Consider the following 72089-nt stretch of genomic DNA (forward strand, 5'->3'; position numbering starts at 1 on the left):
TCGAAATATTTAGGAACGTAGTTTATCGAAATTTTGGGATCGTAACAAACTCGTAAGCCTCACAAAATCTCCATAATGTGCCGGAGCTGTGCCATCAGTTGTAGCTCAGAATAATCTCTAAAATACTAATACAATAATGTGACAATAGGGGATGGAACTGATGCACAACACGATAATTAACAACGAAATTATGATTGAATTTAAATGAAATTCAAATGTTTCAATTTTGAAGATGACTAGTAGGGAAAAGGTGAAAGAGAGAAATAGGTTATGATTAAAAGATAAAGGATGAGCACTAGCCTGATAGATCCATCGAGAGTGGCGTCGTCTTGGTCATCTGTAACGATAAAGGGATGGCCGTGAAGGAACCTGGATGTTCTGGTAACAGCCAACAACTGGAATTCAATCCTGCTGGACTGCTAGGGGCGTCGAACTCTCTCCGTGATGCGTCTCGACAATAATGCTTCTTTAGGATGTCCTCTTACATCTTCATTCCACTAATCTCAACTGACCAAAGTATCTGCGGCGATGAACCGGCAGAATGGTATTCTTTGAACTTGGAGTCGGTGGTCCTTCAATTGTGGGATCTGCTTGTCTCCGCTGATCCTGCACCTTCCTCAACTTCGTGGCGAATACCCTTGTTATTGTGTTCCTCGTAGTTTTGTCCAGCTCAAAAATGATGACCTAAGAGTCCAATGAATCGGAAAGTATCAGGCTGTGCTTGAAGGTATGCGGAAAGGAAAGAAGGAAGCTAGTCGAGTTTATTAACAAAAATGTGTTTACAACAGATGTCCAAAAATGTACAGTTAGAATCGAAGTTTTCTTTCAATGAGTTTCGTGTTTCTTTCGTTAATAATGTAATTTAATAAAATAATCGAATTTAGTGAATTAAATTAGAGTTTATACAATTATCTTATCGTCACTTCATATCCAATACACAGTTACTTCACACAGGTAAATTTGCTGTCACATTTCGTGACACATTTTCATAAATAATAATAAAAGTTAAAAAATGCACCGACTCAATCGACTGTTTGAACTAGTTATAGCGATAAACCTTCACCTACAGTAGAAACATGGAAAAATAGCCTAAGTTATGAATAATCACAGTGCTAAATCAATTTTTTGAACATAATAAAAGAATTAATAAATATTATTTTAACGGCAAAAAAAAAAAAGGATCTTGCTCGGACAAAAGGAAAATATAATTCAAAAGAAAATAAACTATGGAACAGATAGTAAAGGAAAAATGAATTTTTCCAGTTTAACGTTCTAGGTTGATGCTCTTTAGGCTAAAGGAGACGGTGATTAATGCAATTGAATAATGATGGAATAATTGGTGGAATTAGGAAGTGGGAGGAAACTTGGTATCCCGAGAAAACCCACGGAAACGATGTTATTTACCACAAACTTACTTGGTTGAAGATCAAACCAGAAACCCACGTGTTAGAGGTAAACGCTGTACCGTTGACCCACCGTGTCCACCCGATAGTAAAGAGGGATGCGCCAATTTTGCCGTAAATTTGGGGAGCCATTCAAATGCAGGAAGTATATATACGAGGATTTTAAGAGAAATTGCATTGAAATTATGCCAAATATTGTATATTCATAAATACAATAGGGGGCCACATGAGCTTTGTGGGGCTCAGGTCTCCCCCCCAAGGATCAGTGCCCCTGCGAGAAGCTCATATGTTTATTATCAATATATGGAATTTGGGATCTAGCCGGGATGATATATCCCAAGATGAAATATCATGCACAATGGAGTAAGAGTTCATTCCTAAAAAAGTAATTTTTATGTATGTTGTTATTATGGAAGTACTTTATGACTTGGAGTTTAATAAAACACTATCACGTACATAGTATTTTTTCTTTAGTAACTGAATTGTAAAATAATTTCGAGACAAAGCAAAATACAGAAATCTTGCTAGTACAGGAATAAACTGTTACTTGATTTCGCATATTATTTGATTTTATGAGACCATAATGCAGTTATTGTAATTGTAACATTTGTATATATTTGTGTGTATATGTATGTGTGTGCTCGTAACAAAACAAATGAATATTTTTTCAGGGACTCAAATCTTTACAGGAAAATGCTGATAACTCAACACAGAAGTAGGATTTTGATTATTATATGTTTCTTGAAGTAAGTACTTTTATTTGTAAAATTAATTCCTCATCATTATTAAGTAAGTTTGCACATCATTGAAATAACAGCTTATTATTATTGCAATACAACTCATTTTTATTTAAGACTTAACAATCATACTTTGAATTGAAATCAGTGAGGATCTGGTGTGACTCAACCTACGTCCAAGTCGGAATTCATAGAACGTATCCTTACCTTATGGAGGAAGTATTTTGATTAAACTTTTAAAATTATCAATTATATATGAAATTATTCAGGAGGCAAGTTGATCTCACTTGATAAGTTGATCTCACTTTAACTTATAAAACAAATATGTAACTACGTATACATAATATGTCTCAGAAATAAACCACATTTTCAATAACCTTGTGCTACGTTAGAGAATTTACAATAAAATTGTGGTAATATTGACAGTCAGACGTAAAGAGGACACTTCACGACTTCATGTCCGTCTTTAAGAATAATTTAACATACTAACAATATTGCTTTAAAAAACTTTACTTTTCTTAGAGATTTAAGAATGTATCTTATTGGTTGAGTGAACTTTTATTTTTTACATCTTTTACATTTCTCACTCTCTTCTACAACGCATAGCAATATTAGGGAGAATATACAGGGTGAACCTAAAAATGTGCACGAACTCCAGGAGGTGATTTCTGACATCAAAAGAAGACAAAGCGTTATCTTGTATATTGTCAAATTCCACGTCGTGTAAGAGTGGCAGGGGTGCCAACTTGGAATCGAAACTCTAATAGTGACAATTGTATATAAACAGAAAGTGTGCACATACTTCGGATGGTGATTCGTCCTTTTGCAAGTTGCGTTGGTGTGCAGATCTTCCTACACCATTCCAATTGTCAGAAATTGAGTTTCGATTCTAAGTTGGCATCACTGTATCTCATACACGAAGCGGAATTCGACAACATGCAAGTGGACTTTTTGTTTTCTTTTGATGTCACGAATCTCCTAGTGAAGTAAATAGACATCTTCCAGGTTCACCCTATATATACGGTACTAGTATATATACTGGGCAGCAGCAAGACATTCCCTACATATTGCTTAAATACCTATCAAATGTTATGTTAGAGCTTGACCTAGGAAGATTTGAGAATTACTTGCGGTTTCTTTCCTCGTTTCCATATGGTTCATTCTTTTATGTAAACTCTTCAAAATATGTTCCTAAGATAGTTTGCGATAAGAATGATAATAATGACAGAAGGGTACTAGTCACCATATCACCTCATGTATGGGTGCTAAAGACCAAAAAAATGTACAGACTTATTTCTATCCAACAATTCTGGCTTACGAAAGAAGTACTTTGCTTGCATTTTAAATTTTATTTTCGACAGAATAGTCTATAGTAAGGATAATACATTAAAGTTTAGAACTGAGACGCAACTAATCAACATAAATAAAATTAAACACTAAAAATGATAAATGTTCTCTATTACCTAATTTTCATTCTACTTTTAATTCTAGAGTTATGGATGTTTCAGCATTTTATCGACAAATCTTCTAGTTGTCATAGCACCAAAAGAAAGAATGTTTAACACTCAGGCTCTCGTACAAACTTTATGTACAAATACTTAAACCAAAATAACAACGCGTAGGGAAGTGGTCCTAATGAAGTTCTCTCAGCCACTCTATCCTGAAGCATTCTCTATTTTCCCACAAAGCAGCTCAGGCCGTTTCCGAACATCAATATTTGCATTTCCCTTGAAAACAGTAGAACGAAAATAGTGTCTCTAATCTGCATCAGGACAGATCCAATGTAAAATTTTGGAACAAGAGAAAAATTACATAACACGTAGACCATTTGCTTGACATTTATAAAGTACTACCTATAGATATGGAAACTTGTCATTTTTGGCTGGATGTGGGATTTGTGAGGCAGATAACAGAAAAAGGCCGGGAAATGGAAATTACTTCCTCAAAGGAGAAAAATTATGACACAAACACAGAATTACATAATAGTAACATCGTTTGTTTGAAGGCCTATACCATACTTCATCTAGATATGGAAATTTAAAATTTTGCACAAACGTAACATTTGCGATAGGATAGTTATGACGGAAAGCATAATTAAAATATAATAGCATATCATATTTGAAATAAAGCACAAATATAGGAGTTACACGTAAGTTAAATAACCGGAAACTGAAAATTTCCCGGTACAAGGGGGATATTAATAAGCAAGAGCTAGAGATCATGTGGTTGCGTTACTTGATTCACAACCTATAGAATACATTCTATAAATTGGAAACTTGGAATTCGACATACATATAAAGTTTGTGATTCAAATAGTGCAAAAAATCATAAAACTGGAAACTTTCCTCTATAACGAAGAATACAAGGATATGAGGTTATTATAACATTTGTTTACATCACTTCGTTATAAACCTATAGAAGACGGTAGGGTTCATTGATAGAGCGTTCACCTCAGGTGCATGGGGTCGTTAGTTCGAACCCAGCTTGTAACAAGTGAGATTTGAGATGAACAAATACCATGTGGGTTGGTTTTCTCGCGGTTCAATCGTTTCCCGCCACTTTCTTGATTCCACCATTTCATTCATTTTCATCATCACCGCCTCCTTTAGCCTAGCCGGCATAATTGTGCGACGTAAAACTTGAAGCTTTCGTTTCGTTTTCAGGAAATCTATAGGATACTTCTCGTAGACAACGAAAATCTGAAATTTGTCATAAATTAGGATTTATAACATAATGAATGGAAAAATCCGGCAACTGGAAACCCAACACAACCAAAGAGGAAAAATTACGGGGCCAAGGGAAAGTTCGCATATAGTTAAGTCTCATAAAAAATAAGTCTAGTCTCGCTTCTTTTTAAACAAATATACTTGAAATTTGACACGAATGTAGGATTTGTGATATCTGCAAAATAGAAAATCGGAAACTTGAAATTCGTTCCTTCAAGGATAGAAATTATGAAGCGGGGTCAAATTACACATTGTTACGAGTTTTATGCCAATTCAAAACCTATAGGGCACTTTATGTAAACACGGAAATTTGAAAATTAGCACAAATGTAGTAGATGTAAATGTACGGGTTTCGTCGAGCGAAACTTTCATTTTCCCTAACATAAAACACCCCTCGCCGCGCAACTCAGATCTTTCCAAACATTCTTAATATATTTTTCCACTAAGACGGTTCAATTTCCGCCAGATATATACCACCTTTACTAACGAGGAAGGTCCATAAACCGTGAGAATTGAATTTTGAGAGAAATAACTTACAAGATTCAGTTCAAGTTGCTAAGTAACGTAGTAATAGTCACTCGATGCGCAAATGCTTCGTTGAGCTGCTACACTGACACCATCTTGAAATCCAGTAGGCAATGTCCAAGAATACCCTTCTGTCACAAAAATGAAAAAGCTTTAGGTAGATCTGTCTTCACCATTGTAAACCGGGACAGAGTATCTACATATGAAAGTACTTCCAGTGCATGATCTCCATCTTGAAAGACGCCATATTGAATGGCGATCAAATATGATAAGTAGCAAGGGGGTCATGTGGGGTAAGAAATAGCACTGGAATTTACTTCTAAATCTAAATCTTTCCGTAATCAAAGTTTACATATCTGTTTTCACTTTAGAGTTCAGAGGTCTCTCACCCACAGAAACATAGAAACTGTGCAATTTAAATTTGTGATACGAAGTGTGGACGTGCAAGCAGTTGCAAGGTTTTAACTAATGGAGTAGTAGTCACTTGATGTACAATAACCACTATACCATTCAGATCTTGAGCCTAGAGAGAGAAATCGTTAATTAAATTGAAATGCCTCTAGTGAAAGATGGAATACCAGCAATATAACAAATTATACCTATTTCGGAGCATGCTATATATATGAGTTTGTGTTGCGATTATGCATAGTATTTAAATGCTGTAATATAAGTTAGGTGCAACGGTACATATGAGTTTACGAGGATATGTCTTGAAGTTATTAGAAAATTAATAGAAACTTTATTCGAAAAATAATATAAACTGTTGCATATACACTATAGAATAGATCCTAGGAAATCTCTTACGATTTGTATGGCGTCAGATCGCATGTCATTTCCTGTGTTCTGAACGATCCTATGAGATTTCGCTTGTTTAGAGCACGCTCTATTTCGAAAAGAAAATTCGTAAGTTTTCAATTTAAGCGACATCAGTTGAGAGAAAGGGAAAACAAAACTAGTGAAAACAGACAGCGGTACGTTTTGCAAATTTATCTTCTGATCGTGCAGCTTTACTTTTGGTGCACCACTGGAAATAATTGTTGAAAAATTATAATTTGTCACTCATTTCCTTATTATTATTTCCTAAATGATTTGCGCTCAGCGTATTGAAAATATCTCACATGGTATAAATCAAATTCAAGGAGACTATCAATAGCAATTATTGAAAACTACAATCTTTTAGGATTTGCCTATAAATACGGCGTCCGGATGTATTGTATAAAAGCTATAGTGCAAAAATCACAAACCAACATGTGCTAGGTGGCCACTGAAAAGCAGGAATGCTATCTAACCGAGTCAGTGTAAAGCGAAACGGGTGAGTACGTCCGATGGAAGCAGGCGTGTCAACGAAAGTAGTAAAAACGAGTGGGTTTTTGCAATGATACGAGTTTAAAAAGCACTTGTCATGGTATCATACTAGTAGCGCTCCACTCGTAACGCAAATTACAGCTTCTGTAAATTGTGCAGAAATACACCGGTAGTGGAAAATAGTATCAACGGTTATATTTTATATGCACTCACTTAGGTAAATGTTTCGCAGAAGGAGTCCAGGAGAACGTAAAAAATACAAAACTTACAGGAGAAATGGAAGATGAAAATCCTTAGACCAAACACAACCTAACCAATTCTAACCTAATGAAACTAAACTAACCTAATAATAACAGAAAAAAGCGAAATTCTATTATCTTTTGAAAATTATGCTGTACTACTATGCTAATATAATCTAACCTAACCTAACCTAACCTAACCGCAACTAACATGAACTAAACTAAACTAATATGAACAGAAAGTACCGAAATGGTAACATTTCTTAGAAAAAATAGCTGGACCTCTTCTGATAAACATTTTTCCTCACTTATTTTTACCGTCGTAAAACATTTATAATGATTATACACTTATAACATAAAATATAGATGTATTACTTTGTATTTAATTCTATTGTTTGCAGAAATTTGTTCTTTATAAATATGTCTTTTCATGCAAAGTATTGAATTTTATCTATTAAATATTCTAAAATGTAATGCAAAAGTACACCAGCACCTTTCTGATTTTCATACTTTTTAAGGGGTATCCAATTTAACAATATAGCGCCTACTATTAATACTAGTAGGATGTGCAGTATAGTTAGCATAGGAATTAATCAATTTTGTAGTTTTATTAAATAGAACTATTTCATAATATTTATTGGAAAACGTCATTCGGTCAGACACAAAAACGCCTTACGTGTATGGCGAAAAAAGGTTGGATTTCCTACGAAATACGCCATAACATTTTTCCGAAGATAAATCCTAAAATATTTCCTAGGAGTTATCTCGTAGTGTAAAGCAGGGCCTAAGCAAATATTAACCAACTAACCTTTTGCTATTCAGTTGTGATGATGGAGATCTATAGCCATGTGATTAGCACACAACATCGTGGAGCAGTACAAACACTTAACAAATGCACTTTCGTCACAATCTTCATGACCACAGACACTAGTTTCTACTTGCAGAACATTTGTAAACGAACCAACTATTGCTCTTGTGACAGACCCACATTTCTGCCATGTATATGCAAGAATGTCCTTTAGAAGTGGCACACAAAATTGATGATACGCAACTGAATGCATTTTCATTATGAAAATGCTGTCATATAACTTGTTCGGTATACCACAAACAATGAATTTATCTCGAAAATAATCCTCAAGTCTCCGAATTACCAGCTTATATTGCCGAAAAAATTATACATCAAGAGGCTGATTAAATTTGGTGGTCTTTGGGGATATAACTTCAGCACGAATGTTTTTCCCCATGTAATAATTCTCCCACGTTTTCACCTGTCTGTCCACTCCACAAGTTAAGCAACAACAGGGAATCCTCTTTCACATCAGGAATTAACACGTCTTTTAGCCACCGTTTGAAGCGTTCGCGAGTGAGTTTACCTGATACGCTCTTATCAAGAGCAATGTTGAAGGGTGTCTGTCTAGCTAACTGTTGTTTTACTTTGGATTCGAGCACGCCTTCAGGTTCTTGGAAACATATATACATGTGTATGCCTAGCCGCACTGGGGAAATGTGAATTTGTATGATGTATGCGTGGGGCACTTATGCCAGAGACTGAACGACTCCTGTAGTATGTTTCTCACCTATTTTTGACAGAGTTCTTCCAGAGGTCATTTCGTACTCAAACCTAGATTGATCAGTATTAAAGATGCGCTCACTGTTGTACGGTTTCTCATGTATTATTTTATTAATTTTAATCACAAAATTTTGGGCATTATGAAGTATTTCACCTTCGTTTTCAACATCTCTCTTCGTTACAAATTTAGTAATCATTCTTGAGCGAATCCTATGTTCTTTTTTTAGATTTGTTAATGAAACCACGAGAAGCACGAAATGGCGAGTTCAATTTTCTCGCTGTCAGTGACATCCACGCTTTCAAATGATAATCATGGACCGTAAGTCCTTTAGTGCGATAAATGTTGAATGTCTTTAGTACTTCGTATTTTAGTAGTGACATGACATGAGAACGAGGAGGTTTGTTATGGAACTTCCAAGCCTTATACACAAACGCCGTATTGCATTTGAATTTCTTCGCTGCAGCTACAACAGTGTTATGTTTCCCATTCCTTTTCAATAATGCAACGTGCTCTGAATTTGTTTATTATTTGTTGACAACAGCTTCTGTTACACGTACAGATTTCGTCCGGGTTGGATATCACATCTCATACTCGCTCGTAGAAGGCTCACTGTCAGTAATAGATGGACTAGTTATCTACCCCAAATCCATTTCGTTCGTCGAATCTTCATGTTCACTCTCTGTGTCATTGTTCACATCTAATATGTCACTGACTCTTAGAGAAACGCCACCATCATATTTCCTTGCTATCATTGCAAGCAACGTATCTGCAAATGTTATATCTTCTAGCTCATTCTCACTCACGACACTATATTTTTTCACCACTGCTTGATTTAAAATGTTGACTCCATTTATCGGAATAATTGTTCGCATTTTATGCACTGAACGAATGTTTCACTGGTCCAACAAATGAGTTTGTACCGAACGTCACACGCCTGCCCGCACCAAAATTCCTGTACTACTACAGTTTGTTATTCCAAGACAGACAACATAGACCTCACTGCACACCCATGTTGAGATTGCCTGTAGGAAAGCATTTTAAATTTTGCATGATATGTCTTAAAATCTTAATCAATAGTCTAAAGTCAAGAGAACTAATAAATCTACTTTTCCAGTTTTTAATAATACGGAGTACAATATTGAGGAAATTGTGTGTGTGTTAAAGCAAATGAATAACCAAGTCCCAAAATGAATTTCTTGAGTTGTCAAGTACGTGATTTAAGTAATAAATAAATCCTCTGACTTTAAGGAACACCTGCTACAATTAGTTATTTATCACAGTTTTGATATGAAAACTAGTCTTGCCCTTATTAAAAGCGAGGTTTTATCGATAAAGTTGGAAAGATGCAGATATTTAATTATTTAATATTGAAAGAAAAAGCAATAAAGAAGCTTATTTTATGGACTGCAACTTGGTATTTAATCTTGTAACAATTTTTATTGCCATCTATTCTTGGCAGATGTGTATGCATTCTCTTATCACTAATAGCAGAACAGAGACAAGAAAAGTGAATTCTAAGTTTCCAGGTGTATCTTCTACCAAGAATAGGCTATGAACTGATAATTTAAATCCCGTTCATTGTTCAATGCGTCAACGATAAATTGAATTTATTTACACAAACTGACAATAAATACATTAAGGTATTTTAGCTTCGTAATAAACACGGTAAATTATAGGTTTTCAAGTATGAGTATTGAAAAAGAACGCAATATTCTGCCAACAATGAGGGTCTTTGCGTAAGGTTTCAAGATCGGAGAAGAACACTTAACACTCTATAAAATAGACCATGTAAAATTACCTAAAATAGATTTTTGGATTGATTCATTTTAATGTCCCACAATTATGCATGCTACGCTAAAAGAGACGTGGATTTGCTGATTATAGTGGAATGCGAACCATTTTTGTCGTTCAACTAATATGCACCAGTTTATATCATTTTTCTAATATATATCCTAACAATCCCTTTGGTATTCTCTGCTCGCCAACGCTATTAAATATGTGTTTCATCGACAATCAATCTATTCCATCGCGCTTCGATATAGGTATAATTTGAAGCCTGCTGCTATTCCATTTTCACTACGAACATTTCGACATAACGATTTCTCTCTCTAGGCTTAAGCTCTGATTGTCATAGTGGTTATTGTACATCAAGTGACTACTACTGCATTAGTTAAAACCCTGCAACTGCTCGCACGACCGCGTTTCATAACACAAACCTAACTTGCACAGTTTTTATATGTTCCTATGGGTGAGAGAGCTCTTAGTTCTGAAGCGAAAACAGATATGTGAACTTTGATTACGGAAATGGATTCAGGAGTACATTCCAGTGTTATTCGATACCCCCTTGCTATTTATCATATTGGACCGCAATTTAATATGGCGCCTTTCATGATGGCGATCATGCACTGAAAGTACTCTCACCTGTAGATGCTCTATCTCGATTTACATTAATGAAGTCAGATAAAGCAGAAGCTTTTCCATTTTGTGCCTAATTGTATTCTTGAACGTTGCCTACTGGATTTCAAGATGACGTCGGTGTAGCAGCTCAACGAAGCATTTGTGCATCGAGTGACTATTACTACGTTACTTAGCAACTTGAACTGAATCTTGTCACTAATTTATATCAAAATTCAACTCTCACGGTTTATGGACCTTCCTCGTAAGACACTTATATTTCCGATGAGAAGGATTACATCCTACGCTGCAATTTAAACCTATATTGGAGGTAATTCACTACCAGAAGACCCTTCCCTACCGAATTGGTCTAAATGAAGTAATCAGGTGGAGAGTTCTTAGGAAGAAGACAGGAGTTCTTTAATAGCTAAGCTGAAGGAAATCATAGTGATTGGTACGGCAACTTGGACTTTAGTCGCAGTAGAGGCCTGAGTTACGTTAACGGCTGGGATACTGCGGGACGGAAGGCAATGGGAAACAACCACACTATTTTTCCATAGTTTGCTGACAGAGAAAAGCTAACATGTGTGTTACCTCGCACGGTTTTGTATTCACACATCCAATTTTTCACATTCTACAACGTTAGACAACAAACAATGAAGTGAGGAATATTTGGTTGAGAAGTATGTAAGGCGATCTTCAATAGCTTCAATTTGATTAAAACATGTTAGCGTAGCAAGCTGCAAAAAAGTAGAATAAAATCCGTACCTCTGTACGAATAAAAACTCGGAAAGAATACACCGTTTAGTATTTAAAGACCAGTTACAAAATGGTCGTAATTAACCCGAAAGATATAAGAAAAAATTAGTGTTATTTAAACATTCACTTTGTGTTACAGAATAGAATATTCTGTAAAAGTTTTTGATCTTTTGCATTAATCGTTTCAACTTTATCTTCACAATGTTAGTTTCGGTTTTAATATCTTTACTGAAACATTAGGAAAAATATAGCAGAACAGGTGACTTGATTTCACTCTCATCTTTGTTTTGTGAAAATTTATTTTGTTCGCAAAATCTTCATATTTTTTCCATTTTAAACGAAAGTATTACTATTATTATTATGTGTAATTTGCATTAAATAATAATTTTTGTGTTATTGGTTTCAGCCGTATTGAGAAATACAATCGAAACAGCAAAAGAACAATAAAAGAAGTTAAATCAAGATTTGCAATATCTGACAGTATAATTTGTGATAGCATTGCATTAATAGAAAACATGTCATGTGTTTCAAAAAGAACAAATAGTAAAAATGTATATGTTTGACCTTTTTGTGAGGGTATAACATGAGTTTGTGTAATTTAATCTCCGTTTTTTTTAAAACAAGAAGTAAATATTAAAATCATTTACGATATCAAATGGAACACGACCTCTCTCTTGTACAACGCCGTAATATATCATTCACTACCAGTTATTATATTCGAAGTAATCGAGAACCGCAATTTCGTAAAGAAAAATAAACTACAATATAAAAGTATGTGAATATGGATGGAAGTTTTTGATAGTATCTCAACACGATCTATCAACGCTCTCTTGGCTAACATGTACATGAGTATCGCATCTCATAACCTAGATGGAGAACGTTGACCAAAGGTATATTATTATTGACGTTTTAAGAATAAATTTAATTTAAAAGTATTATTTTGAAGTAGGGTGAACTTGAACTGAAGATGTTAGATTTACTAGACCTGCGCCTATAACACCTCTGCTATTCTTACTCTGCTAACGAAGTGTCATAGCTTGGTAGTTACCTTAATAAAATGGAAGCCGGAGAGAGAAAGAACGAAGAGACGTTTGAACGAAAAAAACAGCAGATATAAGCATAGAAAATTTCACTTGCCAAATGAAGGTTAAAGTATCCAAAGCTCGTTAAGACAACCAGTTTGAAGAACTCTTGTAAAGTACTAGTAACCGAGCAGTAGTCAATTAAATTATACTTGGTTCTAATTTAACCTAGCAAAGCATTATTTACTGCTGCAATTTTGTCAGTAAAGATAAATGCTAAAACTTTTAGCATAGATTGTGTTATATTGATGAATATAAGTATTATGATATTCTAATATATTTTGAAAAATTCTCTGTTACTCCTTGTATTTTACAAGGAGTTTTATTAACCTATTTAACTGTAGCACAAAGTTCTACAATAGAAGTTAATAAGTAAGTCAGTCTCACTTTTGGTTCAATAGCATAAGTTTAATAAAAGTCTATATATGTGTAAATCAGTTATGTAATACATATTTGTGTAATTTCAATTTATATTTCCCAGTAACATTGTTTTTGTTGCAGTTTATTTCTTCCTTCGAGCTACACACAAAATGCGTCAGAAATGATACTCAGAATACCAAAATGGTACAATAAAAACTTGGCTCCATATCGCGTACACAATGGCATAAGTAAGTAATTATTTTTTAACTAAACAAGATAATCCAACAGTAAGAATTATATGATGTTAATCTCCCCTAATCTTCTATTGCTCATTCAGTAAATTTATGAATATAATTTCTTCTCAATTTCTTGTAAATTTAATATTTTCCTATAATTGGATATATAATGTATTTCTATCCTCTTCCATACGTTTGCTAACATATGTTCGTTCGTCTTTTATTCCACACAGCTGTTTAATTCAATGCCGTCCACAGTCTGATTGTAGACAGTATAATGTTATTTCATCGTATTGCTATATAATATTGATATTTATGCTTATACAGGGAATTTTTTAATTTATTATTTTTGTTAATATACTGGTCAATCTCCTTATTGCTCTGTTCTACTTTTTCTAGTAAGAGCATTAACATCAAGCAATTTCTTGTATTGTTAATTCTGAGTTTTGTTATGATAACTCAAAAAATTATATTCGTTGTCAGTACAATGATAGAAAAAACAGTTTGCAAACAATATGAAATTGACCTAAAGCAAATAGGTAGGGTACTCGTAGGAAGAACAAAGTAATATCAGTCATCGAACTCCTGATATACTGACCTTTCAATCGCAAATTGCGGCTGAAGCCACTTAGTACATCCAGAATGGTCCTTTACTTCCAAATATAATTGTCTGTATACCTTACCAACTTTACATAAAGCACACGTTATTCAGGTTTATATCGGACTCCTATCCTTCAATTTAGTTTTATGCGTACTTATATATTACCACTATTGAGACATTTCCGGTGTCCAAAATGATTAATCGATTTATCTGATTATCCTCAAACATGTATATTTGTCAATGCCCACTTCATCGAATCATTACTTCCTTAGTATTTGAAACCTTTACTTTATTCACTTGTCTTAATTGAGTTAACATACAGACTTTTCAGTTATGATTCGTAACCATACCTCTCGCTGTCAACTTGTCCCCGGTTGTAAACGATTCTATGTAATTAAGGTAATTGAATTTATGTAATTAATTAACCTGCAAAGAAAATCAACATTCTAGAACAAAATCACTAAAGTTAATTGAGTTGATTTTGGGTTTAACGTCCCGTTCAGCAGCTAGGCTATATGAGACGTGGACCTACTGATTAACGTGGAATCCGAACCACATGAGCTCCCGCCGGGAAAATCACTAAAATATATTTATTTAACTCTCAATTAATTCTAGACATGTTATCGAATAGTTATTTTGGGAGGTTAAAGTATGAAGTGATTTAAATGTTGCTTTGAGAATTTCCAAAGAACGTTAAGTGATTTCTCTGGACCAAATGGACATCTATCAGAACAGTTATCAATTAGAGAACAAGCAATGTAGATTTAAAATATTTCTAAAATGTATTTTTAACTCATTATTTGAGCTCATCTCATTTTACGAAGTACCTTCCTTACTCTAGTACACCTAACGTCATTATATATGGATCTGCACAGCGTTTATCTTGGAAATGCTGGTGTGGTACATTTTAGTATACTTTATTCTCGTACATTCATTTAATGTGTATTAAGTATTGATTTTCTTTGTGTATTTTAGTAAAACCATCGGTGCTAATAATTAAATTGAGCATCTTGAGAGATCCGTTTATTGATGAAATTAACCAGGTACGTATTCATACAATATTATACTGTGCGATGACACAATAAATATGAATAACACAGAACCACTAATTAGAATAAAGCACTTGACAAAGGGAGTCGTTAGCATAATATATTATTATGTCTGATACCTCAAGTTTTCTTGCCATTCCCTTTGAAAACTTGATATGTAAATTCTTTCAGTCTATCTGTAAGAAACATTGACTTTCATAACATTGAACACCAATTTATGTTAGCGAACATTTAAAATATAAAAACATTTTCTCTGCTACAGTTAATAATCAGTGTGTTTTATTTGTATTCTATATGTGCTACATTAGTATGTTTCTTATAGTGGCCATAATATCTAGATGCGATTCTAACACATAAATTGAACGATGTTTCTAATACTGATTAATAATATCAAATAGCCTAAGACATGTATGCAGTATTTTATCATGTACGTATATTTTAAGACTAAAAAATATATATGTCAGGAAGGTAGTGTGAGTAACATCTTACAACAAATAAGATCTTCCCTTTATTTTACCATATAGCCACATATTTTTAATTTGGTACTTACCACACTTTGTTTAATTGGCTTTAAACTTTACTTTTCAAAAGTTTAACTTCTAATTACACTACTACTCAAGTTAAATTTTAAACACATTCCACATTCGAGTGTATGTTGTACATTTTGTACTCTATTTTAGGGGAGACGTGGATATCCACGAACATTTAAGATTACATCTGTAATTACTATTTTTGGAGAATTACAGAAAAAAAGTATTTTTTAAAAAGAAAGTTTGGAGAATATTCTACTCACTAAATGTAAGTAAAAAATAAATGAAAATAAAGATACAATTATAGATACCCATTAATATATACATACGTGAAGAACCAATCAATGTTTAAACGTCCAAAATTGATTAGAATTAGTTCTATAATTGTTTATTATTTACACCTTTAGCATACGTGATACGTACATACAACTTGAAAAATGACAAATTTACCTATAAAAGAAATACATTACCATTGGTCAAAATAATGCACCCATGTTGTAAATTAATCGGGAAAAACAACAAAATGTCCGATTACCACCAACCCGCTCAACCGGCTGTTACTGAGCTTAGCTTGAAGTCACCAAGTGCAGCTCTTTACACTAATTTTCAAGAAACACCCTTCGACTAGAACTTGTTTTCTCGTTCTTACTGTGGTCTTAGGCAATAATACGGCCACTTATACATAATACGTTGCTCCGCGAATCATATTACTTACCTGCTAATCCAATTCACTAACCATATACTCTCATTTTCTGAAATATGTAAGCTACAGACTAACATTACATTTTCGTAATGTGTCTGAGAAAAGCAATAACATATTTCCGGAACTGAAAAACCGATTAGCATTAATATGAATCTTTGTCAATCTTAATTTTTATTTTAGGTAATACGTCAGCAAAAGTTTACCTGAGAGTAATTATATTTAATTACTCGTTATTTAAAAAGGTTAACATAGCGAATATTCTATTATTTAGATAGCAGATCCATACAGGTTGTACTATATTGTGAACGCATTAGTTTGTAACATAAAGCAAATTGCGTGCTCGATTAAATTGTGTGGTCGTAGAACTAACGTCTCGTAAAGAACTGTTCGGGATATAATATTTAGAAAAAAACTAGTATAATCGTCTTGGCAAGGATATGTAAATATTGATTAATAAAACATTGCTTCGAGTACCTAAAGTGAATGACGGGCGAATACTGTATCCACCAAAGGTATTGCTATGACTTGTTTTGGTTTAATCTGGACTCATTTCTACACTTTGAGTACCTTTCACTATTCATAATTACATTTGAGCTCTTCGTGTATCAGTCGGTGATTTTTGTTACATATTTGGTTAGTCTAGTCTCATGATATCTCAAAATACACAGTTATATATGTTTCACTGAATCATGTATATTGCAGAATTACTAAACTACGTCTGGAACAACAAGATTGTTAATATTACATTTAAAAGTATAATTTATGTTTGATTTACCATTGAATGGGAGTTTTATATTTATATAACCATTTTTTATTTGAATATTGTGCCTTCCTGTGTTCTTCTATTTTATCCGGTGTGAAGATAATTTAATGTACTGACAGGCACGTAACCAAGGAAGGTCCGGGGCGTCCGAACCTCCCTCCTTCGAGACCAGAAATGAAAAAAAATTAAGAAAAGATGAAAAAATGAAACGAGAAAAAGAAGGAGCAGCGTTAAAAATTAAAAATTGCATGAAGCTTTTGGTTACTCTTTGTTATGAGAAGATTTGCATTACTTGCAATGCATGTTGGCGAGGTGAGTGAGATATCCTGTAAGAGTCAGGGAATTTGAAATTTCTACAAAAGTTACGGAATTCCCAGGATTTCTGCTACTAGTCAGGGAGATGGCAAGCTTTCGAAAGCATAGTGGCGTTGTGTAACAGTGTGGACAATTTTTAACAATTTTTCGTCATCGCATTCTTGCAGTGTCAAACATGTTATTTCAAAAACAATTTTCTACTGGTCCTTTAACCTGTCATTTGGTACAGACAGTAGTTGACGGAATAATAAAAACAAAAATTTATGTGGAAAGAAAGTTCTGTTATCATCTGAGTGAACAGAGAAAGAAAGGCAGATATTGTAAAGTAATTTACAAGAGATTATTGAGTATGTACTTTCTATAATAGTGAATATGTACTTTTTTTGTAATAGTTGAGGTCATAGTGAAAGGACAATTGTTATATTTGAATGAACAGAGAAAGGACGTAAATATTGTAAAATCTTTTTCAATGCATTTGTTATTTTACTCGAGATTTCTTCATAGTTTGTTTCTAAAACACTTACCAACATATCCTGATTTTATTGTAATAACAAAACAACACATGTTGATAGTAAAGTAGTTTAGATTGATCGAGCTCCTGAGCCTTCAGAATTCCATATCAAGCCCCCCCTCCCTCGTTACGAATTCCTTGCTAAACGAACCAATATATGTTGCCAGTAAAATAGTTTGGAGTGATCGAACCCCTGGTGTGATGACCACAGTATTTCATGTAATGAAATGCTACGTGCCTGGTACTGATATTCATGCGCTTAAGACTTTTCTACATCAAGTTGAAATTAAATGATATAGAGGGAACAAATGTTATACTTTGTTTCACTACGTCTATCAGAGGCGTAACAACCGGCAAGAAGAGGTGGAATAGTTGCGCAGTCGAATATCTTGGAGAGTGTATTTAATATAGTTCTTCATACTACGCGACTACTATGCGGAGAATAAAAGAGATTATTCATGGGAATGGGTTTATGTATTAATGGATAATCCAAAGATTAAAGATAGTAGACAAGAATCGTCAATTATTTTATACTATAGCATAGTAGTCGTGGGCAAGGTAACCATACTTCAAAGAACTGCTCTTGGGCTAAAATATTGCCCTTGCCACAGGATTACAAACGTTTGCTAAATGTTAAGGAAGAATGTTAAGTAGGCAAAGAAATAGAGAAGTCTGACTCTAGAGATTGTCGAGAAGTAAGATATTGGTTACTTAGGTATATATGACTGGTAGTTTATTAGAAATAAGTTCAATGTTTCAAAGGAAATTTTCACATTAGAATACTTGAAATAAATAGGACACAACTGTATTGAACAGAAATATAACATTCATACATACATACTAAATAGAACAACGCATTCCAAATCAAATAATTTCTCAACAAGTTTGAAGTACAACAACATACAAGTTCTTTATATTATTTATTTATTTATATATTTATTTACTTTTACTGTCAACAAAGTATAAAACTCCAGTTAAAGATGGTAAACAATTATTGTTTTTTTTATGTTCAGTTAAGCAGGAACAATAAAGATGTGAAAAGAGTTTAAATACATAATAGCAGGATAAGACAAATAAAAATACAATATAGTTTACCAGTAAGCAATGAATCATAGGATTTTCAAAACTTGGTTTCTGAAGTGAAGTTCTTTGTTATTAAACATACCAAAACAAACATTCTCCTTACTTCTCACTGTATTGCAAGCGATGATAGTAATTAGAAATAATGTAAGTAAAAGGCTAATAGTCACCGTAAGAAACAAACCACATCACAAGGAAGTACTTTGAAAGAACATCGTCTTCATCTTCAGCCTAGGCACACTTCGAAAAGGATTTAAATCATTGGAAAGAAATTATGGATAGGTAAAAATGCTTAAAAAGAGTTTTAAAAATATGCGAAGTAAAAGTCTTCTTCTCACAAGAAATAAACATATATTAAAAATAATTTACTTGTTACTGTTCACTGTTGTTTACTGTTTTCTTTTCTTTTTTCTTATCTTCAAGGCTGCTGAAATGAGTAGTAAAACACTGATCCAAATGGCATTTATGTCATCTTTATCTGAATTGGATGCAGATTTCTCTTTATGAATGTAATAAACTTCTTTAATTTTCCGCTCAGTTGCTATTTTTGCTTTCTCGATCAAACATGAGATCGCAATGTTGTGTATATTTTGTTTGAGATGTGATGCCAATCCAGATTAACTGTTGTAAGGTACGAGATTTGGACGTGCAAATGTGCTAAATGATTTGGTATGAATATTCTTTTTGTTTGACCTATATATATTTAGTCACATTGATAGTTAAACCGTTAGGCGCCATTACTCTCTTAGGGTATCAGTTAAAAATGATTTAAAATTTGTAATATATTTTTTCTATAGATTTAGGTGGAACTTCGGAGGCCTTGAAGTTATATTTATGTAACATCTTATTCATTTTTGCCAAAATACGTGAGACCAGGGAGATACCAATCGATTTGTCCTCTTTGGCATTTCTCGTTGGCCGATGGTGGGCACCATTGATCTCCCGTTTTACCTTCTTTACCACTTCAGTATAAAGACTTTTGAAAACCATTTCGTTGTCCAATTTTAATTAAATATTGAATTTCTTGGTTGAGGTACCAGAAAGATGAGAAACTAGAAGAGCTCTCCTAAAGAATCTTTTCCAAATATTCAGTTTCAGAGACCATGAATGGGATGATTAAAAATGAATATACTTGATACCAGCAGAAAGTTTGCGATATACTGAAGTGATAAACTTATTGGCATGTCTTTTGATTCTAATATCAACGACGTTAAGAGCTCACTTTTCTTCAAGTTCCATCGTGAATTCCATTGTGGGATGTACCTGATTAAATTCATCAAATAATTTCTTTAAATCTTGAAATTCCTTGTACAGAATTAAATAATCGAAAATACCGGATATGAGGAAATTTTGGGAGAATGTTGGTTTATCAAAGTCAAATATACTGTTAAAAGTAGCTTAGAGTTAAGAACATGTTTGAATTCGTTTGTTTTTGCGGATTCTATCCATATAGCATCTTTTGACATAAAGTACATCAATATCAGTACATTTGGCTTTACAGGCAGTCTAACCTGCCTTACTTAAACTAAAATTAAACCCATACGATATTCAACTAGTCTCTCAACCAATAGCTCTTTGCCTTAGAAATAATGTTTTTCAATGTGAAGATACCATCTTTCGTCCATACAATGGATTGGCCTTGGACAATACTCTTTCTCCAATACTTTCGAACCTGGTATTGGACATATTCGAAACCAACATGCCCAAAAAGTTCCTCATGTCAGGTATTTTTGATATACTGACGATACCTTAATTCTGTACAAGGAATATCAAGATTTAAAGAAATTATTTGATGAATTTCATCAGATACATCCCACAATCAAATTCACGATGAAACTTGAAGAAAATGGAACTCTTAACATCCTTGATATTACCATCAAAAGAAAGCCAATAAGTTTGTTACTTCAGTATATCGTAAACCTTCTGCTGGTACCAAGTATGTTCAATTTAAGTTATAACATTCATGGTCTCTGAAACTGAATACTTGAAAAATACTTCTTCAGGAGAGATGTTCTACTTTGTCATTTACTTCTACTTTGTAACCTCAACCATGAAATTCAAAATTTAATTAAAATTAGACAACAAAATCGTTTTCAAAAGTCTTTATACTGAAGTGGTACAAACAGGTACAACTGAATATCGACGGCAATCACCATCGGCCAGCAATAAATGTCGAAGAAAACAAACTGGATAAATTGGTCTCCCACTGGTCGCACGTACTTCGGCGAAAGTGAAGAAGGAATTACATAAATATAACATCAAGGTCTCCGTAGTTCCTCCTAAATCTATAGAAAAATATAGTGCAAATTTTACATAATTGTTTACTGATTCCCAAAAAAGTAGTAGCCTCTATAGGACTAAATGTCAATGTGACTAAATATATATAGGTAAAAAAAGGAATATTTGTACCAGAATCACTGAAAACATTCACATGTTTAAATCAGTAGCTTACAACAGTTATCTGGATTGGCATAACATCTCAAACATAATAACTACAACATTGCTAATTCATTTTTGATCGAAAAAGCAAAAAAACGCAACTGAACGGAAAAGTAAATATGCTTATTACATTCATAAGGAGAAACCTGTACTCAATTCAGAAAAAGGTGACACAAATGCCATTTGTATTAGAGTTGTTACTACAAATTTCTGCCGTTTGGAAGGTAATGAGGAAAAACCAGTAATCAGCAGTGAACAGTGACAAGTAAATTATTATTAATATATGTCTGTTTCTAGTGAGAAGAAGATCTTTACTTCGCATATTTTAAATATCTTTTTGAACATTTTTACCTATCCATAATTTCTTTCCAATGATTTAAATCCTTTTCGAAGTGTGTCTACGCTGAAGATGATAAAGATGTTCTTCGAAAGTACTTCTTAGTGATGTGGTTTGTTCTTGCGGTGACTATTAGCCTTTTACTTACATTATTTCCAATTCTCTTTACTTATTGCATTGTAGCAGCACTAATTCTCAAAGTAGGTGGCAAAACCGTATATTTGTACTTACTTTCCGGAAAAGAATAGATTATTACTTTTTGCACGCGTTTTGAGGGATGGGGCTTCTATAAATAGATTCTGTAACAGCTTTGGACAATCGATCTTATTGTGCAGAAATCTAAAGACAAAAGATAAGTCAGTTAATGGTCTCTTTGTTGTAACGTCATGAATTTAAAATTATCAATAAGATTGGTATAGTGCTTAAATTTTGGATACAGACAAGTCTTTTTGTAGGTGTAATATCTTAAGAATTTATTTTGTAATTGCACAACTTTCTGGCATTCAGTTTTACGTATGGATTCCAGATAACTGAAGAATATTCTAATTTAGATCTACCACACGAGAATTAAAGTGTCTTGATAACGAGATTTTTGTAATATTTTATATTACCCAGTTCGAAGATGAAAATAAATAGCACAGCATCATTAGGACATTTAGTTTATATATATATATATATATAGCATGAACAATCTATTATCACACATTAAAATTATATACAGCACAACTTACTTTTATTCTCAAATCTCCATGAAAAACTCTTTGTTGGTAAAGCAACACAAAACTGTAACTATCATTATATAAATATCTATCATTGTCAACTTATATTCTACATTTTTCTTCTTCTTCACAACAGATTGTGCACTTTTAAGCACCGTTGCCCAAAATAGCTACAATTAAAAATAAAAGCAATTCACAGATATCAGATATACAATATCGTTGGATATATGGCTCCCGACTAGGACTTCTTTAATTGGTTACAATTAGGGAAAGGATCCTGGACATATGTCTTATACGTGGTTACCTTACTTTCCAAATAGCCCTCACATATATAACTAATAACATGTATACAAATTAATTTCATTTTGTCTCAATAATATTCTTTCATTCATTTCATAATCAATTCCATTTTAATTCTATAAAATTATCGACGATGAGGACTTTGCGACCCTTTTGCTAATTATTTAGGTCCTAAAATATATTCTTTAATTCAAAATCATTCGAGCTGACTGACAAATTAAATTAAAGTATATTGAAATACTAAATAACATTTCTTCCACTTGGGCATAATTAAGATGATTATGACCTTGAAAGCACAATATTGATAAGTGAAGCGAATTACAAAGAAATCATAAAAATACTCAAAGTGAAACAAAACACGACTTGATCAATATCATAACTAGGAGCAATACAAATAAAGAAACTATTATATTAAGAATCAATTTGTAAACTCGACATTATCTATGTTAATCTTAGAAAAAACTTCTTAAGGAACTAACATTTTAATTAATTGTAACCATTCACCTTTGGTATATTTTGATGGACTTCATAAACTTAACTCAAATTGCATTACCAAAAGATTCAATTAGGTGGAATTGAATCACACAATCTTGAATACAGTCCTGTATATTATGAATTCCTACAGTTCTTTGATTTCTATTTTGAGAATTTCTGCCACCTATGAAATTACTACAAAATCCAGTTTGAGAAAAATTATATATAGTTTGCCTGATTTCTAAATGTTGTACGATTATTATTTGTTTCTTCTGAAATAGGGTTCCATTCTATTACTGGTGTAATTGAATCAATTATTACTTCTTACATTAGGACTACACTCTTCCCCAAATTGATATTTCGGATTGGAATATGATTGGGTTGGTTTCGGTTATTATTAGTTTGGTTTCGATTAGTATTATGTGCACCATTGATAGATTTTCGAAATTTTGCATCATAATAAGATGATTGAAATTAATACATTGTGCAGAGATCAGTATTTGTTGCAACCTAAAAGGTAACAATATCCACATCGATGCTATAATTCGTGATTGCTGTTGGTATCGATTAATTAATTTCAACTCATTATATACGGAAATCACAAAATCAGTAGGTTTCTTATCAATTTTTAGATCTTAACGTCTGTTTCGAACCAAACCGTGTCGGTTTGCCAACATAAAATCATTTTCAAAATTTGAAAGCAGAGCGTTCTTGAAATCTAAATAATTACGTAAAATTCCTCTGATCGTTTTGAACCAAACAGAGTAAGGTGGTAGTAAAACGTATGGTAACATTTTAAGAAATCTTGATATGTCTACACCAATTAAGTCGCATTCTTCTTTTTTCAAAAAATTCTTTTTTCCATATTTTTTCCAAAACTACATTTGCTTGTGTGTCTTGCGACCTTCCACTAAATTTGGTTAGCGACCTTATTTCGCTAAATCGGAAATAATGATTATTATTAGACTGTTTTATATGTTTAGATTTTACATATTTGGTTTTCCTGGGATGTGATGAATGTGGTCTTCTCTAGTCTTTCCACAGATTGTACAGCACTATCACCCCTCTCAGAATAGCTTTCAGGTATACCACTTTCTTCTAAAGCTAGTCTGGGTTCAATTGGCTTATGGTCAGTGTTGATGATCGGATCAGGATTACCATTTACAGTGATAATCTTTTCCTTGATAGTATTTATTTTTTCCTATTATTTTCTAATCTGATTTCAATGCTCATTAACTTGAGTTTCAACCACTTCCACCGAACTTTGTACAATGGTAAATCTGTGCAAAATTTGTTCTATCCTATAGTCTGTTCGTTCTAGTTTAGAGTTTATTTGCTGTGTTATTTGCTCTAATTTATTATCCATTTGCTGTGTCATAGACTGTGCAATTTGTTCTAACTTTTGTTCGAATTTAGTATCCATTTGCTGTTTTTGCTGTATCAGTAACTGTGTTTGCTGTGTCAATTGCTCAAATTTAGTATTCATTTGCTATGTTATAGAATGTGTAATTTGTTCTAACTTTTGTTCGAATTTAGTAACCGTTTGCTGTGTTTGCTGCGTCAATTGCTCAATTTTAGTTTTCATTTGCAGACCTAGCTGTTTTATAAGGTCAGACACATTCGTTGATGTATCCGATCCTGGTTTTTCAACATCACCAACTTCATCACTAATACTTTAAACTCTGTGTATATCCATTTTAAGGTTACATAATTTTTTTTACTTCTTAATAAAGTATACTCCGTATTGACGGTTATTGATGAGATTGGTTACTTTGCTTAAACCAAATCTCAAAGTATCTCCTCGGCGAAAACACCATTTATTATATAACGAGATTTTCGTTATATTTTATATTACCCAGTTCGAAGATGGAAATAAATAACACACCGCCATTAGTACATTTACTTTTTATATATATATTTTGCAAGAACCATCCATTATCACACATTAAAATTATACACAGCACAACTTACTTTTATTCTCAAATCTCCATGAAAACCTTTCTGTTGTCATAGCAACACTGAACTGTAACTATCATAATATAAATATCTACCTATGTCAACACATATTCTACATTTTCTTCTTCTTCTTCTTATTCTTCTTAACAGATTGTGCACTTTTAAACACCGTTACCCAAAATAGTTACAATTAAAAATTGAAGTAATTCACAGATACCAGATATACAATATCGTTGTATCTCCAATGTCATATCATTTCTAAGCTCATTACCCATTCGGATTATGAATCCGGGTTTCCTGTCTACTTCATTAGTTATAATTTCTACATGTTGATTGAAGGTTAGCTTATGATGAAATATTACTCCCAAATCTTTCACTAAGTTTGATTTGTCCGACCAATGGAATAGGAATATTCACTAGCAATTTTTTTCCTACTGAACGTCATAGACACACATTGATCTAAATTCAGCTAAAGTTTGTTTACATTACACAGATTCATTACATTATTTGGGTCTTGTTGTAATAGATAATAGTTTTCTCGTGCTTTGATTTTTACATATATTTTGAGATCGTCTGCAAACAATAGTTTTTCTGACAAGGAAAGGACATAAAACTGTCAACGGGACTTCCTAATCATACCTAGTTCATTCTATAAACATAACAAAGGTATGTTCATGCACAAATGTTAGATTCTATGGACAACGGAGTAACATGAGTTTCCAATGAACAATGTTGATGTAATAGATATTTCACTGCAAGTTTAAGATTGTCTTTATATCAACAGAGTCAATGGGAGCCATGGACTTACTCCGTTGTTCATGGCACCTAATTTTTTGAATGCATCTTTCTTATGTTTATCGAACGGACTAGATTTGATTAGGAAATTCCGTTGAAGAGTTCATGTCCTTTCCTTGTGAGTTTTTAATACACGGAAAATTATTGATAAAAAGTAAAATAAGAACAAGCCCTAAGTTCGATCCCTGCGAAACTTGTGAAATTATGTCAATTTTTGGATGGGAATTCTTTATAGAGAAAGGACTGTTTACGGTTATACAATTAAGATTGAAATAAATTGACAAGAGCAGGACTCATTTTAAATGAAGCTAAATTGTGAAGCAAAACGTGTGTGAATACATTATGTTTATTTATTATTAATCCATACCTATACTTTGATGATAATGAACATCAAAAAGAAACATAGGAAACGAAAACATTTTGTTTGTCTAGGCTTTAAAGAGTGAGAGCACTGCCTTTCAGATATTTCGGACCAAGTGCTATAGCTTACAAAGCTGAAACATATTAATAGAGAAAGGAACTTTATTAAAATAAATGCTTTTTTCTGCAGTGAGATAGAGGCCCTTTTTGCCAAAATGCTGATCATATCCTATTACGCCACCGCAGCAAATTTTATTTTACAAAAAAAAACATATTTTCTAGTTTTCCGTATGCAAATACATATTTTAAGAGTTTTCGTTTTAAAAACATAAAATCACTCATTGAAAAAAATACTTATTTTCCCACACCTCTTTTATATTGAGTGTAACTGGTTTGTTTTGCTTTGAGCATGTTGACTGGTAGACTTCTGGCGCCTTACTTGAATCTACACTTAAGGTCGAGTTGAGGGAATTCTACCCAGCCACAAGCCAGTCACAACATTGCAGTACTTTGAATCCACTACGGTACTTTTCGTTTATTGTGTTCTAAGTGGGGCTCCAGCTCAATGTATGTGTTTTCTTACCTTAAAATGTCTAAAATAAAGCAAATGTTTGATCTCGTTTGCAGAAGTTCTGTCACGAATATAAAGATGTATTTTCTACTAGTAGCAAAGTGCTATTTTGCCTACTGTGTGGTAAATCTGTCGCGGCTCACCAAGGTTCACAATTTGCGCAGCATTTGGAGACCAAGAAGCAAAATCCTGCCGGTTTGAGCAAGAGAGAGGCATTTATTGGTCACCCAATTGTGTCTAGTTCTGGTGAATCGCAAAATTGTCCGCTTTTTCAATGAATTTGTGCAGAGCTTTTGTATCCGCACATATTCCCCTGTTCAAATTAAAGAACTCTGAATAACGAAAGTTTCCCGTGAAATATAAGAATTTCGAACCGCCTGACAAATCAACATTGCGAAAAACTCATCTGCGCAGGTGTCACGAGCAAACTTTATAACATATTCGTTCGGAATCTGCGCATCAAAATATTTGGGTATGTATGGACGAAACTACAGACTCCAGTGGTAAAAAAGTGGGAAACGGGATTGTACTAGTGCTAAGTAATGGTGACGAAAATCTGTTGACGAAAACTTATTTGCTAGTGTGCAAAAGGCTATCTGCTGCTACACATGTAACGATAGCAAGGCTTTTCAACGAAGAAATGCAACTATTGTGGCAAGAAGGCATACAATTTGACAATATTCTTCTTGTTCTTACAGATGCTGCAGGTTACATGAGAAAAGCTGCAGTAGACCTTGCCGTTAGCTATCCCAAAATCGTGCATGTTACCTGTGTGGCTCATGCGTTGCTTAGTTCTATATCACAAGATCGATAAACTAGTTTCAAATGGAAAGAGACCTTTTGTCAAGTCACTTAAAAGAATAGATATTTTTAATAAAAAATGTCCTAAGTTTCCTCTTCAACCCGCTCTTATAGTTACGCAATGGAGCACTTGGTTGGACGCCGTTGAGTATTATGCCCAAAACTTTGAACAATTCGTATCTGTCGTAAATAATCTCTCGACAAAGACGAAGCATCGTCCATGGAAATTCTACAGGAACTGTTAAAAGATCACTCCGTAAAACTCGAATTAGCATTCCTTTCGTCAAACCTGTCCTTTCTTTCTCGTTGTATAGAAAAACTTGAATCGCCATCGAACGCTCTTCAGTGGGTGAAATCCGCATAGTAGAAACGAAACTTGAAGAACTAACTGGAGCTAACGGACAAGTGCTAATGTCTAAATTTACAGACAGTTTTTACAGAAACCTTGGTTTACAAACATTGTGTAAAATTGCCCGTGTTTTGGAAGTGGAACTGGTGAAGGAAGATGTTGTCAATTTCAGCGTTACTGAAATTTTGTGTTTCAAATATGCGAGAATTGTTTCTTGTAACGTGAAGCAATCTTTCTTGTAATATAAGATGCTTTTAAGGGTAATCATCATACCTTTACAATAAAGAACTTGGAGAAAACTATGGTTGTGCACTGTAACGCTTCCAAAGAATAGCTTGATAGAAGGTAGGAATTTTATAACTGAATTTAAGATATTCACAGTACACGTAATATTTAAGTTTCTGTAGTGAGATATTTTTATTTTTGTCACATATTTTTCTAGTTGTATCACATATTTTCAAAATTGATAGCACACAAATAAATAAATATTTCTGAGTTTTTTAAGCACATGAAGTCCCGTACCCTACATATAAACGTATACACAAAGGAAATTTAGAAAATGATAGATGGACAACAATAAACAAATTGAGGAGATCTATTGCCAAAATTACTTTAATATTTAGAAATAATATGACAGAAAATAGCAATTGCTTGGGGAGTTAAAGAGAAAAAATATACTGTTTGTTGATATTCTAAGCAATGAAACAAAAATGTAGCCAAAGCCACCGCAAAAAAGAAACAGAAAGAACAAATGAACATTGACAGAAAACTAATGTAAAAGCTCTATGCCAGACTAACAATTTACAATGAATGATGGATTACTCCTATTCTGTAATATAATTTCGATTTCAATATTTTGTATGGTGATCAATAAGCCACGAATTTCATATGAGGTATTTCTACTTGAAGTGACTGACTCTTTTTATCTCTATTTTAGGAAATAATGCTGGACGTGAAACTTCTCCTTTTTTGGCATGATCATCGATTGATATACAGCAAAGATGTTACTTTGACCCAGCTGCCAGAAAATCTGATCAAACAGATATGGCTTCCTCAGATCACATTTTCACCTTTGAAAGACATGAAACGGATCCATGGCACGAAGGAATTCAATACAATCTTTCTCCAAAATAATGTATTCATTTATTATGCCAGGTAAGGCTATTGTACTGTGAAGCAATTACCATTGAATTTATGTTCTATAAGACCTTAATGGCTATTGAGGTATTGTTACGTGCATTTTAATTGTATTATCTTAATGAACTTATTTTCCACATATGTAATGTTTTAATACTGATTACAAATGTCAATTGAAGAATTACTGTCCCACTTCGTCATAATTGAGATTTGTATTTCGCGCTAAGTGGTTCTCTCGGGGTCCACTCGATTTTTTCCATTTTCTACAATCGACCATTAAATTCGTTTCTCATTACCACCATCTCCTATAGCCTACACGACATACGGAACAACATAAAATAGAAGTAACTCATTTTCATTTTAAAGACTAAAATAATAATTAATTACAAATATAATCGATAGCACACTGATTTTCTACGTATGTTCTTATCTTGTTTCCTTTGTATGTATATACTGCACTGTCGTGACCACTAAACATGTCCCTGAGTGATTCTACACTTTTTCAGTAAAAAGTGAGCTACAATATTCACGAGGTAAATCTGTAGGTAGAGTATTAAGCTTGTATATTTGGTATCAGTATTGGTCTGTAAGTAGCAACTAGTATATAAAATTCAAGTTTATTATTCAAACCTTTAAATATAGGACAATTTCCTGTGCAAAAATTCCAAAAATAAGAAACATTTGTCAGTGATCATTATTAGTTGATTTGTTATCAATTTACGCATTCATAATTTTCCATTCCACCTGACAGCATGAATACCGTATTAACGCAGAGATTTGCATATCTATAATATTTATTAATAGTATTTTCTATTTCTGTTTTGTTAGCCTCTGGAGCATATGCTCCTGCTGTATGCAGTTTACTTCCTCCTCTGACATTACAATTTAGCTGTGAAGTTAGCAAATCCACAAAGAAACATATTTACTTATACGAAAAAAAAACTTCCACGTCTGTACAAATTTTTTCGTGCACGTTTTGTAATTCAAAAGCGCAAGGTTGATAGACTTTACTCAATTGATGTCTTCATACGCGTCTCCAATATTTTAAAAAGTTTTTTTTGAAGTTGTAAAGCTTTTAAAAATAGTATTATTTTGTTCTAAAATTCTGAGAGTTCCGCACCTAAGGTCAATAGAATTTTGTTTAATTTTATTGGTTTAGTTTTGTTAACTCAATTTTTCGAGTTTTAAAAACAACGCAGTATTAGCTGTTTGCTTACCTCTCCTAGTTTATTGCATTCCAGTCCAAGAAAGTATGTTCTCATGAATTTCCTTTTGATCTATTTATCTTTCGTTAAAATTTTAATGCTTTCCGTAATTCTAATCCAAATATCTTCAACACTACTGCATTCCAAAGCTCCTAGAAATAGAACCTATTCGATATTTCAATCCTGAATTCCCCTCTTGCCTGATTTTCGGTTCTTTCTTTAAATTGAACTTACCTAGTAATTATCGTAAGATGATAAACAAAATTGAAAAACTCTCCAATGATATTGTTTCTCTTTGATAATCTATTGGACCATAAAGGGTTTAATGCCCTAGTAAACATCTCTAAACGATCGAACATCAGTTAGGCTGGACTTCATTCCTCTGTCTACTCTAAAGTGATAAATTTCTTTACGCGTATGTGCCTTTTTCATCTGGTAACGTCCAGGTTGTGTGAATGGTGCTATGTGGGAGTTCCCCACTCTTGAAAATGAGATATTTGAATGTTTCAATGTTCGTGAATCTATGATACCACTTGGCATTACATTTCATATGCAGACTTTTGTTTCCTGCAATCGTTTTGAAAACATTATATCGTCCTATCGCCACAACAAAATCCCCAAATAGAATTTTCATGTAGATTCTCGAGAGTTGTTCAAGTATACTTTCAACAATTATCCCTATAATCCGTTATGGGATATACACTACGAACAATAATATTAGAACACGGATCCTAAAAATTAATGAAAGGAGTTTTATTTTTTAACTAATTCAACACTTTTATTATTTAGTATTACTCTTTTGTGAACAGAAACTTTGTTTTACGTTAATGATTTTTTCATCTATAGAAATAAAATTTTTGGTTTTTACTTCACTTTATCTTTCAAATGTATCTTCTTCAACTACTATCAGGTGCCTCCTATATTTCCTTAACTCTCTTATTACGAACTTTAATGTGTTTGGTTCATATAGACTTCTCACATTTCAAGTTTCAAATCACGTATGTATTTTACTTTATTGAGGTCGAATAAATTTACCACCATTGTTGTAATGGGACATGTAAGGGAGTATATGGTTTACACTAACCTAATATGCTTATATTCCATTTTATAAACACCTTAAATTTGCAAAAGAAAGATCTGTACAGGGTTTACTTATACACTGCATCTTGGAAAATGGTTGAGCGTATACTTACCAAACATTTCAGTATTGCTTCACAGATCTGAGTCTTACGTAAATATTTCTGAATAAGTGTGTCTTGTTACAGGATGACGTTATTATCTTCACACAAAAACTCAAGTTGAAACATAATGTGTGGTCGGATCTTCGTGATTACTAATTGAATATGTTAGCAGGTAACATCTATATCTAGACTGGTCTTTCTTGATCAGCAACCAGAAAATGTGCTTGACCCTAGTGAAAGGAACATACGTTACATGGAATCTATAATTATTAATTGAAATTAAAATTACTCAAGAACAGATATGTATTTGGTTAGATCACAAATAGGAGACTCATCTATTATTCCTGCAAATAGATATCTACTAAAAACACAAACGTTCAGCATTACCTACTTTTCGCCCCTTTTTTAACCATATTTGTTTCAAGAGTCCATAAATAGTAGACAATAACAAAGGTTTTAAATTGTTTTGCTATGTGACCCTCGTTATTCATTAAAATGGCAAAAGAAGTGAATTGTCTGCTACACAAAGTAAAAAATTAAAAAAAAGGTAGATCATTGTAATACTAAACCAAAATTTGAAGTAGTAAATTAACATATGTGTGATACGAAGATTTGTTTTGTTAATGTATGAATGAATAATTAATTTATAGGCATCATATAAAGGTTCCAGATAATTGAATAAGATTATGGATTCTGTTCAGCTTCATATATACATATTAAAAAACAGATAACAGCTTTGGCAATGTATAGCACATATATCCTTATCAACTTAATGGAAACAAGGAGTTGAAAACAATCGGATGATTGGGTTGGTAATACTCAGGGCGCAACCACAGCCCCAGGATGTTGGTGGTATGTATTACAGCAAACTCCGTATTTGAAAGATCAATAGAACGACAGCATGCAGGGAACTAAGCAGATGGTGATAATGCAAAATAGGCGAGTTCTCGGAAGTCCTTGGAGTTCAAATTGTCGGAGTTCGGTACTGAGGTGCGAGCAATACCCAAGGAGCAAGTGTGTTGGTTATCATAAGGGACAGCTTCCAAGGTAATGAGGGACTACACAACTCAGGACAGAATAAAATTACTAAAGATGAACAGCGATCTGGAGAAACTCCTTCATTTCAGGCCCTACAGAGATTAAAATGGATTGTAACCGTTGTGCGACTAGTCATGAAGCAACTCAAACAGCGCTTTCCAGAGCTCCAGTCCATGTTCACAGTTCCCCGCGAGATACGTGACCAGCATAAACGGGGAACAGTAGCACGGCGAAACCATTCGCAAGGAATAATCACGCATGAGCACAATTCCAATAATCTCGCGAGCATGCAAGATTCACAGCTAATAAGTGGATACGTGCGATAAGGTTGGATGATACATAGTTTAACCTATTTCCCGCACCGACCCATGATTGTTTCTGACAGACACATAAAATCAGTATGTATTTTAGTGATTCCGTCCAATCGTGAAACATGGCATCGCTTCTGGAGTACTGTGGATTACAATATACTTGTTTAAGTAGATCTTGTAATGAAATTTACCTTTACCGTCACTGCCGGTGATTATTTTCACTTTGTAGGGAAGCATGTGCATATTATGTCTAGATGTTGTTTGTATTCAATTAAATTATATTCCATATTGATAATGACGTAATCGTAGAACTGGAGCTGTTGCTTTATAGTTTAGAAACGTTGGGCTTAAATTAAATACATTTTTTGGTCTGACCAACCCTTGTGTTTGAACATAATTGAAGATCAGTGGTCTGTTATTTTGGGCACAATGAATTCGGTATAAGGCAATATTCCATTTTCTAACAACTACGATTTGCATAACACCATTCCATGTTGCACTACAGGTATTCGGTGGCCAAAATGTCATCCAACACCATATTATTCGGGTACGTGCATATTTTGATGCCCTTTTTTGTTAAATTCCTGAATCCATTTCCTTATGTTTATTTTTTTTGATTTTCCCTTCCACTGTCATACTTGTTTGTGTTATTCATAAAGATGTTAGTTTTAATTGTTTAACGGTGCATAAAACAGTACAATAATAATAATAATAATAATAATAAATTGCCTGCTTTCATGGGAATGCAAAAATAGAAGCTTTAAAAATACCTATAGACATTTACATTTCTCTAACAAAGTATAGAGAGAGAACCAAAGTATACAAAGAAATCTGCTCATATATATATTGCGCAGCACGCGCTATTCATACAATTTTCCATTTTTAAACAAGCAATCAAGCACAGTGCACAAAAAATGCTTCTGCGAATACACTAACTCATGTACTTTTCTCAGCATACTACTAAACTTACTTAATTTATTTATAAGTGAATATATTATAAAATTAAATGGAGCTGAATTAAAATATTTCATTTCAGCTATTCACTGAAGCTTATATGCGAAATGGAATTTGACTTGTACCCAATGGATGTGCAACTTTGTAAATGGCTCATCTACGCAAGTATGTTACTTATTTCATATGCGATTAATTTAGTTGAGTCTTAATTATTAATATGAGATATTAGTATGAAAAATAAACAACTTATTCATATTTCATGCATTGTATTGTTGAGGTAACTGCACAGTATATTCTACACAGTTTTCATGTAGTTGTCTGTAATTACATATATTCAGTTTTTAAAATTTCGTTCATGCTTTTATTTATATTAACTGATGTTTCAAACATATTGACTGCGTTTATCATCAGAGTTATAAATATATTAATTTGAGGAATTGTTGGATAATTATTGAGTATGTTTTAAGAGTCACTTTATTATAATTTAAAATTTCAACATGAAAAAATAACATCTTATTAAAACTTGTAGTTTCGCTTAAATTTATATGAAATGCATATATTTATATTTTCTAATTTTTGGTTCGATTCTATTTAGATACAATCAAAGTTCATGGGTCGAGCTCATTATAAATATATTTATAATTATCACTATTAGTCCAGGCTACAAAATCTCTTTATTACAATATGAAGGAAGATTTGTACTTCCTTCTTCCCAGTGAGATCTTGAGGTCTTATGCTTAGGTAGTAGGAACGTCAGAGTTCATTGTTACAAAAGTTTCAAGCTGTCGTCTACATGTTTTTTGCTTTCGCGGTGTGGCCGGTTTCAACACATGGACACTGGCCTTGCAAACAGTTCACAGCATTAATCATTAATGAGCTCCACTATTCAGGTTCTTATTGGATCTAATGCACCATCACAGAGCCAATCCTCTGAACATTTTTTAATCCGAGATTGGTCCAGGTGGACCAATCACCATAACTTCTTTAGTACACTGTTTTGAGTTCCATTGACACTATCTTTCAATACTCTAAGTATCGTTTTCGATGTGTGTTGAGTGGCAAATTACTTTGTACAACATATAATTATGAAACTAACACTAGTTCATCCTATCACAGCACTACTGTTCCGATATATGTTCTGCTTTGCAGTAGGGTGCGGCGAAATGGGGGGTCGATTATCAAAAGTTGTCCAATGAAATGCCACTAGGTGTCAATACCATCAGGTATTGACTAGTATAACGTTCGTCACCTTTTACATATTTTTTGTACTTCAATTTTATCCCCCCCCCCCCCAAAGACCTTAAAGTTGTGCAAATTGTCACGGTAAAATAATATTTTTTAATGCCAAGTTGGGACGGTATAAGAAGATATATTTTTATAAAGAATGATGTTTCATTTTAATACCTAATGATGTTAGTAATAAGTATTAACATCTCATATTTACACTATTTACATCTGTTGATAAAACTAAGACATGTTTCAAGTGCAAACTATTTGTTTCCCTGTTCTCTGTCAATTTTCCTCATTCGTGCCATCATTTTCTCCGTTTTCAATAACTTCATCTTTGAAGCCCGCGTCACTAAAAGTGAACTTCAGCGCGTGTTCAAGAGTGATACCTGACAGAGTAACTGTTGATTGTTCTTGAAAACAATTATTAACAAGAATGTATCACATAGTTGGACTGATATATTAAACTTGTGTGTGTGTGTGTGTGTGTTGTGAAAAAGAATATACCATATAGTTGAATTGAGATACCCAACACGTGTATTACGAAATATTGTGTTCAATGGTATTATGTGTGTAAAGCGCCGAGTTTTTGTAGTGTACAACAAGCTCTAAACTTGTGTGAGATATAAACCTGTAAGATAGTGATCCCTTTTCCTTTTTGAACTCGAGAAGTTTTTTTTATTTCCTTCTTTTAAGAGAATAAAATGACTCAAACAAGAAAACGAGTTTATTTTCCTATTACTGGTTGTCCGAAAGAGCGCGGCAATATTGTTCTGCCAACAAGAGAAGATGTACTGCGACAATACAACTGGATTAGGCGAGAGAAAGAGGATACAGGACAATATAAGACGAAAGTTGCAGATATTGATTGCTGCTAAGCTCAAAAGAATTTGGAGTAAAGCTTCAATTAGCGTTGTTAACTGTGTCAGGATAATTACTTTGATAAAGAAAGAGCACAATAAACTACTGAACGTTTTGAAGTCTCACGCCCGATGCAAGGGGACAGACATCTTTAAAATTAAAACCTTCAAAGATTAAGAGAAAATGCTCTTTGATATTCTTGCGTGCAAATGTAATGATTATGAACTTTGTCATTATGAAAAATCGCGGAAAAGTCCTATAAAAGAATTTCATTTCATAACAGACCAGAGATTTGCAGGTCTAATGGTCATTGGTTCTGTTGATCTTCATACTATCCAGCAGTATGAATTATGTAAGGATAGTACTGCATATCGTAACCTTGATATGAATGGCGATACTCCCACAAGTGTTGGCTTCCAAATACAGCTCACATGCGAAGAATGGTTATTTCATTTAATATGTTATAAAGAAAGAATATTAATTACATTTGCGAACTAGAAAAAGTTTGTACTCTTATTCTTAGGAAACTAAGCAGAATTCATTTTTGGAACAATCTCTATCATTAAAAAATAAATGAAATTAATTACTCGTAAGTCGTGGTAATCTTAGCTGTCTTTAACAAATTCAAATATAAAATATTTGCTTAAAATTATGATATTAACATCTCTACGGCGAAACGATCAACAAAAGTGTCAAACCACTGATGCAGAATATGACTGCCTGTTTAAAAGGTGTGAATATAATTTTCAGGGGTTTTCATTTCCATTCTGTTTTCTAACGAACTTCTTCCACACAGATTAAACTTGTTGACACATTAATTGTTAAATAATTTTAGCACATATACCTCTGTTCTAATTTACCAACAAATATGATTTCGTAATAATATCGAATACGAGAGAGATCACAATCAATCCTGAACATTTTTAATTAATCTAGGAACATTTTCAATAGGTGGAAATTGCATTAAGTTAATACATAACATCTTGCTACAATTACACATTTGTCAAAAACTTTAATTAGTGCTTGGAAGGCTTCAGTGTGCAAGGATTTGTAGCAATGTCTAAATTGTTATACCACAGACTGCTTCACCTCATCATCGCTGTGGAGATACTGACCTCCGAGGAATTCTTCATTTTTCGGAGGTGCATAGGAGGTCTTAGCAAGTTTAATTTTTTGTTTTCCCCTTGTTATAGCCCTCTCTTAATTGCGTCATACAGAGTACAATGGATTATTGTTCAATCACTAATTTTGGGGAAAAACGGCATAAAGTTTGTACCCATCGTTTATTTGTTTTACATAATAAGAGCTATTTGCATTATCTTGGCTTGGATCCTTTAAGCACTGAAAGGGGCTTTAATTAGGGATATTAAATATGGAATATATTCAAAAAATGACCAAAATTGGAATTGAATCCTGTGTGGACTGAGATTGGAAGTGATCATTTGCGACTACCTACGGCCATCTTTCAAGGTCTTGCTCTACTTAAATGCACTAACGTTCTGAGGGTCTCATCTCCACTCTGAACGAAAGTGAGATTTTCAGCAAGTTTCAACTGGTTGTACGTCCTACTTCAGTACAAATATCATCAGCAAAACTATTCTCTGTTCCTGTTCACACTGTTCTCTTCCACCTCGAGCAACAATCTCTAGAGTACCATGTGAAACGAGTGAATCGTACCAGTATCATAAGTACATGCACAAATCTACCCTAGGTTTCTATTATAAGTAGAAAAGTATGAGAAATATTTCAACACCTCTTGTATTAATGTATTTATTCCTGTCATGAGTAATGGCAACATAAATCAAGTTTGTCAACTTATGTACTTAGTTCCTAGGAATAAGTGTTCATGACCTTTATAAGAAATGGATGAATGAATGGATTTTGTTCGTGATTCTTAGCATCAAAAATTATGCAGCCAATGTACAAGTCTTTGAAACACAGACAAGATAGAAATTACAGTGTAGCGCCTTAGCATGGTACCTTTTATATAATATTATATGTTCAGAGAATCTTATACTTAACCTGAGCAATTAACTTCATTTCAGATGAACCCTACAAATACATTAATTTGACTTGGAGTTCTGACCACTCAGAATTGAAGAATAGTGGTTCACATGAATTGGAAATGAAATTACCGACTTTCAAATGCAGATTTAAGTCATCATCGATACAAAACACAAATCGTAAGTAATACACAAGTAGAATATGCTTAATAACATTATTACAAAGTTATGCTCTTCCGAACAGAAGATTCTCTTTACGACAAATATTCCGAACATTGATGAGTCGAAACCACGAAAATGAAGCATTAGCGCATTTGAGAAATTTGTCAACAAAATAAGCATCATTTTTCATATAATAACAATATCTTATAAATGTAACATAGATAATTCGGGGGAAGCATTGATGATTTACAATTGTATATGAGTAGAACAGACCTTCTGCATTCTGCAAATACAAGTGGGGGGTCGTATTGTGTCTGAAGTAACGTGCATAGAAAGAAATGAATCATACAAGGTAAATTATTCACCTCACCAAACACTTGGGGGTGAAGTGAATTCACAATAGAGGGGAGTAGGGAGAGAAAGTGTCTTTGACATAATGTAAATAACAAGATATAAACTGCTAAATAATGAGTATACAGGTAAAAAAAAGAACATCTGCATGATGTAAAGGTGCATAAGCTATTGTTGTAGAAATGCGTAAGAAGCAAATACACATACCAACTCGAAATCGTGTCCGAAGTACTGAATTGGGGACATTGAGTAGTCTGACCTTACAAGAAAGGACACAATATTTGAAAAATGAAATGAAAGATTTAAGTTTTACGTCCCACAGTTATGCCTTTTAGGATAAAGGAGACGGTGAGGATGAGAAATGAATGAAAGGGTGGAATGAAGAAAATGGGAGGAAACGGGAGAAACCCGAGAAAACTCACGACCACGGTTTTTGTAAACAACAAAGTCCACACGGCTCGAGCTGGGATCGAACCAGGGACCCCAAGCATCGGAGCTGAACGCTCTACCACTGAGCCACCACGCCCCAGCACAATATTTGTGTAGGCCTTGAACCCAAGTTCCTCCTATACGGAACTGTAGTTTGGAGGACAGAGAAGAAACAGATTCAAATATGTTCTTTTATCCATATTGTATAAATAGAATGATTAATAATTAATTATATATTGAGTGATTAATAGTACAGATGAATAGAACACATATGGTTATTATTAGGTGGAATTGACACAGGAATTATTTTAAGCAAATAGTTTTTCATGTTCGCAAAAAACACTTTACAGCATAAGCATGATGTGAAAAGTGTGCATATCTTGTTCATTACCGATGTTATTTGACCAAACTGCTACAATGTTTGAGATCTTCTTCAATCATCTATATTCATTTATGTGCACCTAAATAAAAAAAACGCTTGTAGAGGCTTGGTAAACAGTATTTGGCCTTAGGATAGAAAGATTAGTTTTCTATCTGTCACATTCTTATACACAATATGTGGTGAAACAAGATAACAAATTAATTTAGTTGGATATTGTTAAATAACAGAAAATGAAAGTCATAATTTCATCCCTACAGTACGGTTAACGATTTACTCATTAGATACTTTTGGAATATACATACATATAATCGTTGGTTAACCAGTGTCGTTGAAACAAAATGTTCAATAAAGGAAACGTTTTACCAATTCAGATGTGTCTGTAATATGACATGTATGTCATTGGGTAATAATTCCCCATTTCCCTTTTAAGATGATTTTACATTAATTATTGGTTCTAGAGGCTACCATATAGCTAGATGGAGAGAAAATCGAAGACGTTAAGACGTTTTCTTATTTATAAAATCTAATATCCTCGAACGGAAAAAGTGAAAAAGATATAAGTTCCAGAATAGTGCTGGCAAAACAAGCATTCAATAGGAAAAGAATACTGTTAACGTGAAGAAATGTGTCTTTGGACGTTCGAAAAGGATCTATTAAGACCCTGGTATGGAGCGTGGCACATTAAGGATTAGAGACGTGGACATTGAAAAAAGCTTACATATCCAAGCTGGAAACATTTGAAATGTGTTGTTGGAGCAGAGTGCTGCACATAACATTTGCCAAAAGAAAAAGGAATGAAGACGTACTAAACCCGTTTTTGCCCGATTTTTTTTACTTTCGAGTTTTTTTTAATTTGTGTTTTTCTGAATGGGAGGCTTCTATTTGTACGATTAATATTAAATTCTGCCACTTTTCGTAATTAATTCGGCGGTTTGGGCATGTTCCAATATTGGAACACCAGGAACGAACGGTGCCAGTAAAAATTTTTCCTAAACTCTGACATTACGAACGAACGTGACAGTAATGTTTGTTATATATGTTATTTATCCTACAAATAGGACACCCCTCTATACCTCTACTTTTACTAGAAAGAAATATCGTTATAAAACAACCGATCAATTTGCATATTTTTATTTTGCAAATATACTTTGTACGAATATTATAGTATGAAATACAGGACGAACAGTATAAAATATAAATGTTTACTACAGAATATGAATATAAATATTTTTTAATGATTCTAAACTATTTATCCTATAGTTCTTATAGGGAGGTATAGGAATAAAATATTAACACGTTAAATTTTCAGATATATGCAAAATCAATATAGACATATTTTTTTGAATTCAATTTGTCAACTGTATTACAACGTATTCTCCCAAGCCAGTGTCTTTAGGTGTAATTACATCTCATCCAATGTATGGCTGAAACTGTACCAGGTATCCTCGAGGTTCACACATACACAGCGCAAATAAAAAATGAATTCTTACACAATAATAATAATAATAATAATACATCTCTTATGACTACATGGTTAAAGTTCTCGCATTTGGTTCAAGAGACCCAAATTCGATTCCCAGCAAGAGCATACGTGATTCAAATCCCATGTTAAGCTCTAAGTCTAGTTTTGAAGGGAAGTGTTTTTTTTTTGGTAAATTAAAAAATCATAAATCCATCAGGTATCTTTGTAGAATGTACAATCCTACTACTAAGGAAATTGAACCTCGGACTCAGTGCACCAAATACATGCGTGATACTAACTAGTTCAGTGAAGAATTATACATCTACATACATCAATGCTCCATACCTTTCCAGAAAACAATTTATAATATGTATATAGTGCAAATAATATAAAATTACAACCAAATAATATTATGAGATATTTTCGATACTTTTAGAATGATATGAGAGGTTGCGCCGTAGCTGGAAACAAAGTAAATATAAGCAGAGAAATTGTACGGAAAGCAAAAATCATTTGTATTTTAATAAAAGAGTAATATAGATCCAAGTTGTGACACAGAAATGAAATTTTGTAATAATGAAAATAATGGACCCATTCGTTCCTGGTGTTCCATTATTGTAACATTGTACTTTAGATTACACTGTACAAGTTATAATTATTACTTTCTTTATAAATCTTTAATATGGCTTGAAACAATTATTAATCAAGGTATCTGAGGCAATAAACGGACAAAATTATAAAACTAAAAGAATATTTTCTTACTTTCTTTCCTCTATGGTGTATGTAAAAATTTCTTTGACAATAACGTCACCACCGCTAGGTGCAAAAGCTAATAGAGCAGGAAATAAGTACATCAACTCTTCATTCCATCCCTTGTGAATGCAGTTAGCACGTTCCCAACTAATCGCGGTACATTGTAGCCAGCTGATCAGGTATTTGCGTTATCTCTAAAATTGTTCCAATATTGGAACACCGGGAAAAAACAGGCTAAAGGAAACTAATGAAGGACGACAGAACATGAACATAATAGGAAAAAGAAGAACCAGCATGCTTGGCCATCTTATTCGTCATCACCTTGCTGTTAGAGGGAAAGGCAGAAGGAAGAGCAGGAAGAGGAAGACCAAGGATAGTATATTTAGCTGCCGTTACGAAGAAGAAACCTTATCAAAGTACAAACAACTCTCCCAAGGGAGAGAAAATTTTTAAAATTCTCATGTAGCCCACGAAGCTATTGTTGAGGTGAATAAGAAGAAGACATGCTAACTAGCAGTTATCTTGAGTTTGCTTTATTCTTGCTAATATTCAATTTAAATTATAAATCAGTTATTACAGAGCTTCCTGTGACCAACGACGTTCTTGTAATTTGACAAACAATGAATTAAATAACGCGATTATTAAAATAAATTGTTGCAGATAATAATAGTGATAGGGTGATTAAGGTATGATAAACATATTTATCAAGTCGTTATTTCTTTTTTATTCTTTCTAAAATTGTGTCCCACTTTTGGTTGATGTAATCTATTAGTCTTTTTCATCGTCTCTTGGAATATCTTTAGTCTAATGAAACTAATTCCTTTGATATACTGCGTGAGGAAAATGTCCCAGATCGGTCTAATATCTCGCGAATTATACAGATCTGTAAAACAAACAGAAACACGTATTAAACAGTTTTAGAAAGCTATACAGTGATACCAAACGCAAACTCCTTAGGGGCTTCGGGAATAACATTAAAGTTTTAAAACAAAACACCCATTTCTTATCGAACCATTAGAATTATCCAGAAGAATGGACAGTGATTTAATCCAGAACTGAAGACAGTGGCTCCACGGGTAGCGCTTGAATCGACATCCAAAAGGTATCCCAAAATGTTATGAAAATGCTAATTCGCAGTAGTGCACTCTGCGACTAAACAGTTAGCGTACTTGCCTGGGAAGTCAGAATTTGTGACTTTGATTCCCGCCCATTGTAATATTTCTATCTGTATTTTTGTACACAAATAGTGAATTTATATATTTTATCTTAATAAAAATAATATATTTGTTCACAATTTATTAACTTGCAAGAAAATATCGACGATTAAGCGTTTCTTGATCTGAGTTCAATAGTTCTCGCACTCTCGTCACATTGTCAGCGTGGCGGTCGTGGATTGCCGTCCGGCGCGTTCCTTTATCGACCTCTTCCCGGCCTTCCAAAGACACCTTGTGCCACCGAAACACTTACTGATCTCACGGGGCATGTGCTTTGTAAGCAGTCTTGATCATAGTAACAGTTTCCGTCGTGGTGTTGCCAAGTTTCATGCAAAGCTTGATCGTAAATCTTTGTTCTAACAAGTGCAGCATTATCAGTTGCACAAGATCAAACACGCCTCCACAAACAACCACAAACAACCCTCACGGACAGGCCCGTTCTGACTCTTCGGATGTTCGGAGCACACAGAGAGACGTAGAGCTGCTAGCTGGATTCCCCCCTTTACCAGTTTCAATCGGTTATACCTCGCTCCGACGTACAGTCGCGTCACAATAAATTCATTGACATTACTTTCAGAATAGAACTTGTAAATACTGTTATGCTGTGCTCATGGAACCTTACTGAAGTAACCCTTTTAGGATTTTCACGTCTTGAGGTAAATTTTAGACGTTCAGTGAAACTCCTACTGCTTCCTTACTATTTACCGTAGGACCATGGTTCAAACTAGTTTCTTTCAGTTTCTTAACAAGAGATGAATAACTGAATTCTACGGCTTAGTTACATACCAAATATGTACGGATTTAAAGACTTTCATTTAACTTTCAGATATCACCACTTAAATCTCGATTTTACACTTGAATAGCCTTCTTATTACAAAGTTTACAGCTGATAGGAAACACACACACACACACTCACACACACACACACATATATATATATATATATATATATATATATATATATATATATATATATATATATATATATATATATATATATATATATATATTTTTACGATGTAATATTAGGCTGGCCTAGGGACCATAATCAAGCCGCCACTGATTTATTTCTGCCACTGCTGACATGAATTGACCCTACTCTTGGGGAAAATCGGTAGAGAATCGTTATTGAAATTTGATTCTTGTAGGCACCATGCCAACGTTATTATTTTTTTATTGTCTTTTTAATTCTCCCACACCTTTGGAAATGGTAAGAGAGCAAGCCATGATGACAGGATTGACGTAAATAAGTAGCCGATGATAAACACGTATTAAGTTATCAACAAAACAATTCCCTGAAGTACGTGACGAACAAAGTCAGAGCGTTTGTGAGATCTCTATTCTACGCAATTAAGAAAATTACGGAATTGAGTTCTCCTGAAGAATGACGCTCAGAATTATTCTAAATTCGTCAGTGTCCCTGCACACCCTAGATGTCTTGGGCTGCGTTATTTTTTCAAAGGAAGAGAATGACGATGTCTGATAAAATTGTGCAGTTTTATCTCAAAACCAAAAAATAAGAACGGCTTCTGCTGACTCAGTTGCTGAGTGGGTGATCTTACGTCAGACGGCGTATATAAAAATTAGAAAAGGAAATTCTCGGGGTGATTGGGGGGTCATTCTGGTGTTTGTTAGTGTAGCAAGACTGGCCGTTGTGCTGTGTTTGATAAGTGTCCTGCTAGTCTACCTTTGCGTTGAGCCAATTACGAGTATGTAAGAAATTAATCTTTAATATTTTTTACTAAACGGCAAAGAAAGTACAGATATGAAGGTTGGGAGGCTGAAACTTTGGACTTTAACATCTGTTTGGCAATTAGTACCTTAACTCTGGCGTGGTAGATGATATTCTCTAAATATTCCTTTACTTCGTTTGTCTTTTTGGACGTCAGTAGACTACCTTACAGTCATGAGATAAAAGGTATTCAAATCGGTGATTAATATTAAGGAAAAGAGAATACATAAATGGTTGAAATATGATATTGAAGACGACCCTCGTAAACCTTAATGTAATGCTGAGCTACTTTTTAATTCTTATTTTTGTAATTTTATTGTATAAGTATTTTACTATCCTGTAAATAAATTGGCTAGCTCAAAAGGATTATTTCATTTTTCTTATGGATTACTGTTCTAAGAGTTAATGACCATTAACAGCTGTTTGGAGGATCAGTCGATAGACTTATTATGCTAGTCTATCCCGTTAGTGTATTGTAGCTAACGTTGCGTTTTCTTTATAAGTATCCTGTGAACTTGGCGCTGATGACAGAAGGTTTTCTCGAGGCTGTTTAGCATACAGTAGAATCTACCTTTACGGACCCTAAAATTTGTTACATTTGGTTTTACTTTTGAGACTTTGGTGTTGCGTGTATTAGTAGAAATGGCATCGAGAGATATTCTCAGTTCAGAAGACATTCAAGACGAATTGGAAGCAATGGACACAGATTCGGAGTGGGATGAAGAACAGATTGAATTTCCTTCCTCAGACACAGACGAATTTAATTTTGATGACTTTGATGATGATTATCCCACCCCCTAATCCTTGATTACAGTGATCGGGCGCAAACCATACTAATTATGAAACTTCCATGTATTCTCCATAAAATGCTTGAACTTTCGTGAGTCTACTGCTATTAGAGCCTGAGCTATGATCATTTGAAAATAACCCTGCATTTTGTCATTTCTGTCCTAATCAGTGGCGTAGTTACATTATAATTTTGAGGAATTTCCTAATTATGCTGTATGTATCTTACGTTAACAATGCTGTTATATGTTATTGAGAATATATCAAAGAACATTTTGATGTAAATTTTATCTTCGTCAACTTCTAGGGCGGCGGAGGGGGGCGAAACCCAAATTTTTAATAAGAAAAAATGTAAAAAAAATTCTTTACCCCACCCCCTAATCCTTGGTTACAGTTGTTGGGCAAAAACCATATAATTATAAGACTTCCATGAATTCTCCGTAATATGCTTTAACGTCTGTGAGTCTACTGCTATTAGAGCCTGAGCTACGATCATTTGAAAATAACCCTCATTTTTGTCCTAATCAGTCACGTAGTTGCATTATAATTTTGAGGAATTTCCTAATTATGCTGTATGTATCTTATGTTAACAATGCTGTTATATGTTATTGAGAATATATCAAAGAATATTTTGATGTAAATTGTATGCTCATCGTCAACTTCTAGGGCGGCAGAGGGGGCCGGAACCCATAATATTTATAAGAAAAATTGTAAAAATTTTGTTTTCCCCTACCCTCTAATCCTTCGTTACAGTGGTTGGGCGAAAAGCATATTAATTATAAAACTTTCATGTATTATCCGTAAAATACTTCAACTTTTGTGAGCCTACTGCTATTAGAGCCTGAGCTACGATCATTTGAAAATAACCCTGCATTTTGTCTTTTTTGTCGTAATCAGTGACGTAGTTACATTATAATTTTGAGGAATTTCCTAATTATGCTGTATGTATCTTATGTTAACACTGCTGTTATATGTTATTGAGAATATATCAAAGAACATTTTGATGTGCATTTTATACGTATCGTCAATTTCTAGAGTGGCAGAGTTGGGACGGAACTCAAAATTTTTGTTAGAAAAGTTGCAAAAATGATGTTTTCCCCACCCCGTAATCCTAGATTAGAGTGGTCGGGGGGAAAACCATACTAATTGTGAAACATTCATGTATTTTCTGTAAAATGCTTTAACTTTCGTGAGGTTACGACTATTAGGGCCTGATCCACAGCCATTTGAAAATAACCCTACATTTTGTTCAAAATTCTCGCCGTATCCCAGGCTTTATTTTTTCAAAAGGCTCCGTAATTAAAAGGTTAATTTTGTGAGTGATATATATATATATATACCAGGCTGTCCCAGAAGCTCTACAGCATTAGCACAGTGATCTCCAATGGTACGGCTTTGGGAGGACAGGTGGCACCACTACTGAAAATTGTTGGCAGGTATAGAGGCCAGGTTCGTAGGAGCAACTGAAGGCAAATACTGCGTGTTTATCGAGCGATCCCCGAAAGTGAGAAAACATAGCATGGGTGAGGACAAAATGGCAGTTCGACCAGTGCTACGATTTCTACGGAAAAAATGACTAGGTACAAAAGCTGCAGCGGGACAAATTTCTCTTGTAGCAAACAAAGCAGTACTGGATCGATCTACAGTTGGTTCAAAACATTTACTTGGGGTGATTTAAGCTTCGCAAAAAAATCCAAGAGTATACCTTCGATGGATATTAACGGGCCTCTGCAAGATTCTGTGAGTGGTAAAGCACAATTGAGTACACGTGTGTTAACAAGAGTGGTTGGGCCATCCAAACCGACAGTAAACCGCGGATTGCATGTCATGGATTACGTCAATAAACAGCTCACACAAAGTAACCATGATTTAACAAAGGAGCACACCCAGTGCAGAGTGGCAGTTTGCCAGACTTGGTTTAAAAATAAACCTTGTGAGCTTCATTTCTTGATCAGAATTGTGACAGGAGCTGATAACTGACTTTCTAAGAGAAATCCTGACACACGTAAAGAGTGAGTGAAAAAAGGACAAGAAGCCCTAGGCAATGTGACACAGGACAGGTTTGGGAAAATGCTCATGCTGTGTGTGTGGTGGAATATTTAGGGAATAATATTTGGTTTTGAGTTTGTCAGATGGACGTGCTGTACCAGGTAAAGTGTACTTTTTTCAAAAAAATTAAGCCTATTGTATGGCATTCTGAACGTGAAATATCCAGCATTAACAAGCAGGAAGAGGTTATTGCTGTACCTTGACAATGTTCCGAGTTATCGGTCTCGAAGTGTGATCAACACCCTGGTTGAACTTGAGGGGCTTGAGTAACTACCTCATCGTTCCTATAATGCAGATGTTGCACCCTCAGTTTAGGGGTTGGTTTCGCACTCTCTCACATTTCTTTTGTGGTCGGCAATACAATTCATAGGATGAGGTGTATGCTGCGAGTCAAAAGTTGTTCATCTCTAAACCTGCCATCTGGTATCGCCATCAGATTAAACAGTCGTCCCAAAGATGGTTAAAGGTCATCCAACATGATAGTCTGTACTTTGCTGAATAAGGGTTTGTCTTTGTGTTTTTCCTCCTTGTATGGTGCAGGACTTTTGGGACAGTCTGGTATACATATATACTGATTACCAGGTGAAATAGAGACAGCAGGGTAGTTACAGAAACCACTCTGAAGAGGCTTCACCAATACAGTGAATGAAACGCATCGCGCGTATAATACTGCCGCCTATATGTGTCAGTCTAATATGTGATGGGGAAGACTAAGGACCTGAGTGCATTTAACCATGGTCAAATCGAAGGTTTCAGACGACTGGGTGGCTTGATTTCAGAAGTGGCTGAGGCACCACTCGGCTTTTATAAGCCAATTGTGTCAATTGTGTATAATGACTACCAGCCTTCCAGTAATACCGCACCGGCACGGACGAACGATCAGGGGCGTGTCGTTCATAGGTGTAGGCGCCAACTGGGTAGCACTATAACAGTCAAAAGACAGAGCAGAATAATTCACATCGCGGAGAAGATCAATACAGTACAACAACACCGTGTTAGCAGGCAACACAATCCACAGGCACCTACTCGCTATGGAGTACAGAAGCAATCGCACCCCTTTCCCCAATCAAGAACACCTTCTAACAGCAAAACACAGGATACAACGTCTAGCATGAGCAAAGGAACATCCCCAGTCGACGATGCAAATGATGAAAAAGATTGCCTGGACATATGAGTCACATTTTAATTTGGTACATGAAGATTGACGGATGAGTTGTGCGTCGCCAACAGCATGAAGCAATGGATCCATCGTGCCAGAGGAAACTGTAGAGCACCATTTAACATCTGAGGCATGTTTACGAGAACTAAAATGACTTCCCTAATACTTGTGACACGGTCCATTAAAGTGAACGATAAGGTGATCTTTGGATGACCATGTCCTGTCATTTCCTCAGCTGCAACTTCCGGATGGTGGCCTTATCTTTCAGGCCGGCCTACCGCTCTACTATTCGAGCAGACTAGTTTGATGAACACTTCTCTGATCTGGCAACACTTCCCTGGCCATCACGGTCAGTTGACTTCAATCCCAGCGAAGGCATCTAGGACGCCAAAGAACTGCGCCTTTAGGCTATGAGCACTCTTCCGACCAACTTACGGGCTCTGTGGGTGACTTTGCAGCAGATATGGATTGAGATGCCACAAAAACAATTCAGGTGCCTCGTCGTATCCATTACCAGCTTCAGTACGAAGCAGTATTCTTAGTACTACCTACAGCTCAGCGTTTAGTTCACCTACCCCACAGTTGGCGACGGTGATAACTAATTTGTCATGAAGGATCTTCTCAAATGAGCTTCATCTATATGATTATCTATTTTCTTTTTCCTTTAACATTTAATAAAGTTACTAGAAGTAACAGTATTTAAAATGAGTATAATTATCAAACATATATTTTAGGTTTGATTATGAAAATAATAATATACCTAGGTATACAATATATATTTGCAATAGAATAAAACATTTATTTTTTTAAATAATACATTGAAACAATTATTTCATATACATTTATATTTAATTTAGCTGGTATGATGAACGACTTGCTTCTTATTATGGGACTTCACCGGGATCTTTCTACAAACTTAATTATGACGTATTTTCCGAGCGGTCTTTTGGTTCTTGTGTCATGGTGTAGCTTTATTATTCAACCACAAATGGTCCCTGGAAGAATAGCATTACTCATGACAACTCTACTAACACTTGTTACAATGTTCAACTCTCTCAGGTAAGATATTACCACATTTTAAATAACTTTATGGATGCCAGTATGGTATGAAATTCATTCTTATTAGTTAACGTTCAAGATTTAATAAGTTAATATAATAAAATATTTCATAGGATAAACAAATCATTTCTCAATTAGATCGGAGATTGAAAACGATTTATTTCTTTATCTGTCACAATGGTTAGATATTCAGTTCATAATTCTACAGTATTGCTAATGCACAAATAAACATGCGTCCAAAGATGATAAACGTGTGAGCAAATATGATAAACATATGATCAAGTATTGTACTATCACACCAATAATGACAAGTAATTTTTAAGTACTCACACTTACAGTCTCTCCATACCCTGTATTCTCTATGTGTATTTTATAATATTTTCTTAGGAGTGCTGCAGCACGTATCCCCATACCACCTGACATATGCTCGATAGGAACCAGATAGAGAAGTTCATTTGCAGAATGTCCTGTCGCTCCAGACCATCCTAAACTTGAGCTGTTCGATGCGGTCGCGCGTTATCCTGCATAAAAATGAAGTTCAGATAGGATCCATCGCTAAAAAGACACACATCTAAAAGACGTGCTGCCACAATAACGTTGCTCAGTGAGCGTACCATGATCAGAATTTTCAAAATGTGATGCCCGAAAACAAATTAATCACAATAACGACATAGATGACCACTGTTCCTGCCTCTTTGCTTGTTCCCAACTTTCTCGAGATGACCTTACATCCAGAATTACTATTTTCGCACAAGGTTTTCCGAGTGCCATACTCCCGATTTCGGTGAAAACCCTGCAGTGAACAATAGAATGAAGAGTAAGGTATACGTACGTGTTTTTTACATCGCCAACATGGGAATGAAGGTGTAGACATAACCTAAACTGTAAACCTAGGACAATATGACACCTTTTACGAAGGCCATAACAAGCAACTCATATAGCCAGTTTACTTCAAACTCGTCCAGTGAATAAAGGAATCAAAAAGTAGGTCATACGTGTATTTTTATTAGTAAGCCAACGTGGGGGAAGAAGGTGGTAAACACCCCAATACACTGCGAACAAACCACAATACTACACCTGTTAGCAAGACCATAACTAGTTACGCCGTAAGAGATACACATGGCCTAATGTTTGAAAACAACACTGATATTTAGAACACAACGTGATATATTCCGTTTCGGTAAACTCACTAATAATTACAGTCCGCTATTATTACCATGACAACCTGCGAGAAAATATAATGGTAAAATGTATACACTTTTTTCTCTTCACTGCAGAGGATTTACTCGTCATGAATTAAGCAAGAAACACGAATATGGGATAGTGGGAGCTGAATCTCCTTTCACAAATATGAGTAAGTCTTGTGATGTATTGGAGTGTGTTGTCAATTCAGATTACTATAAATAGATCAGGTTTTATGCCAATGAATACAGTATAGTTGTGACAGAAATGTAGCCGTGGAAGAAATGCTGTAAGCACAATTATCGCTTGCACCAAGCACACCAAGTGGCACCTTTTAATTTTGTAACAAGAACGATATCACCCTGCGTTTGGTATGAAATGCCATATTTAAAAGATTACACAGTATACACAAACATTGAACATACAGATATGCTATACAATTTGAGGAAATTAGTCACTCAGCTAGAAAGTAGCTACGATTATCTTCTGTTATATAATTCTTGAAATGTCTATATGTTAAAGTGTCGAAACATCTGCCAATTGTAGTGTTTCTATTATAATTTAATCCGAAAAGATAAACAAGCGTAGGTACACTCTGAGAATTCGGAATTCGGAGCATAAAGCAAAAAAAAAATCATTCTGCTTTCTTTTGTTTTCATGAAAGAAACCTTTATCTTATATTAAAATGTTAGATATGAAGATTTCTTTACGTTCTAAAATTTTTATCCATTCATCTTTCAGAAAATAGCACTCTTGTACGACAGTAGAGTAATCTAGAAACTGATATGCCCCTTTATTACAGGAATCGTATTATTTATTAATAGTTTGTATCGAACAGTTATGTGCTCTTTTACCTATTCAGAAAAAAAGATTACGTTTTGATTCTAAAGTATTTCCTAATATGATGTTGATCCTCTATTTAATATATGTATATTCTAATCTTGTCTTATGGTGAATCTGTATGTATGCTTTATATTTTTGAGTCACACTCATGACAACAAGTACATTTTTTATTTCTAAACAGGGAAAATATGAGAGGATCATTCTCTGTGAAGCCGATTGAACAATGGGTGATAATCTGCATCTCCTTCGTAGTTGCTGCTCTTGTGGAGTACGCAATTATCTTACTTTTGGGTAGATTTAAGGGAACATCACAAGCAAGAGGAAAGAATCAAGTTACAGAACTGAAGCTGCTTCAACTTCCGTCGCAAGTAATGCCTTTGGTAAGTCATTAAAAATATATTCTTCATTTATGTTGTGAATTATTTGACTGAATATTAGAATTTGTCCTTCAGACGTACATTAGAGTTATTTATTTATTTATTTATTTATTAGTTGAATACAAAAGTATATCTTTCATCAGAATACTTCAATATGTATTTCAAATTGCTTTCACTTACACTACTTGGTTCTTTTATTAGTCATGTTGATCACAGCTGCGACAATCTTGAGGAGATAAGCTATTACCGTACTTTATACAGTTTGGATAGAAGACCTTGGAGCTGAATTCTCTCAACCAGACCATTCTGGAACTAGAGCCTCGTGTGACGAAATCCGCATGGGGAAAAATCTCTCGTCAAAATGTTGCGACACGAAATCTCGCCATAGTGATTTTTTAATTTAGGATGTGCAATGTATCGTTGTATATAATGTATTACCACGTGCAAAACTACATTCCCACTTCTGATTTTTCACATCCTGAAACGTTAGATAACCAACAAAGCACTTAAAGTTGGTTGTTTGGGAACTAAGTTAGGCGATCTACAAGTACTCAGGTTTGTTGGAAAGATGATTGTGTAGCAAACGACAAAGAAAGTGAAAAATATCCTTGCCACTGCAACGAATAAATATCGGGTAGACAGAGCTTAGTATCTACGGAGCGATTTATATCATTAGAAAGTCACGAAGAGGTCTTACTTAACCTTACAAATACCATGAAAAAGTCAATATTAGTCACACATTTATTTTAGCTCACTGGTTAGAGTATTTTGTAAAAAATAATCTGAATGTTTGACATTCTTCGTTTCAACGTTACCTTAACCCCTTCAGTGTGGGTGGCGAGTTAATCCATGTCTTCAAAACGCACCTGCTGTGCGGATGGCGTATATATACGCTTTAATTTTGCTTTGGCTATTTTGTATTGCGTATGGCGAATATACTTGCCCATGGTGTGAGTAATGGTATTCCCGACAATATTTAGCAAGTTTGCGCTCACCTAGGAACCCCCAAGAGATCACACAGAAAAATTGGGCTTGATCTGTTGAGGCATTCCCAAATTTTGTGTAACCTAACCATATGATGATGATGATGACCATAAACACGACAATGACAAGTTATATTAGGTAATTAGAAGCAACAAAGCTCATAATGCCGAAAATTTCATTGTGATTGCTTGAGAGGTTCAAAAGTTATTAAAAGGTAACAAATTCCAAAGTTCTAAAAAAAACTACACTTTTTAATAGCGGTTCGCATCTGAAAATTACGCACTGAAGAGGTTAAATTTGGTTAGTTTTCAGTTTTAATATATCTGTTGAAACTTTATGAAAAAGTTATCATGTTGTACGGAGTGATTTGACTCTTATCGTCATTTTGATTAAATTTCGTTTGCCAACAAATCCATCATAGTTTCCATTTTCTAATATACAGTATTATTCTTGTGCAACGAATATTTTTCGGTATTACATTAATCTTTTCTAGTCGATTTGGAAAATAAAATCGAAAGATAATGACAATCTAAGAAAATAAAATCAAAATGTGAAGTGTATAAAGTTTAATTTGTGAACACGATTGCACCAATAGAAATAATGTCATATGTTTCTAATATGACAATTATTTTTTTTAAAAAGTATATCTTTGACATCACCTGCTATACGCTAAGTATTGGAGAACTGTTATTTCGTAAAGAAGAGAAAACTAAAAATGAATTAAAACACAAACAAATATGGATACAGAAGAATGTTCTAAATAATACTTCAATAAGATCTATTTCCACTCTCTCTTTCTCTCGGTTAATATGTTCATGATTCTTGCATCTCATCTCTAGATGGAGAACTTCGAACAAAGAGAATTGATCATTCACCTTCCATGCAGCCGTCATTTTATGCGAAAAAGATGTTACCAGGTGTGGTAACGAACGGAATCTTTCCAGTTGGAACTCCAGCGCGAAACCTATACTGTACAGATTATTTACCCAAACCTTGTTTATCAATTGGAATAGTGTTTCTTTCTAAGACCAATAACTTGAAAAGCGGATACGGCAGAGCAATGAAGTTTCGAGCTGTCCTGGTAATCCCAATAGATGTTGTTTGCCCTTTCCCAACGAACATTCATAAATCGTCTCCGTGATACAAATATGTTCTTCCACCTAACTAAAGATGGTTCATTTAATATGAAAAATCACTCTTCGATTCTTCTCTATCGCTTTGTAAAAAGTCTTTGTGTTAAAATTGTTTGACCTATATTGATTACCTGTATTACTCATAAGTCCAGCATGTGACACCTACACTATCTTCCCATATAAAATCATAATACAAATATTGCGTAGTTCAGCTATGATGTTTGTAAGGAACCGGCAATGTTTTTTTTTTTGTAATGCTATTTACACCAATGTGCATGCCAAAACTAATTTATTCGATAACCTGGAGAAAAAATAGTGCCCATTGATGCACTAATAACACATAATCGAGGAAAATTACAATAATGATAACATATTATAGTGCAATTTCGCCGTGGTAATTCGAGAGTATCTTAATAATAATAATAATAATAATAATAATAATAATAATAATAATAATAATAATAATAATAATAATAATAATAATAATAATAATAATAATGTAACAGCAACAACAATAACATTGGTCGGCGAAATGAAACTTTTTTTCGCTCTCACGAACGAGAATAGGTGATTCCTATAGCCATCGAGCTCCTGAGTTCGAATCCGTAACCCGTTTTTCTCCAGGACGTACAAGTTTCCATTAAGGATGGGGCTGTTTTAATATCCGCCCAAGGATGCTATTGTACACCTATAACAATTTGCACGTTATAATTTAAATATCAATATAAATTATGCAGATAAAATTGCATAAAAAGTTAAACACTTACGTGTCACTTGGCTTTAGTACTCCTCTTGTAATTAACAGGGTGTCTCGCGTGTTACATACCAACAGAAGTCTGCCAACATATTCACACTCCATTTACCACTGTAGCGCCTCTCCATTTTTGCTATTTGCTGGTGAAATCTTTCCCCGTGTTCGTCAGAGACCTGCCCCAAGCTGTACATTTCAGCGAAAGGGTCCAGGTGGCAATGCAATAAGAGTAATTTTAGGGACATATTACATCCCATATTACGAAATGAAGTACTTAACCTGCCCACAATGTCTTTGTAATCAGGTGACCTATGATTCCTTAGAAAGTTACTGCACACTTCTCGAAAGGCCTCCCTAGCCTCACTTTCCACTTCATTAAGATTAGAAGAAAATTTAGTATCCTTAAAAACGTCAATGATATGAGGTCCCGTAAAAAACTCTTTACCTTGGCGTCGCTGGGTCTTGGGAATAGTTTTTTCGAGATGATTAAATGCTTCACCATTCCGGTTCAGGGCCTTGACGAAGACCTTCATAAGTCCTAATTTGATATGAAGGGGGATAAGAATATTTTCTCCTGATTCACAAGACGTTCATTAGCCACGCTCATGTGCCCTGGGACCAGTTTCTTCCTTCGCGGCCATTTTGTGATGGTGTACTGATCTTTGGCTCGTCTATCCCAATGACACAAGAAGCAGCAGTACTTTTGTGTAACCTCCTTGTAAACCGGTGAGGATGGCAATAACCTTAAAGTTAGCGCACCACTGGAACTGTTCGTACTTTATTTTCTGCAATAGGTTTGGCATGTTCTCATATGTTTCTTTCATATGTGCAGCATGAGCAATACGGATGGCTGGCTTTTCATTGCATTTGTGTATTAACAATGCTTTGAGACTTATCCTAGAGGAATCTACGAATAGCGTCCAATCTTCAGTGTTGTAGTTCAACTTCAGTTGTCCTATAAGCGATGGAATGTCACTGGAATACACCAAATCAGGATCCTTTGTAAAATTATGAACTAGGCTCACCTCTCTTTTCCTATACATCGATATATTCACATCTTGGTTTAGTAGATTCCATTGTTGAAGTCGTGATGCAAGCAACAGAGCCTTAGACTTGGGAAGGTTAAGTCTCTCATCAGATCATTCAGCTCCTCCTGACTCATTACATGTGGATCGTTGGTGTCAGGCACTGGAGCGTAATGTGGATCTGACTGTATACTCGAAGATTGTACAACATTCTCACAAACAGCAGGTTCTTCATCGGATGAAACACTGCACAGGGTGTATGAGTCTGGTGGTACGAGTACAGGCAGACAAACATCATGTTTCACAGCTCTCCTCGCTGAATCCAAGTTAGGATACTGTATTTTATGCTTCATGTTTTTTATATTAGTCAGGCAGAAGTAACAGTCTGAAACATGATCACGGGGCTCGCGCCAAACGATAGGTACGACAAACGGCATCGATTTATATGTACCTTTCAACTATCCTGCGAGAGTACGCGCACACGAGTTACAACTTTGTTTCGGAGACCACACGCGATCCTGGTCGCCGATTTAATACCCGAAGTACAGATGGTAGGCAGTCTTCAGGAACGATGCAATGGCCTACTTTGTCCCTTGAAAATCACTTCCCCACATATGTAACAGAATGAATCTGTCAAATTGTTGCAAGTTCCCGGCATGTTCGTTTAACACAAACGTCAATATTTCACGCAGAAATATTTTTCATCTACGGTATACACAAACATAGCGTAACACCACCTTTTAACACGAAGATACACTCGAAAGTGAAATATTTGTTTCACACCACAACGTGGTGTGTGTCTTGGCGCCCTTTTTCAACAATCTGTCTGCCGTCTAGACAAAAGGGAGCTGACGAATGATCGTAAGTTGATTACGAAACCTTCCGTCAATAACGTCTAGGTTTTAGTGTATGCAGTGTGGAACAACAATAAATCTTTGCAACCCAATGGGAGGGGGTACGTTTCCGGGGATCCTGAGGTAGAGGAAAGAATGTTCCTGGGAGATAGCATATTAACAGTTCTTGGATTCCGAAACATTTAGAATTATGCACTCTAAACATGAAAAAACATATTATATACGAAAAATACGATTCTTCTGTCAATTATGGAAACAGCACAACGCCAAATATACTTTACGTGCTGGAACTTTCTCGATGAGATATTCGCAATCAGCTTCTCGAAATCTATCCGGTACGCCCTTTCACCCTCGTGGGAGGATTTTCATGCCAACCAGTGTAATAATAAATATTCACCTTCGCTTTACAGATATCACTTCAACGAACTACTTACGTGTTGGTGGCGCAGACATTGGTTCGAGTCCATTGGGGACAATTGAACTCAGTGCTTCTAAACATAGTTTCGAAACAATTATTAATCCCGTCATTAGGATCTCAGCTTTTTGTTTCAGTCTTTTCTTGTAATTAATATTGATAATGTTTAGTACTAGAAATACATTTTGTCTTTGCATATTGCTTTTATTCCTCTCTTCATGTAGAAAGACAAGAATATATGAACAAATGTCTGCACTATTACTATTATTTTGAATTTAAATGTCATTTTCAATTAATAAAGAACAGCAATTGATGTTGCTGCAAAACGTAAAATACAATGGAAGTGCTGGGGTTCGAACCCATACTCATGGTCATTAAAAATGCCACAACTCAATGTCTTAAACCTCTCGACTACGATTTCTACGCTACGTAGGACATAACTTCTTCAATCTCTGTATTGTTCCAATTAGTCCAGGTTTATACGGATGTTTTTCTTTCCCTATTCCATAGAAAAAAAACAACAGGTAAATTCATCGTTATACTCTATGTTCGATGCGCTTTGCGGTATGGAACACATACTTAAAATTCATATATGGTTTATCAGTAGCACCTGTAATTCCACCTGAGATTTTCGATTTTCTAGGGTACACGAATCATATTCAAATTTCACTATATAATTTCCACTCCAAAGAACCTGGTACGTTTTATATTGTATCATAAAAGGCAACAGAGCACAAAACACTAAAAATCACTAAAAAATAATCGTACTGCATATATTGATCTGAAACAAATACTAGTTTCTGTTCAACTCTGAACTTTTTTCCCATTACCATATGTAATTTCTTTTCACAGTAATAATGCGATATTCGTTCCTGGCAACCATGAATACAAATCTCCATACTTATATATCAACTGATAGTTTCTGCATTGTCCGAACAAACAATTAACATGAAATGTAATTGAGAACTTGGCTTATTTTCTCAAAACCGAAATGTATCAAACACAACAATCCTACAAATTAATTCCGGTAATTTTGCTTTTTCAATATTGCCTTACATTTTATTGTCCCATGAATTAAAGGAATTGAAAATGCTTTTAATGAGAAATCAAAACTTTTTAATAAATGTAATATTTTAATTGAAGTTGAGATTAGAAACCTTAAAAATTACTGTAATTATATTAGTTTTCACTCAGTTATTGTCTATCTATAGCCCTAAATGTCTCAGTAGTTAATTAACTATGCATTTAATATTTTTAATAGGGTGCTACAAGAAATGTCACAAAGTGGGTGCGAGAGCGTAGGATTCTACGGAAGGTTTCCCAGACTGTATGCAGATTACTAAAAAAGCAAGAGACCCTGGATGTTCTGTCACTGATTCTTTTTCCTTTTGCATTTATTATCTTCAATGGAATTTACTGGAGTTACTACATAAACATGAAGAACAACTTGTGGAAACAATTACTGAAGAAAGAATTTGGAGAAGGCAACAACTGAAATGTGGGTGATAGAGGAACATTGATAGAGTGCTTACCTCTGGTGCGTGGATATTCTGCTTCGGTCTCTGCTTCTCTTCAAATGTACTTTGTGGTAGCTAAACGTATATTGTAAAATTTCTTGGATAGACCAAATATAGTACTCGGGATTAGGACTTTCCCATCACCTTTTATTATAAAAGTTCCACTAATACAGAAGTATGTTTTCGGTTAGATGTTCTAGGAACCCGATTACCAAGCGTCATTGGCTTTGGGGGTGAGGTTTCTCTCTTTAACCAAGAAGGGATTAAGTTTTGTGCGATTAGGTGTCCTTCTCGGTGACTGGGCGTCGTGAGAGAGAGAAGGAACCCAATGACCGTGCGTCTCACGGCTTAAGGAGCAGGTGTTTCTCAATTGACCAAGCGTCGTGATAGGGTAGGGTAACCCAATGGCCGGGAGCCTTAGAGGTAGGTGGTGTGATCAACCTGTAGAGATTGATCCTGGTCAAGGCGTGCAGCTCCCTTTTATCCTGAAGTGTCGGCTTGCTTCGGTGATCCTCGTCCTTCCGACTGTTGGGAATGGTGGGCGACTCCTCTTCAGGACCGTCGTCTGCTTGTTTTTATTTACTTATTAACACGTGTAGTTCACACATGGTTATTGCATGACGTGTAACATGCGGAACCTTACAATATGCTCTGAATTCCCCGTTTTCCTGGCACTATTTCTTGAGCAGAGTCTTTCTGAACCCTGTTATATAAACATGGAACATTAAACTAAACAATCTTGTCTGTATCAAATATTTGTGTTTTTGTTGCGTAGTTTAGTGACCACCTTAATATTCAAATACACGGAAATAGTTATGTTCTTGTTTTCCCTATATAATTATCGTGACTATTTGCAATACAGAAAGTTGTTCGATGTATTTCCAACCAATGTTACAATGCTGCTATTTTCTGTGTGGAAGTATCAAACACCTGAAACCAAAGTAGTGTTACAGCTTTGTCGTTTGGATGTTGTGTTAGTGCTCATGAAATACTGTTAAAAGTGTACCGTTATTGAAAAAAGTACATATCTCAATCACATTTTTGTACAAACGAATAGGAAAGCAGTGTTGTTACAATGTTTAACTATTATGGATACCACAGTTAGGCATATCGTGTCATGCCAAACACATAATGTGTCATGTAGAAACGTTTCACATAAAAGGATCCATTCGAGATTACCCGAAACAACCACTACATGACATGAACCAGATATAGTATGTGGCGCAGTTCCATTTCAGCTACATCTTCCTCGGGTTCGCAACAGCGTCAGGTGCCATAATATTCAAGATGGGACGAGCTTACCCTAACTATAGGAAAGAAACTTAGCGTTTAGAGTGGAGGGTTGAAATGGTTGACAGTGGTAATTTTGGATTGTGTACACTTATTTCACGTAAGGATAAGATTCGGAACGCTACATACTATGACAACTCTCACAACGGGTACCGAATTCAGTACCGAATTTCAATTTCGGTGCAGACACAGTCTCTTACAATGAGTTGTGTTTGTCACTGGATTCGGTTAACAGAGGAAGTACACCAGTACATCATCCGATGAATCTTCAGTTCAAAAAAAATATTTATTTAATGAACTTCTCCAAATGTAATATTTCATTTTATTTTGAGCACCGATTACATTGTTTTTAACAATCTGAAAAAATGATTTCTCTTCAAAATATACAGTGCTTAAAAAGTGTGCTTTTTCGGAAAGTGGCTTAATATAACATAACTTGGTGGTGTTGAAGCTACTATGTCCCTCATCTTGATAAGAAATCTCTTCCAAATGCAGCAATTTCATATGTATTCCCAGATAGTCCTTTTCTGATTTCTAACCCCTTTCATGCAATAAATATGAAAGAGTGTATTGACGGTTTTTATAGTGAGAAATGAAGTGCAAAATAGCCGATACTATTACCTACACATATAAGAAGCTCGGTGATATTTATCAACTTCCAACCTTGCAATATATAAAGTCACTCTTATCAAAAGGTTTGTTAATATAGTATTCCAAACAGGAAAGCAAGATATTGCTCTAACCGCCTATGACAACGTTGCAATAACACAGACAATTAGTGTATATTTTTCTAAATGTGTTATAGAGAAATTGTTGTGACGTCCCAAAACACATGCTGATGTGAAATTACAAAGACACTGGATAAAATCCTTGGTATTTTCAAGGGGAGAATATGGTTATGGAAGATATTTGAATCCTTTTCTCCTTTAGATTTCCACGGAGGACGAATGCTGTGTGATGAATCTATCGTAACCTAACATAGAAACAAAGTTTTTCTAACTTATGAAAAGTAATTAAAACTGGAGAGCGGTGTAGGAAAAATAATTAAAAAATAGCGTTCAACATTTTTATAGACGCATGTTACACAGACAAATAACTATGAAAATAATGGAAACTTCTTCGCAGTACACCATGTAATCGTTTTGTCTTACTGGCACGGAACATTCGTGCATTACAATTCCCCTGCAAAAGTGTTCTGTTTGCAGATGGTAAATAGTAGTCAAATGGTGTAGCAAGGAATTGTTGTTACAAAGGATGTATCTATACCATTACACTTGGTAGAGGCATCGTTGAAAAGTGTTAAACATTGTAAAGAATTTATAATTGTACCAACCTTGGCTCTACATATTTAAAGTGTTTTTGGTTACGTAAATAGTTTATTCAACAATTTCAACCTCATATCTCCGATTCGTATGTTATTAGTTTTGTCGGTTATACTTTGAGAGTTGAATCAGTTTACAAATGCACATCAAAACGACTAATTACAAAGTAAGGTTAATGTTGGAAGGTGCCTAACTTCACATTCTCTACTTCTGGACTTACCGCCTGTGATGCTAGGGGCTTTGCTGCTTCACAATGAAGGCAATGTCGTCTGCAGTTTCTGAGAAAAGGCGCAGTTATATTGGCCAATGTAATAGGTCACAACAAACTTCGATTCCGGTGAGATAGAGCAAAATGTAATTTTATCATTATCCGTCTTATGTTGTCTAAAGAGTATAATAGTCGGACTTTAAACTAAATTTTCCATTTCATTGCGTACGAAAAGCTAGTCAAACTAGATATAAAAGCGTAGAACATGTTCATAGAATTTCAAATACACTTTATTAATCAATTGGCAATCTGATTTATTTCAAGTATTTTAGATAGCATTCTCTCATGTTTAAACGATTATTCTAACAAGTTACATTTGTTTAAAGAGTAAGTTGTGTTGTCTTCAGAAATTATCTTAAAATAGAAGCTAATTTAAACAAATAATTTATGTATTTTTTGAAAGCACAATAAATTCTCTACGTGATAAAGGAAACACGGTATTTTAAAGTGTCTCTGCAAAGTGTTGCTACGTATTATCAATACTTAAGTAGTATTCTATTAGCTAAGTCATACACAGCCTCATATTGTGTAAGTAAATACGACTATTACGAGAGATTAATTTCTTTTATAATTAACTCACTACCATGTATATATCGTCGTATTGTTTTTAATTTTTAACACACTACCATGTATATAACAATATTGTTTCTAATTTTTAACTCACTACAATGTATATAATATACTCTTTTTTTAAATAAACGCATAAATTTAAACGTTTTAAGTTTTGATTCAATTTCTGATAATGTGTGGTTTAAGCAAAATATGACGAGCGCCAGCATCGGAATCCTTCTATAATAGTTCAAGAGCTTAAAAGAACTTTACTTTCATGCAAGCAATATCGGATTCGTATTTGTGTCATTTTGGTTGCATATACAATGTAAATATTTAACTAATTTTAAATGGTTTGATACAATTGTATTTCATACATCTTAAACTTAAATACCGGCCACTAGGAATTATGTGTGCTGTTATATAGATAATCACGTACTACTGTCAAGTGTTCTCTCTCTCTCTCTCTCTCTCTCTCTCTTATGTTTCACAAATACCACATGTTTCGGACATGTTTGAATATTAGCTATGGCTTATGTAAGATTATTTTACAGTAGTTTTTAGCAAACGACTCTTCCGAATAAAACTTAAGTAACACAGTAGTAACCAATGTTTTGTCTACTAATTTTCTGGAGGTTAAAGAACTTAGTTTCTTGGCTAGCTCTTGGCAACTTAAAAATCGCAGCCCCTCTCCTTCCTGGGCGATAGGAGTCTATCCCCCAAAGTGTATTTGCGAAATTTCTCCCACATTTCTCATTCTTCTTCCCACCAGAAAAGGAATGCCTAAATTGTTATCGAAATTTCTCCCCTCATCTAATGAATTCCACGATGATTTGCATGTCACACGTATAGGAGAGTACAGCACTTGCTAGCAGGGACGTAACCAGGAAGTTACTGGCTAAATGATCATTTGAGGGGAATCCGGAGATCCACTCCCGGAATTTTTTGAATAAAACCACAATCTTAAGCCTTATTTTAACAACTTCTACAAATGTCAAGGGTTCCAGACCTTCTGGCTACGCCATTGCTTGGTAACATGCATTTTTCCTAAACATCTCTGTTACATCCACCTTCAGCCAAAAAATTGCTTCTTTCAAGCCAAAGAGAATACATGCGTTTCCTTCGCATTTGGCGTTATTAGAAGTAAAATTATGGTATAATTAAACGTGCGATTTTGAAATTTGAAATATAAATTTCTGTTAACTCCTCCGCAAAATAAACCTCACGGGAGCAACCTGCGTATATGCTCCCCCTGTACCAAATAGAAAAATGAATTTCGATATTTTCTGCAAGACTATTGGCGAGACATAGAATTTCATATCCAGTATTTCTGTTTTCTTGGTACTGGAAGTAGTGATGTGAGGTGGATAATTCTCCGCGGAAAATTTTCCATTTCGGAAAATTTTCCGTTCTGAAGACATATCAGTAGTTAAGTAACAATTCCTCAGCAATCATAAAATTGGTTGAATTCATGTACAGAAATATTAAAAACTGAAAGATCGTTTAAAGAATCTGAAAATTTTCATGGCTCTGACAATTTTCAGTACTACGTAGGAAGAAGTGAAACAATGTTTCATGAATCGAAATATTTTCTGTCTTATATGAGAAAATTGAAGAACTTTTTACGAGTCGGAAATTTTTCATCATTTTGAAGCAAAAAGTAAGACAATTTTTGTGAATCGGAAAGTTTTATTACTCTCTAGAAACAAGTAAAAGGAATTTTCGTAGATTGGAAAATTTTAATCACGATGTAGAAACAAGTGGAAAAAACTTTTCATAATGCGGACAATTTTGGATATTATGTATAGTGATGTTAGTTGGAACATTTTCCACTATATTTAACTGCACATTCAGCTACAAAATTGAATTTCTGTAGAGGAAAGTTAGCCAGCAACCAATTATAATTTTCCAGTTAGCTTTCCGTAACCGGAAAATTGTCTAATATGGGAAAGTTGGGAAGTAAAATTTTACACAGTGTTTCTCTCTCTCTTTTCTGCTTCGAGCTCCTTCGTTGCTAAACGGTTACCATACGCGCCTTTGGCATGGATTACTTGGCTTCGACTCCCAGCGGGAGCTCATGTAGTTCAGATTCCACGTCAATCAGTTGGCCCCGTCTTATATAGTCTCGCTGCTGAAAGGGATGTTAAACTCAAAATCAACTCAATTCACCTCCTCCCTTTCTCTCTCTCTCACTCTGTGTGTGTATGCAGAGTGCACAGATCATGAGTTCGTACAGTACAAATTTCCCATTCTATTATTTAAAATTTCAATGTATTAAAAGTCATGAATATTTTCCGATTCATAAAAACCTACTCCACTTATTCCTACATCGTTGTTTAGCCGTAAAATTTATTGGAAATAAATATTGTCTTAAAAAGTTTCATGAAGTAAAAATCTAACGATTCTTCATTTCAAGAATGTTTCAAAAACTTCAATGCGTTCTTCCCTCAGAATCCGCCTTTGATCTTACAATCTTAGATTTTGTCAGTTTAATAGACATAAGACGGTTTTCTCATACCTTTACTACTTTTATAGATTTACATAGTGCAACATTTATAAATAAGTAAATATAATATAAAGTGCCTACTGTAAAATTTGGACTACCAAAAATTTGAGTTTTAGTAACTCATGAAAGCAAATACTGACCATTTTCTAGAAATAAACATTTATTTACTCATATATTAATTCAGAAGAGAGAGTGAAATATAACTAATAAGGAAGTTAGTGTAGTTGTTCTTCCAATAAAATAATAAAAGAAACATAAAAATCAGCTATATTAGCGCTGCGTTCTAAAAGCTAGTAATTTCATTTTAATTTACAAAATAAAAAAACACATTTCTTTATATATATATATTACAAAATACCAATATTGAAATTTTGACTTACAAGTGTTAAACACAACAAAATCAGTTTCCGAAGATTATTTTCTGTTACAAAAATAATTTTCATAAGGAACTTTTATGTAGTTATTTCATTACATAGGCAGGCCTACAATTGAAAAAGTAGTTGAATTTTCTGTTTCTGAAATTGATAAATTCACAAAGGTTTCTTTTCAATTTCATGTTACCTTTTAAATATTGGAATGCGATATTTGTTCTCAACGAACTCGATTTATGTTCCATGAACTTTACACACACACACACACACACGCACACACACACACACACACACACATACACACACACACACAAAGAGAGAGAGATTAAGAGAAACACTATGTAAATTTTTATTTCCCAACCTAAAATATTAAAAAATTCTAGTTCCCGAAAGCTAATTGGAAAATTATAATTTGTTGCTGTTTAATTTTCCTCTTCATTAATTGGATATATCAATGTGCAGTTAAATATCGTGGAAAATTTTCCATCTAGCATCACAATACATAATATCCTAAACTGTCCGGATTATGAAAAGTGTTTTCACTTGTTTCTACATCGTGATGAAAATTTTCGAATTAATGAAAATTCCTTTCATTTGTTTCTACAGAGCAATACAATTTTCCGACTTATAAAAAGTTCTTCAATTTTTTCATGCAAGACACAATATTTCGATCCATGGAAAGTTGTTTCACAAGTTCCTACATAGTACTGAAAATTGTCTGAGCCATGAAAATTTCCGATTCTTTAAACGATCTTTCAATTTCTAACATTTCTATACATGATACCAATCAATTTTATGAATACTGAGCAACTGGTACTTGATCAATGATATTTGTTCAGAACGGAAAATTTTCCGGAAAAATATAGAAGAAATTTTTCCACCTCACATCATGGCTAACCAATAATGTAAGAATAATTGGAGTATGTTTTTATGAATCGGAAAATGTTCCGGAAAATTTTCATCACTGACTGGAAGTAATAGAATTGGAAGTAATTGTTTTGTGTAAGTATAATTGTGCAAAAGAGCCATGGATAAATGTTTTGTGTTGCTATAAATGTATGAAAATTGTTATGAAACTTTCTAGAGAGGTGAAAAATATTCTTCCCAGGCTGGGACAACGGTTATTAAATTCGTGCCAGGGAAAGAAAACTAGAGACGTGGAAATTTATATAGCTTTCTCCCTTACAATAACGTTTTATAGGTAACAAAGGTTCTGTGTCTGACGTATTACTGCCTTTCGATTTGTGTGGCTCCGTGGATGAGTGAGTATAGTCGTTGTTTGGTAATCGTGAGTTTCGTGGATCGCATCCTGTACATGGCAATTTAATTTTTTTATTCTTTGTTACCCATATCTTTAGATATATTTTCCCCTCCGTTATCATCTGATGCTCTCAACTGAGTTCTCCACTTGAATTCAACAATTTGTAGCGGGATGCTCTCAAGTTTGGGTGAGCTTTTACAGTCTACTTACAAAATCAAAATTTGGGACAAAATATCGAAGCTATCCGATAATTTTCTCACCAATTCTAAATTTGCACATGTGACTCTCTTTTTCATGATATTTGCATTTATCGTTCTTCAATGTCGTCAGTTATGACGTGAGATGGCTTTGGAGCAAAACTTCAAATCATAAAATGCTAAAACAATGAGCTCACTCTCACTACGCATTAAAGAAATGTATATGTTTTCACACTGAAGTAGAGGGATTCGCTCTTTCTACCCTCCTGAAGTGACAGAATATTTATTCAGGCTCTGCAAAGTCATTTGAGATTAAACGACTGAAAATGTGCTTATTCCATCAGCAACAGGATTGGACTTTCATTTTTTGTTGTAGACTATCTTTACGAATAGGACAAATATCAAGAAATATGTTTGCCATAAGAACCACAGTTCTGAGATTAATTTCATTTTGAAGAAATCATGTTGACGGTAGTTGAAATTTCGTCCAAATGTGTGGAAATTTTCACCGGTGATTATGCCACCCACCTTCCTTTAAATCTAATTCAGTTGCACTACTTCCAAGCAAATGCTTCGAACTCAACTGGTTGAGTAGTTTTGTCGTAAATCGTTTTATGAGTGTACCATTCACAAGTGTCCCTTACTGTACAAAGCTAAATAGACCAATCAAATTTATTCATCCGTTTATTCGAAAAGCACAAAATGTTACAGAAATTCTGAGCTAGTGAAAATGGCATTTTAGTATAAAATTGAATAGGTCACTCAAATTTATCCCTTCGTTTATTTAAATAGTACAAAATGGTATAGAAATTCTGAGCAAGTTAAAATGGTCCTTCATTTTTTCTCGTTGGTACAATATTGAATAGACCACTCAAATTTATTGCCTCGTTTGTTTAAATACTACAAACGATATAAAATTCTGAGCTAGTTAAAATGGCTCTTCACTGTTCTAGTTGCCATAAAAAGTAGAACACCCTAATTTATTCTATCGTTTATTTGAGTAGTACAAAATTACATAAATTCTGAGCTAGTTAAAATGGTCCTTTTCCGTTTTTCCTGGTTTGTACAGAATCGTATAAAATACTCAGCTAGTTAAAATAATCCTTCGCTTTTTTCCTATGGTTAAAAAAGTAAATGAGCGACTCAAATTTATTGCTTCGTTTGTTTGAGTATAACAATAGGGCATCACATGCTGAGCGAGTTAAAATGGTATTTCTTAACTTTTCTCTTGGTGAAAAATTGAATAGCTTGCTCAAAGTTTTCTCTTCGTTTGTTTAAATAGTAAAAAATGGTATAGAATTTCTGAGCTACTTAAAAATCTCATATCTTTGCTTTTTTCTGATTAGTATAATCATGAATACTGCATCCAAATTTTTTTAAGTTTATTTGAATAGCCCAAAAATATATAAGACACTGAGATAATAAAAATAGCGTTTCCTCGCTTTTTATCGTTAACTCATAAGTAAATAATCCAATCAAATTTATTCCTTCTTTACTTTTTTTCTGCTTAGTACAAAATTGGATAGGTCACACAAATTTATCCGTCGCTCTGTTTACAAGTTATTTGGGTATAAATATTTGACGTTTTTACTCAATGGTCAGTATTTTTGGAACATGTAGTACTTGATAGACTATCACAAAATGTGGAAAAAGCACCTCAATACGTTGCTGCGTTAACAAGTTATTCGGGATTAAATATTTGAACTTTGATTTCGATGGTCAGTACATTCGGGACTTGTATCACTTGATGACCTATTACTAAATGTGGAAACAGCACCTCAATACTTTGCTCCGTTTTAGAAGTTATTCGGGTTTAAATATATGACATTTGACCTCGATAGTTAGCACTTTTGAGACACGTAGTAGTTCAAGACTTATTGTTAAATGTGGAAACTTCATCTCATATGTTGCTCCGTTTACGAGTTATTTGGGCTTAAATATTTGACATTTAACTTGAAGGTCAGCAGTTTTGGGACATGTAGTATTTGATGACCTATTACTAAATGTGGAAACGCCACCTCAATATGTGACTCCGTTTAGTAGTTATTAAGGATTAAATATTTGACCTTTGACCTCGATGGTCAGTACTTTTGGGACATGTAGTACTTGATGAATGCTTGTGTAATTTCTGCTATATTACATAGGGATTGATAAAAGGGTACGAATACACTTCTGCTATTTGTTCATAATCTCTGCTGTACTAAATAGGTGTTGTAAAGTGTGCTATGTTAAATACTGGTTAAAAATAGGCCATACAGTTTTATACATAGGGGTAGCGAAAATAGGTGTTCGTATTCTGTGTAATTTCTCCTATGTTAATGTAGGGGTTGGAAAAAGTGGTCAGAAAAGGGAACGAATACACCTGCTATTATTCTCTGTAATGATAGCAGTCGTTGCTATATTACATAGGAATGCTGTTAAAATATGGATTGGTAGTCTTTGTGGTCATAGCTTTATGTACCTTTGGCTTTTTTTAAGATGGGGTGGAAAAATAAGCAAAACTCTTATTAGCTCTGCTACGTTTTCATAGTCTTATGCCATTTCTGGTGTGTTAAATAGGGGTTGGAAAATGAGTTCATAGTCTTTTATTATCTCTGCTGTGTTAAAATAGGGGTTGATAAAAAGTACCCCTGCTATGTGTTCTAGGTCTTATGTATTCTCAGCTATGTTACGTAGGGGTTGGAAGATAGCTCATACTCTTTTATCAGATCTGCTACGTTAAAAATGCTTGTAGCCTTTCCTGTGTAATCACAGCTTTGTTATATAGGGGTTGATAAAAGTGGACATAGTCTTATGTAATTTTTATGATGTTACATAGGGGTTTATAAAATGTTACCCTTCTGTTGGTTCATTCTCTGCTGTGTTAAAAAGAACGAGACATGGTCGTTATCTCTACTATGTTATGTAGCGGTTGAAAAAGAGAACAAGTACATCTCCTAGTATATTCACGAGGAAGGTCTTAAAGAGAAAGAGTACCAACACCATACTGTTTTTTTCACCATTCAAAAATGGGTCATAAAAACTACGAAAAGTTACTAAATCTGGTTACAAAAAATTGGAAATATGGTTAGAAAAACGGCACCCAGTATACCCACTCTAATCACATTATTATTTTCGATCACGTACATGAGAATCAGACACGGATTACATAATGTAAGGCATTCAATTCCGTCCCATTTAACACAGCATGTGCTTACATTAGCAATAGCGCTGTGATATCGATCATAAGATTTTATGACATGTACTTGTGATGAGGGTTCTAACCTACAATTAGTACTTTAGAAAATATATATCCTGTTGATTCAATTACGTACCTAGTGAAGAGAGAAGGGTCATCTTGTACAACTAAGAACATAACACGTTAATGATTTGTGTTTCTTATTATTATTGATCCAAAAGTGTAATAGTTTGGTAAATGTCACTATGGGTTCGACAGTCACTCTGAAGGTGAGTTGACATGTTGTTTATTATTCACACAACTAATAGAATATTTTCAGGAAAGGTGCAGCTTAACGGTTACGGACGTCTGAATTCAGTGCAATATACTATAAACAATTTATTTAAAATTTGGCATCAAGAGCAATTGTTTCACAGTTTCACAGTTTCTGCGCTTGAATTGACCATATATATTAAAATTGAAGGTAACTCTATGGCCTATGGAACAAAAAGATTGAATCCTGGATTCAGAAAAATTCTTCATTGTTTTATGTACGAAAGTAAGTACGTTTAGTTTTTACTTTGTGCTCCTATTTCAGCATGAAACATCTTAATATTATCTTCACATCTGCTTGTAGTTCTCCTTAACTGTATTTTGATTGATCGAATTTCTAGTTAAACATTTTAAACCGTTTACTTTCTTTAATTCTGTAGGGAGCGGGATGGCTCAGTGGTAGAGCGTTCACCTCCGGTGCTTGGGGTCCCTGGTTCGATCCCAGCTCGCGCCGTGTGGACTTTGTGGTGGACAAACACCGTGTTCTTGTCCTTTCTCGGGGTACTCCCTTTTCCTCCCACTTTCATCATTTCACCCTTTCTTTCATATCTCATCATCATCGTCTCCTTTACCCGAACCAGCATAAAACGTGGGACGTAGAACTGAACGATTTCATTTCATTTTTTTCTTTAATCTCTGGCTTCGCGACTAGGGCATTTGAGTCTCCTAGACTTAATGATCTTACCAATTTTGGGTAAACGGTTTAAATCATACAGTTCCTTGGTATGGGGTTTATGTAATTTCTTATTTCTATTCCCCTTGCTTCTGTACACTCGCTACAGATTTTTAGATTAATGATTAAAAATTTCATATAAATTAAAGTTTTAATAAACACCCAAGTTCATAATTCAGCCGGGACTTCAAACAACGGACAAAATTAAACCTTTCTGAAATACAATCAGGCTATTCAAACACCCCATTACACTATGTAATCATAGTGACAATTGTTAGAAGCTAATGCAAAATGCCAGTCATATCTGAACCTTAGTTTCAACAATACATCGAATACATAATAAAAAGAAAAGTTTAACCATAAAAGTTAACAATTCAAAGATCAAGAAAATTTAAATAGGCATCTAATATAGTTCTATTTACCAGTAAGAAATTCTGCTATCTATGAAAATTGTACATTTTAAATAGTAATAAAGCAGATATTTAACTAAATGAATTGTAAGTAATTATAGTAAATGCTTCATATACAACATATGAGACATTTTACCACCCATGATGGAAAAGATTAGATTAGGTAGTTATTGTTATTATTAACCAATAATAATAATAATAATAATAATAATAATAATAATAATAATAATAATAATAATAATAATAGTAATATAGGTAAGAGCATAACAATAAAAACAGCACTAATGAATATCAATTAATTTGTGTGAGATCCTACGGTCCAATGTTGTACAAATTCTGATCAACTATCACTGCAGCCTTAATCGGTGGCCGGTGATTGACAAAGCTGTATTTATTTTTATTTACAACAAATTAATTTCATAGTTGTACTACTGTCGAAACGTAATATTATATCAAGGAGATGGATTATTACAAAAATATCATAAGTATTGCAATAAAATATTTTTGAAACGTATTTAAATAAATTTATTTCTCAAAAGTGAGAACACAAATAACCAAATTACAATAATTCTGAATATTGTATGAGTTTACAAAATTATGATGAAAGCACCAGAGATGTAAGAATATGCAAAAAATAATCCAAGGACTAGTATTATTATAGTACTGTGCGATGTACTTAAAACATTTGCACGAGTTATAGAAATGACTGTATATAGCAATTTTACACAAGTCTGAGTATGACATTTAGCTATTGTGGAGTGTTAGTATTAAAAGCAATTATTTCATATTAAACATACTGACTTTCACGCTAAGAAAGAGATGTAAAAATGCATAAAATTTAATATTATTGCTAATAAACAGTAATCCTTATGTGCGCTACGATTAAGTCGGCACATACGTATAAATTGTGCATTTCAAAATAAAAATGACACTTTATCCTCATCATATACCCCTAACACAGTGTCCGGTGTTTATAAACTGAGTCCAGCAAAGCTTGAACCCCCTTTTTTTCTTTATGAGCTGAGAATATTCTCATATTTGGTACTACCAACGTCTAGCCTAATACACAGATAGATCAATACTATACTGCCTCGCCACACAAAGCAGTAACGCGAGTCAGCCGAAGTGTACAAACATTCTTTATTAGTAACTAACAAATACGAGGAGGAGTCTGAAAATAATTTTCCCCTCTCGTTTTCACCAGGAAAGCGAACAGCAATGGGGAA

Source organism: Thermobia domestica, chromosome 3 (genome assembly GCF_964235325.1).
Source record: "Thermobia domestica chromosome 3, izTheDome1.hap1.1, whole genome shotgun sequence".
Taxonomy (NCBI): Eukaryota; Metazoa; Arthropoda; class Insecta; order Zygentoma; family Lepismatidae; genus Thermobia; species Thermobia domestica.